The sequence below is a fragment of the Camellia sinensis genome, chromosome 9, assembly GCF_055761805.1.
Source record: "Camellia sinensis isolate YWXY chromosome 9, ASM5576180v1, whole genome shotgun sequence".
NCBI classification, from domain to species: Eukaryota; Viridiplantae; Streptophyta; class Magnoliopsida; order Ericales; family Theaceae; genus Camellia; species Camellia sinensis.
This window is the reverse complement of record NC_138969.1, coordinates 82,589,891-82,661,979: the sequence shown is the minus strand read 5'-3', so window position 1 is coordinate 82,661,979 and position 72,089 is coordinate 82,589,891. Positions and strand designations below refer to the sequence as shown.

Here is a 72,089-nt window from a genome sequence, read left to right as displayed (position 1 = left end):
CATGTTTAGCATCTTACCATGCGGCTAAGTGCTTAAATGATATACCTCCTTGAATGCCAGTGGATCAAGGTTGTGTTGCTTAGGTTGGAATGATGTCGATTGATATACATGTGAGCTCAGTTTTCATTTTGAGTTATATATTTATTGAAAAGGTCTTTCAAAAATGTATGAAATCAAAGCATAACCAAAATGAGCAACATGATATATAATTTCATGCTTCACATAGTAATGTTAGCATTAAAAATAGTCGGAACATGAGCATATATTGTTTATAAAACTCATATCATGGTTTAGTAAAGGCCGATCTTTGATCGAGTGAGCGGGGGTGCTCAATTTATGACCTTGCCCTCTCATACCTAAGGTTTTGAATTAAGGCATCTTTGATTGTGATGAATAGTGGCCTTTGGCACAAGTCACAAGTTTCCTAATATCCCTAAAAGATTAGGTGGCAACTCTAAGATCTGTTGATGTAGTCCGTTTCTGGCATGTTTTGCAATAAATGGATTTTCTATAAAAGTTGCAAGATTTGAACTCTCATTTTTTGTTTCTCGTTGCACTAGTGATATCAGATCAGAAATCGGGAGTTTGAACTATTGGACGCACTTGGGTAACCCCGAGACACCTACACACGGGTTTCCTAGTTTTCTCAAAAGATTAGGTGGCGATTCTGGAATCTAGTGATGCAGTCTATTTCTTGGCATATTTTGGTAATAAAATAGATTTTCTATTAAAGTTTCCAGATTTGGACTCTCTTTTTTCTATTTCACATTGCACTAGTGAGACTAGATTAAGAGATTAGGAGTCTGAACTGTTGGGCGTGCTTGGTAACCCTAAAGGCATCCCACAAATGGGTTGGGTGGGTTTGTGTGTAAGGTTATGTATGGATGGGTTTGGTTTAGGTGTGAATTTTTGCGATAAGGAATTTCTAATTGTGAAGATAGAGATACAACATCGAAGAGGAGGGATAGGTCACCGAATCAGAACGGAAGTGCCGAGTGGAGCAAACTGGTAGGGTGGGCTTGTGTTTTATGTGGGGGGTAGTATGGAGAAAGGCTGATATGTTTTCTTTATTTTTAGGTGTCATCATACCATTCAATATCTGTAAAAGAGGTGTTTCACGGTTCCATCGTAAATAAGTTAATCCCTAATAGGAATACTAAATCTAAGTTATAAATTATATTTTATTTTTTGGCTAGAACTTTTAAAAAATCAAATAAATAAAACATTAATAAAAATTAAATACATTTATTTTAATTTTTAGTCGAAACTTTTAAATTTTATTTTATTTTACCAAGTACAATAATTCGAAGGGCCAAAATTATCATTTTATCCTCTAATCCGCTGAAAATAAAAGACTCATGACAAAACAATCACCAAATTTCTTCCTCTGTTATTAGCTAGTGAGAGTTGTGTAAAAACTCATAATTTGCATCTCATAAATGTCCAAATTTCCTGTTTCAACCATGAACTAGTTATGTGTAATGGGTTAGGTGGGTTTGTGTGTGAGGTTATGTATGGATGGGTTTGGTGTAGGTGTGACTTTTTTGTAGTGAGGAATTTTTGCTTGTGAGGTCAGAGATACAATATCGAAGTGGAGTGATGAATAGTCGAATCAGAACGGAAGTGCGAGGAGCAAATTGGTAGGGTGGGTTTGTGTTGTATATGGGGGGGTGTGTGTGGGAAATGACTAATATGTTTTCTTTGTTTTATAAAAATTTAATAGGTGTCATCATACCATTCGCTATCCGTAAAAGATGTGTTTCACGGCCCTGCCATTAATAAGTTAATCCCTATTAAGAATAATAAATCTAAGTTATAAATTATATTTTATTTTTGGGGACTTACGTGTAGGTCCTAATAGGTGGACTTATTATTGTCCAATAGGTCCTATAATAATTAATGGCATTTTTCATCAACACTATTAAAAAAAGTCGCAAATTGTTAATTTTTAAACGACAAGTCAAAAATTATGTTACAAAAAATGTCACTAATTATAAGTTGTAGCGACAGTTTAAAAAAATCATCACAAAAAAAGTTACTAATTTTCAATTTTTAGCCAACGTTTAAAAAATTCGTCACAAAAAAATATTATTAATTGTAAATTTTAGAGACAATTTATAAAAATCGCAATAAAAAAAGTCGCTAATTGTTGATTTTTAGCGACATATACAATTTTTTTATTTAGCGACGGTTTTATTAGAACTTATTTTCAATAAGATTTTATGGAAATTAAGTCCAACTATTGAGACCTATTGGTAGTTTGCCTTTTATTTTTTGACTAGAACTTTAAAAAAAAAATTAAATAAATGAAGCATCAATAAAAATTAAATAAATTTATTTTAATTTTTAGTTGAAACTTTTAAATTTTATTTTATTTTACTAAGTACAATAATATGCAGGGCTAAAAATTTCATTTTACCCTCTAATCCACTAAAAACAAGCACCAAATATCTTCCTCTATTATTAGCCAGTGATAGTTTTGTGTAAAAACTCCTAATTTGCATGTCGTAAATGTTCAAATTTCCTATTTCAATCATGAACAAGTTATGTGTAATGGGTTGGGTGGGTTTGTGTGTGAGGTTATGTATGGGTGGGTTTGGTATGGGTGTAACTTTTTGCGGTGAGAAATTTCTGATTTTGAGGACAAAGATACAATATCGAAAAGAAGGGATAAATCGCCGAATCGGAACGGAAGTGCCAGGAGGAGCAAACTAGTAGGGTGGGTGGTTTGTGTTGTATTGGGGGGGGGGGAAGGGGTGTACGAGAAAGGGCTGATATGTTTTCTTTGTTTTCTAAAAATTTAATAGGTGTCATCATACCATTCGCTATCTGTAAAAGAGGTGTTTAACGGTTCCGCCATTAATAAGTTAATCCTTATTAGGAATAATAAATCTGAATTATAAATTATATTTTGTTTTTGGCTAGAACTTTTAAAAATTAAATAAATAAAACATCAATAAAAATTAAATAAATTTATTTTAATTTTTGGTTGACACTTTTAAATTTTATTTTTATTTTACTATGTACAATAATCCCGAGGGTCAAAAATGTCATTTTACTATCTAATCCGGAGGAGGAGTTATCCCCTCCATTTTGTTTCCCACACCCTATGGGACACAATAATCTTACAAATAGGTGTTTGTTTGGAAGGATTTGAAGGGGGGATTGGACTCCATGTCCAATCCACCATGGGGTCCATTGTTTATGTCACGCCCCAAACCCGCCCATAAAAGTTTTGGGCATGACTTATTTAGAAACGGATACTTAACCTAATATACGTAATATATGGGGCTTGGACGGAAGCATTAATAAAATAAAATAACATAAAACATCATCCATTGAGCTACCACTACTATGCCAGGACCGCAAACATTACATTAGATAGATAATACACAGGAAGCATATACCCGAGCTTTAGTTACAGTCATTCACATTCATACCAAAGTACTAAAGAAGAAAGGGGTTATTTACATTCAACCATAGGCAGACAATCAAAGCATAAACCGAAAACCTAGTTAAAGCTTTACAAAATGCACGGGTTCCATCTTAAGTGCCTGGACACACTGAGGTTGACAAGAGATAGACAAGTCTCGAGGGTTAGGACTGGCTTTCCAGTTGATTACCTACAGAAACAGACAAAATACAGAGTGAGTAAAACTCAGTGAATAATAGCACATAAATAATGCAGTGGTTAACTTAAATAATAAAGCATATAATTGTGGAGGCATATGATTAATTACATTCTGTAGTCATTTCTAGAACGGCCATGGCCTAATTTCCTTAATATAGTGACTTCAAGCCCAGTAATACACAGAACGGCCATCGGCCCAGAAATAGCAGAACGGCCTATCGGCCTAGAAATAACAGAACGGCCTAACGGCCCAGAAATAACAGAACGGCCTAGTAGCCCAGAAGTAACAGAATGGCCTAACGGCCCAGAAATAACAGAACGGCCTAGCGGCCCAGAAATAACAGAACGGCCATCGGCCCAGATCACATATGTATGGATTCAAGAGGTGGCTCGCATTGCAACACTTAGTTCCGTACAACACTTTGTTCCATACCAGAAATAATAGGTCTTATCATGTCATGGCATAGACGGAACAAACAACAAAACAGAATAACCTCAAATATCATCAGAACAGACTAGTTTTAGAGTTATACAGAGGCACACAGATTCTTCCAATCATTCACATGAGTTAACGTAGTTAGTTTACATTTAACAGAATACTGATGATAATTATTAGCAATAAGGATAGCGTATCCCACAGATTATACACGTGCCATCACAATACTATTTGTAGAGACAAAACAATTTACCTCAGAACAGTCTTGACTTATCATTGACAAAACAGAATGATTCGAGATACACAAGCATCATTGTTCCACTTGATCATTATGAATCATTAAGGGTAATTTACGGATAACAGAACATTAATAAAATGTCTTTTAACGGTAAGCAAAATGCACTACTATAGTATTATCCAATTATGCTAATCCTCTTTAGCAGATATCTAGGTCACAAGACATATATTGAACCAAACAGATGATAGGAGTTCCTGACAGAACATTCGGGGTATTACGTTCCCATTCAAAATATCAAGTACCCGGTAAGCGGGGTTACTTTCACGAGCTTTTTCTGTTAACCAATTCCAAATCAACATACACGTTAACATAGTTGCCCACGGAGAACAAAATGTTAATAACAATAATTATTAACAGTACTAGATGTACATTGATAGTACTATTACTCACAGTGATAGATTCTGGTAGCAGTGGGACGATATCCTCGTCTTGACCTACAAACACAATGCACGTAGTTCATAAGATTATACCCGATTCCTTACTTTACTCTTAATCAATTAGTCATATCGGTTCTAAACTCCTTAATCCTTAGTAGGTTATAATCCATGCCTCAGAAAAATACGAGGAATCAATAGGAGAAAGGTTCAGACGAAGAAACAGTACAAACTCAGTATACAGAAAGTGAACAGTCGCCACTAATTTCAGTATAAATATTTCTGTATTTAGAATTTGAGAGTGAGACCACTTCCATTGGAAACTAGACTTCCGGGGCTTGATTTTAGGCTCAAGAATCACTCAAAACGGAGTTCGGAGGCAAAAGATATGCTTGTTCAAAGTTACAAGGTAAAAGCTGAAACAGAGTCGGCCGCTCGTGCGCCCACTTTGGCCGCTCGTGCGGCCCAATTCTGCTCGAGCGGAAGAACCAGGCCGCTCGAGCTCCCAAAAGCAGAATCAAAACCTCTTTTTTTCCCTCATGCTCCGCTCATGCGGTCTAGGCAAAAACAAACAATCCGAAAATGGGTTTTTCTTGCTCCAACACTTGATTCTTTCATTTTCCAAACCTTGTTTTCAACTTAAATCATTCAAAAACATGCATAATTAATGAAATACATGGGATTATGATTGTTTCCTAAATTAAAACATCAAAGATACAATGAGTCTTCTAGTAGGGATATCAATCTCTTCATTTCTTTCTTTCCCAAGACTTCCTCCATATTCACATATATCTTCAATTATATATATAATTAACCACAAGATGAACAAATATAACAAATTTACTCCTCAATCAAGCAACTCTAATTTATTTACATATAAAATCTTCCATTTAATCCTTGATTCTTTGTGGTAGATGAGTTATCCACAAGGATGAAATTAAAGTCACATACCTTAACCCAAATCCATGTTTTTTCCCAAATTTCCATGGTCAATCTCCTTCCTCTTCTTCAAGCTTCCATGAGTGGTGAGCTCTCTCCCTCCTTTGCCCTCTCTTCTCCCGGTTCTCTCTCTCCCCCAGATATTTTGTTGAGTCCAAAAATGATAAGCTCCCACTCATTTAACATACACACACACACACATATATATATAACAAACACATAGCTTTTCATAATAGAGAGGCCAAACACGCCCTTACGAATCGTGTAAAATTAAATTTTAATTAAACTTTCTAGATGACTCTAAAAATTATGCTGATCTTAAATATGTCCTCTGTTCCGGGTTCTGAAACTTCTAAAGCCCTCAATTTACAGTAAAAAGTTCATCATCCAAACGCACATTAACGAATCAGACAAATTAAATTTCCAATTAATTTTCCCAAGTAGTTCTAAAAATTCCCATTAACATACCCAAATGCTCAATTTTGATTTCTGGATCCGTAAAGGTTGGTAATTCAATTTTAAAGCCATGACTCAACAGATAATCTCCTCAATTGAACAGATATCATTAAATTAAAATGCATTAACCCACAAGGACATAGAAGTAATTTCGGATACAGAGTTTGGGGTCGTTACATTGGGGCGTGACAGTTTAATTGAGAATTTGTGGATCCAATGAGGAGTTTGACCGGACTATGAATCTCATATATGTTGAACTATTGTGTCCTAGGGGGATGTGAGATAGAAGTAGTGGGATTTGATTCTCATAGGGATTAAGTTGTAAAATGACACATTTGCTCTTTGATTTCATTATGTATTGTATTTAGTAAAATAAAATATAATATAAAAATCTCAATTAAAAGTAAAATAAAATAATTTAATTTTTTTTATGTTTATTTATTTAATATTTTAATAATTTATATAGATGTTTTATTTTAAATTTTTGTTGATATTTTATTTAATTTTTATTGATTTTTTTATATAATTTCATTAGTTAATATTTATTATTTTTTTAAATAAATTTATTTAAAATTTTATTTTAAAAATAACATAAATTTGTATTGATGTTTTATTTATTTAATTTAAAAAATAAATTTATTTAATTTTAAAAAAATAAAATAAAATAAATTTTTATTTAATCTAGCTAAAAATAAATAAAAATATTAGAGGCATATTTAGTATTGCTATTACTTAGTAAACAATTGAAAATGGTAAAATAGTCTATTAAGCATTTATCATTGTTCACAATATTTCAATCGAACATTGGATTCAATAGGATAGTCTTTTTTAGACATCTAATTCCATGAGAAAACAACACATGGGATACACATTATTTCCAACCAAATTGTTCAGGGACTATATATTCCATGATTAATAGTCCGACAAATTACAATCCCTCTTATCCAGTCCGTCCAAACAAACATAAGGGATTGATAGTCCGCTTATTTTTTTGAACCAAACATCGGACTATTACATGGAATGAATATAGAGTCCTATCATATCCTCCAATCTCCCCAAACAAACACCCGCTTAGCGTTTTCTTTATTTCAATGTGAGGGATTCACTTGATCAAGGAGCTTCCTTCACCATTATTTTTCAATAAGGTCCCTCTATAGAAGAGTATTTGAAATAGAAGGTTAGTTGTAGGCTGACGATAAAGATGATGTTGGACTCGCAACAGAGATGATGGTAAATCGGTGATGAATAATTATTTTTTTGCCACTATTACACACAAATCATAGTCTCTTCGTTGGTTTGTATAGTCACTGGTATTGTGTAGTTTATTGACCAGTATTATGCCAGGTGGTTTCAATCCCACACCATACTCACCAACCTACTTCAACATCTTTTTAAACAAGGTTTTCACTAAATTAAATGCCAATGCATTTCCATAAATGACTCTACAAATATCTCTAATCACGGGCTCCCTTTGCTTTAACATTTGATTCAAAGTTTGTTGCTTTGTCCTCCCTTTTGTGACATATGCATCCATTGTCCCCCCCTTACTTTTCTCCTCAACATTTTTTTCTTCAAAACAATCAACATCTATAACATTGTCTTTGCTTTTTCCACTTAATGGTTGTGAAAACATATTCATAATATCTTTAGAAACTTGACTACATGCACCAAAATTATCATGAGTTCTGGCTAAATGATTTTTCATTCAAATCACCCCACTCCAGTAATCTTTTCCACAATAATTACATTTCAAATGCATTATATTGTCATCTTTGACACAGGTACAATGGTCCCATGTCGGATCTTGTGTCTCATGTTTCTTTTTTCCTTTAATATTTTTCTTATCCACCAAAGAAAGCAAAATATTGATTTTATATGACCAAAAACCCAACAAACAACAGCTCCGATACCATAGCACACAACAATAAAGTAATAGAAAAGTTTAAATTCAATATAGCAATTTATAATACCATTATAAAGGTTGTTTGTTAGTAACTGTAGCTCAAAGTTGAAAACCCAAGAAGACCACACATTAATAAAGTTTTGCAAGGTGAAGACCCAAGAAAGACCACCGAACGAAGCATAAAGTTGAAGAGGGGCCACCGAACAATGACAAAGCACAGCATCAGAAGCAAAGAGAATATTTTTCTAAGGTTTTTATCTTTTGGAAGTAAATACAAACAATGGGTCTTGGATGGTCGTTTGGTCTTAGAAGACTAGTCAACCCATCATCTAGTAAAAAAAAAAAGGGCAAAAAATCGATTTTTACCAATTGGGTCCAAGAAAAATCTAGGTCGACCCATGAGAATATGAATCGCATGATTCAGTGATTCATATCATGATTCATTGATTCGTGTGTGATTATGTGCCATTTGAGATTCTACCAACCTGTTTGAATCGATTTGCATGTGTTTCAAATCGAATCGTACGATTCGAATCGCGAATCGTACAATTCTAACAACAAAGCTTGAAATTGATAATAAAAATTACTAATTAAACCCATTTTGAAAATGTGGATATGAATGAATCGAATTTGAAATTGTTTACATTTTGAGAATTTGAATTATAAAGATATTTTTTTATTGTTGGCAATCGATGAAGGATTGTGTAATTATGTATTCAACCATTGATAATCATATTTTATTTTTTGGTTGAGTAATAAATCCAGGTAATCTAGTTTTGGTGAATTAAGCTAGTGAGAGTGTCCTCAGTGAAGGACTGAAAATCCACGCGAAAACAGGTACCACTTTCTTTTCGGTTAATAACTGGTAAAGTAGGGATGCTATTGGTGGTCCATGTATTTTAGGACTATTGACAAATACTAGCCTGGGGATTCATTATTGTGGTGTATTATGTTCAAAAATTAAATTGTGAAATGTATTTCATTAACTTTATCATATTATATACATACATGTATATAGAGAATGGTAAAGTTTTGAAAAAATAAGTATTATATATCATGCGCATCATGATCATATTCTATTGGTGGGCATATTTTTTAAATATAGAATTCTCTACTAAATTTTGGTTCACTCCTCGTGGTTAACAATTTTTCAAGTTTGGATGGTATGTCGCCATCACAAGGTAGATGTTGTGGTTTGACTGGTTTACATACATCTTTTGTTGTTTTGTGTAAAGGCCAAAGGCCTTTAATGTAATTGCTTTGTAATTAGGGCATTTTATTTGATAGAGAGAATGTCCTCTTTAATTTGTGTAAGTCTATGAGTGAATTATTCTTATTTTGTAACTTGATGAATTGTGAACTTGCCATATATTCAGATCATATGTTGAATTATGAATATAAGTTACATGTGTATTTTTGTAGAATCATGGTCTATGTAAAATGAACATGTTCGAAGAGTAGATTATTTATCTCGTTGATCTTGTTAATATCGTATTTGATCTCATTCGTCTTATTTGTTTAATTCCCTCATTCTTTACTTCATATAGATCTAGGTACATATATTTTAGGGGTGTTATAATGTGTGTGCGGCATTGTTTAGGTTTAGGTTTAGGGGTGTGGTGTGAATTTATGTTTCATGTGGTGTGTGTACAAATATGTATTGGGTTTTTGTGAGTTGATGTGTTCATACATTATGTGTTATGGGCATATTTAGAATATATGGTTTATGCTTAATCTGAATTTGTAAATAGAATTAAAAGATAAATTGTGTTTCATATATACTATATAGTGATATTAGTTGGTTGTGATTAAATTTATGAAATTAAGTAAAAGTCTTTGTTAAATAGAAGATGATTCTGTTGTTTATTTTTATAAAATGAGGGACAAAACAGTTTTTCCACCTCCAATTCTATAAGATTAAATTTCAATACATCTTCCCTATGGGATTGCTAAGAGGATCTCCTATGTTAGTTGCCAAAATAACATTGGTATTCTATCATAACAAATTGCCAAATTATAACAATGGTGCTACAATGGTGCAAAGCCATTTTTACACAATCCCAACCAACTTTCCCTCATATTTTTTAGGTGGCGTTTGAATATAGGTTTTCGAGTAATTTTTTTGTTTTCATTTTTTGTCTTTTATGTCCTTTTTAAAACTTTTTCTGGAAAAAAAAAATCAATATTATGATTTTACCCAACTAGATAAATATTAAAAAAATGGAATATATATAATTCACCCCACCATTCACATAGCACCAAAATATATATATATATATATATATATTTAAAAAATATTATCTACATTAAAAAAAAAAAAAAAACCTCACCAACCACCTACCCATCAGTCTTGAAAAGATACCTACAATTTTGACCCACCATTCACCTATACACCATTCTTGAAGATTACGTAATCTCAACTACCATTTTTCAAGACATGCTTACAATTCTCACCCACCAACAACCACTCATTATTCATCCACCATTCACTCACCAACAACCACTAATTATTCACCCACCAACAATCACCCATTATGATCTCACCAATAACCATCTACTATTGAAAAAAATTCGCTATAAATTACAACACAATTTTCTCTAGAAATTTCAATACAGTTTTCATATCTTCTATACTTTCTCTTTCTCTAAACTACTACACTAAACAGTTTGAGTAAAACGCTCTTTAATGGAGATTTTAATGAATCTTCATCATCTGATGATGATATAATGATGATGCAATTGTTAATAGTGCAATATCAAAGAATACAAGCGCAATGAGAAAACCAACAAACCATACATGTTGGTTCCATAAGTGTTCACCGATACATTAATCGTGACATGGTCAGAGGCAACGAACAAATACACAGAGATTACTTTTCAAATAATCCTGTCTACCCAAAAGAATACTTCCAAAGATGTTTTCGAATGAGGAAGTCATTATTTGTTAGTATCTTACGTGATATTCAACAAATTAATGACTACTTCATCTAAAAGAATGATGCCGCCAGTGTTTCTGAATTATTCAGTGTACAGAAGATGATTGTTGCACTTCAAATCCTTTAATAAGACGTACTTACTGATACTATGGACGAGTACATCAAAATCGTTGAAAGTACTACAATTGAGTCTTTGAATTATTTTTGCAGAACGATTGTTGCTTTCTATCAAGGCACATACTTAAGATCCCTAAATGAGGTAGATGTCACTAGATTATTGCAATAGGGACAATAACGTGGGTTTTTTTGGAATGTTAGGGAGTTTGGATTGTATGCACTAGTGTTGGGACAATTGTCCAATCGCTCGTGCCAGTGCCCACACTGGACATGTGCACAAACAATCAGTTGTACTCAAGATAGTTGCCTCATATGACTTGTGGATTTGGCATGCCAAGCTCTCTTAATGATATTACTGTTGTTGATAGGTCGCCTTTATTTTCTAAACTAACTAGAGGGCGTATGTAGACACCCCATTTTTGACCGACCTTAAGACTCAGACGTCATCGATTGAGCACTTGGTGATAGTGCATGTTCTGTTCGTTTCGAGCTTCGGAGTTTTGGCTGAGAGCCCTGTCTCCGGGTCTCCGAACTCTTTGTGTTTCAGCCGTGCGCCTTGTCTCGGGACCGCTTAACATTCTCCGTTTGGTTTGGTTTTCGAACCACAACTTGCTTCCTCTCCCTAGAGGGACACTGGGGTCTGAGGGACCACTGTTGTGGTCGTGTACCACTTTTGGTGCTCGACAGCTTGTTTTCGAGGCTCCCGGCTGCACGCTTTGCCTCCCGAACTCTCGTCTTGCATCCGTTTTGGCTTGTTTTTGGTACAAATCTTGTATTCCTTGTTTGGAAGGTAGTACGAGGGTGGGAGACCATTTTTTCCCTTGGAGACCACTTCCCTTCCAGCCAGCCGATTTTCTGGTCAGGAACCTGGTTTTTTTGGTCTTTAGGCCACATTTTCTGGTCTCCCCCCCACCATTGGCTTTCTTTCAGTGTGGAGACCACCAATTCCTCTTGCTAACCACTTTTTTTCTGGGAGACCACTTTAAGTGGTCGGCCGACCACTGCAAGTAGCAGGTCGACCACTTTAAGTGGTCGGCACCTCTCCCCCTATTTTGGCAGACTGTGTGGATGCCAGCTGTGCCAGCTGGAGGGCACAGACTGTATCCTCTATACACGTGTATGGAGGGATTGCATCCAAGTTTTAGCTTCTCTAAGAAGCTTTAACTTTGGTTTTTCTATAAGAGAGGGGCTCCCTCTCCACTCCACAGGTTCTGGTTTTTGGGCTGAGGAGATAGACTTACACTCTCTCTATATCCCTCTCTTTATATTGGGGCTTTGCTTCACACTTGTGCACACAACCTCTCTTGCCTTGTTGCTGAGTTGCTGGAGGGTCTTGAGGGAGCTCAAGAGGTGGTTTTTGGCTTAAGAAATCTGCTGGTTTTGCAGTGTTTTAAGGGTAACCTCTTTTCTCCCTTTTAAGCTCTATTTTTGGTTGCTCTCTTGGTCTCATTTGCATGTTTATTTAGGCCTTGCTTTCAACTGGAAAAAGTTTTGTATTTAAGTGTTTTTGATATTTGTTTAAGGCCTCTTGGGTGTTGAGGGTCTTCTACCCTCTTGCATGTCTTGTTTGGCCTTGTTTTGAGCCATGGTTTAAGGCCTTTGAGCTAGTCCTTGCTTGGCCTTCTAGCCACTGAAATCCAGTGGATTTTTAGTGGTAGGCATGTGATTTTGAGGCCTCAAATCAAAGGGGGGTGATCCCCTATCTTCTTGTTTTGTTTGCTTGCATTTTTGGCCTATCAAATGAGCATGCATCTTCATACTTTCAAGGCTTGGTTTAGGCACTTTTTCATGAATTTTAGGGCTTGCCTTAGCTCTGTCTATGGCTGGTTTGGCCACCTTGTGTTTGCTTCTTGTATGTGTGGTGTATTCCCATTTGTGGCTCATCAAAGTAGCATGTCTTTCTAGCATGTATTGGCTCCATTTCAGTAGATTTTTTACCATCATTTGACATGCCATGACTCAATTTTTGGCTGGCTTGATAGCCTCTTGTATACTTCATATACTTGTAGTGCAAATCTTATTTACTAGTTTTGTTTGCATGATGTTTTGGCTCATTATGCTAGCATATTTTGGCTATGTTCTAGCATGATTTTGTTCTTATTTTGGGCTGCCTTAGCTCTGTTTTGAGGCTCCTTGGTCGATTGAGGCTTGTCATGCATGCTTGTAGTGTAATAGCCTTGACTAGCTTTGAGTTTTAAGGTCTCTTGCATGCTTAACTTGAGGTATTTGCATGTTTTGGCATCATTGAGAATGATATTTCAGAGCATGTAGGGCTGTTACACTTCCATATTTTCCGCTCTTTAAGTGCTCTTAAAGGTTGTGCTTTTTGTGCCCTATTTGTGAGCCATTGCATGAGCCTCATTTTCATGCCTTTCAAGCCATCATCCTAACTCATTTTTTCTACTGTTTTGGCCTGCATAGGATCTGTTTGGGGTTGGTTTGGCCACTTGAGCATTGTCTTGCATGCCTCTAGTGTAATACACTTCACTAGCTTCGACGCTTGAGCTTTCCAACATGCATTACACGGGTTGTTGGCATGATTCTAAGTCATTTTGCATGCCATTTTAGTGCTGGAACATATGCCATTATACCCCATGTTTCATCCTTTCAATTCTTTTGGGGAGTTGTGTTATGAGCCATAAGCTTGGACCGTTATGCATGCACGTTTGTATTGCATTTTGAGTTTCCATCTTAGCATGTATGGCCACTGATTTGGACATGGCTGAGGCCTATCCATTTCAGTTTAAGTCCATCGAGCATTGTGTATGCCATGTGATTCATTGCGTTGTGTATGCCACGTCCATTTGCATTGTGTTACGACCCAAACTCGTCCCTATGGGTTTAGCACCGTAACCGGTTAGTAATTCGAGATTACCGAAGGCCTGCTTAACAGTAGAGACAGTAATACAGAGTACAGGGGCTGACGGAAGCCAAAACAGTAATAAAAGATGTCCAATGAGGCGTGACAGTCTGTATACAAAAAGACTTTCATAACGTATTCACATTCAAACCAAACAGTATATACATATATCATATACAGGCATTCAGGTTAAGGACCAAATCCCTACCATAACAGTACAGTAACAGTCTCATACAGTCTATACAAAATAGAAATAGAAAGGGGGAAATTTAAAACACCCCCAAGCAGCCTTAGCTTGGCGGCACTTGGAACCTCGCAGTGAGACACGTTGGTTAACTTGACAAAAAGAGAGTTTAAACCCCACGCTCCTAGCTCCGATTCGGTGCCTGGACACCTACATATATATATAAACAGTAAGCTAAAGCCCAGTGAATAACATATGCGTAAAGAGGTTAAGAATGAATGTCCTTTCAGTATTTAAAACAGTCATTTGAACAGTATATCAGTTATTCGATCTTAGCAGTCATAAGTGATACATCCAATAGCAAACAGTACAGTAGGTCTTAACAGACTGAACAGTCAATTGATGGCCATCATATCAGTAAACAGCAGTGGTTCCAAGCATGGGAACCGATTGAGATCTCTGTGACAGTAGCAGTACAGTACAGTAACAGTAAATTGTTATGGATGCCACGAATACAGTTCGCAAATAGGATAAGTATTCATTCAGTAAGAAATATCATTTCAGAAAGCAGTACAGTTGATCATTCAGGAAATATTCACGATTGAATATATTTTTACAACATTGTTACTCACAGAGTTCTGGGCTACAGATAGGCTAGTGAGCGTCCTCGGATGCCAACCCTACACAGTTAACAGGATGAACACACACTAAGTTGCACGTTTGGGAAACAATGACTTAGTCCCGAACATGACTTGGTGTGGTTCTATAGCATTAACCTCATTAAGATGCCTTAAACTAGGCCTAGGAATGCCTAGGATGGAATGAGGATACAAAAGTGCACTTTAAAACACTTTTCAGAATTTTCAGAAAACAAGGGTCTCGCTCGAGCGTGGCTTTCTACGCTGGAGCGGACATGCAGACAAAAGACCTCCGCTTGAGCGTGACTTTCCTCGCTCGAGCGGACTGCAAAAGTACTGGATGCATGAAATTCACGCTCGACGGGCGCTCGACCCTCACTCGAGCATGAGACACAAGTCCTCGCTCAAGCAGACTGTAAACACATGCAATGTACTGGATACTGTAGACGTCCCAGAACGCCCCGGGAGGATGAGTCCCGTTCTGTTCATTTGGGCTCACTACAAGTTCGGACTCTCAAATTGTCACGGTTCTTAATCTGAACCAAAGAGTCCAAATCTGGCAAATCGTTTTGAGAAAACAGATTTTTTTGAAAGAAGTGCCAAACATGGACTGCTTTGCCAGATACAGAGTCGCCACCTAAATATTTTATTTTTGGGAAATTTAGGAAATCCTGACTCGTTGCCTAAGGCCATGTGTCCGTCATCACCAAAGTTGCCTCGGCTCGGGAACTTTGGTACGATTAGGGAAGGTCACTTCGTGAGCACCCCCGCCCGCCCGATCAAAGATCGGCCTCTACTAACCAAGATATCTAGTTTTGAAAACTTTATGCGTTCTTATTCCGGTTATTAGCCTAGACTTACTATGTGATACGCACAGCATACAAGTATAGACTGGATCGCCTGAATTGGAACAAAACATTTCATGTTTATTTTTGAAAGTGGTTTGATGGTGCTACCCACAAGTAGGCTAAGACGTGGATTTGCCAACCTTAGGTGGACTTAGAAAAACATGATTTTGCCACTATCTAGTGGGCTTAAAACTCACAGTCAATGCATTTATTCCAATTCAAATAGTCCAACCTTCACCCACAGGCATTTAAGCAGTTATATCACATAAGCACTTAGCCTCATAGTAAACATGCTATCATGGCAGTCACTCACATACATGCAAGGATGCTAAAGCATAAACACTTACCGAGTACTCCAAGCCAAAACAAAAGCTATGTTAGAAATCCATGCATGATCTTAACTATACAGAAATGCCTAATGCAACACATGCAAAATGCAACTAAGATAGGCTTGGCTATTCTAAAGATGGCATGTGAAATGCTACAACTAACATGTATTCAACTTGGAATTGAGATACAAATGCAGTTAGTATGATGCGCCGAGCCCGGTGCATGCAAGACAGATGAATGAATGCAAACATGCTATCATACTGTATGCTAATTGAAACATGCCCTAATCTAACCATCATAAGCTGATAAATAAAAGGGAGAAAGACGTGGGGTTGGAAAACATACATCACACACACGCACACTTATTACAACATTGCCCTCGCGCAGAGGGTCCGAATAAATAATACAGTCCCAAATGAATAAATAATACAGTCCCGAATAAATACAGAATCCTAATTAATTAACAAATTAATCTACGAAAGCAGTAAATTGGCACGCAAATCCATGGACCGCCTCAGCTCTGTTCCAAATGATGAATGATGCATGCTTGGGTTGCCTTGTGCGGAGAATCCCGTGTGATGCCCCGGTTTGCCTCTGTTTGCAATTATTCTTGGGATGGATGCCAGGCTCTAGAAGGTTGTTGATTTCTGATTTGCTGCAACAGAGAGCAACAAAGGGGCATGGCAGAGTATTTTCACATATGTATGCATGACTACTCTTCAGAGAGTGTAGTCCTCGATCCACGTGCCACCAATCATGCATCTCGATGCATAATGGCTGAGAAGTCGAATTGCATGACTCAATATGAAATGAATGCACATATGGACACAACATGGCCTAGACTCCATCATGGATAATCCGGAGTGTCGGCGACCGGGAATTGAGACACGTTCCATCACTCGGAGTACGAAACGTCTCTCGTTTCCCGTGCTTGGGCTAACTCCTATCCCAAGCACAATGCAATATGCATGACATGCATGAATTCAATCCTAACACGCAACCTAGCATATGCAATGTTATGAAATGGCATACACAATGCACGATGTAACGAGGCATACACAACGCTCTAACATACAACCTTGCATACGCAATGCTATGAAATGAAATGGCATACACAATGCATAATGGACTTACACTAACATGAGTGGACCTCAGCCACACTCACATCAATAGCCATTAGGTGAAAATGGGACTATCGAAATGCGTGCACACATGAACGCAAACCGATGACCGATCCTAAGGCACAACATGCAACTCTAACAAGGCATGGCAAGGGATGCAAGATGGCATACAAGCATGTGAATTTCAGCACTGAAACATGATGCTAAATAGCCCCGCAACATGGAAAAATGGCACCCGATGCATGGAATGAGCCCCGAAACTCAAGACTAGGCACATGCAATGACTTATAGCTATACAAAGCATGCATTATTTGATCATGAAGTATAAAGACAGAGCCAAGGCAGTCCCAAAACATAAAGATTTCTAGTTCAAAGAATGGCCAAAAAGTGCTAGCAAGATGGACTAAAGTAGCATGCAACTTTGACTAGCAAACATGGTCTACATGGAAAGTGTGTGAAGCATATGGAATCTCACCAAACCAGCAAAAATCAGTGAACAAAACATGTGAAAATAGGCCCAAATAACCACTGAAATGAAGCCAACACATGCAAAAATGATGAGTTACTTTAGAGGGCCATGCGAGGAGTTATTAAGCACATGCAAGATAGACATTTAGCATGGCATAAAAAACCATGAAAATCAAATATGATAGTCCTAAAACTTACCAAATTTACCCTAGAAAGTGGCTTCAAAGCATGCAAGATAGGGTCTCTTTGGAAGGCCAAAAAGGCCACCAAACAAGAGAAGAGGAGAGGGGGTCACCCCCCCTCTAATCTTGGCTCTCAAAACAATGTTCCAGCCACTGAAAATCCATTGGATTTCAGTGGCTAGAAGGCCAAACAAAGCATGCAATTGGGGGCTTAGGTGTAAGGCTCAAAACAAGGGACAATCAAGCAAACAAGGGACAATCAAGCATACAAGGAAGCATGTGACCTCAAATAGAATAATGGCCTTAATAAAACATGAAGATGATGTAAAAAAAAACCTTTTTCCAGTTTATAACAAGTCTCAAAAATGAACATAAATAGGGCTAATCTATCATGCAACAATGGCCCTAAAAGAGAGAATAGAGACAAGGGACAGCAGCTGGCCCCAAACAGTGAAGAGCCCTTCAACAAAGTTGAAGAGAGGCTCAAAATGAAGCACTTTACAGTTTACATCAAGTCTCGAAAATGAACAAAAGTGAGGATAAATCAGCATGCAAGAAAAAGGCCTAAAAGAGGGATAAAGAGACAAGTGGTAGCAGCTGGCCTCAAACAGAGGAGAGCCCTTCAACAAAGTTGAAGAGAGGCTCAAAAAAGACATTTCACAGTTTATGACTAAGTCCAAAACAGCTCACAAATAAGCCTAAAATATCATGCAAAAATATGCCTAAAAGAGAGTTTAAACACAAAGGGGGAGGAGGAGACCTCAAACAGTAAAAAGTCCTTGATTAAACATGAAGAGGAGCTCAAAATATGACTATTTATAGTTCGGGTCGAAGCCCAAAAATTCTTGCAAGTATGGCTTATAAATGAAGCAAAAGAATGCAAGTTTAAGGGAAATGTGTGTTTACCCTTGAAGAGCAGTGAACTAGCAGCTTTTGGACCAAATTTCTGAGCTTCCAACCTCTGCAAATGGCCTCCAAGTTGCTGGAATAGAGTGTGGAGGTGTGGTGCTATGGGTTGTAGTGCAAATGGTGCAAGACTCTTAGGGTTTTGAGGGTTGAATGAGAGAGATAGAGAGTGTATGTATCAATGGTGCCTTAGCTGATTTTCTAACCCTTAGAAATGGAGGAGAGGTGCTGGTTTTATAGAGGGAGAGAGTGGAGGAATAGGGGAGAAAATCAAATTCAAATTTCCCCCCCAAAGGCAGCCCCCCGGATACAAAATCTGGGGGAAAACAGAGGGTACAGCTGGAATACACTTGGAGAGAGGATCATGGCCGGCCAGGTTCAAAAGGTTCAGGTGGCCGGCCGGCTACCCCCCATTTCCGGCCGGCCAAGGGTCAAAAGGGTCAATGCAAATTGCTGGCCGGCCACCCCAAAAAGGTGGCCTCCAATGTGTGCACAACACAAATATGTGGTCAAAACCCAAAAAATGTGAATCAGGAGAGAGAAAAGCCAACTTTTTAGAGGGGTTCAAAAGGGTCAGAGACAATTACTGGCCGGCCCATCAATATTGGTGGCCTCCCAGGTGTGTACAACACAAATATGTGGTTTAGGGCTAGAAAAAGTGGCCTAAGGGTGGTCAACATTAGCTTTCTAGTGAGGAAAACGGGCGACGGAGAGTGATGAAGAAATAAAACTGGCTTTTCAGAAAAATTGCTGGCCTCCCACCCTCCTACAAGCTTTCTAACAATGAAAATAAGGTCTCCACCAAAAATGAACCAAAACGGATGCAAAACGGAGGTTCGGGGACCGAAACGCGCGGCCCGGGGCCCCGAAAATGGGCTGTTAAGCACCGGAGGTGGCATTCGACCACGAAGTTGGTCTCTCGGGCCATAGTGTTCCTCAAAAGGAAGGAAATAAGGTGTGTGCCAAAAACCGGAGCAAACGGAGGTGGTTAGGCGGTCCCGAACCGAGGCACACGGCCTTTAGTTCTGAAAAACCGGAAACCGGGCTCCAAACGGGAAAAATGGCCTACGACCACGAAACGTAGCCTACGGCCACTGAGAGATGATCTACGAGACCTCTCCCTCCCTTCGGGAAGAGAAAACAGAGAAAACAAAGCCTGGTTCGCAAACCGAGGCAAGACACGAAAGAGTCCGGAAGTCCGGAGGCAAGGCTTGCAGCCGGGACTCTGAAACTTCTGAACGAGCAAAATATGCAATATCACCGAGCGCTCAATCAGTGACGTCTGAGTCTTAAGGTCGGTCAAAAATGGGGTGTCTACAGTTGCCCCTCTTTGACAGAACTCGAAAGTCATAAGTGACTGGAGTGAATGTCAAAGCCCAGAGACGACCCATTTTTGAAAAGGCTAAAGACTTAGACAAATATACAAGATAACAAACATGCGCCCGTAGGCGTGCCCACAGGCAGGGGCAAAATGCAACTGACAATGCAAGAAGCCGAAGGTATCTCAATGATCCTGCAAATGCAGCAAGCATATACAAATCTAACTACATTTCATGCAGTAAGGATCATGTAAATAAAGCTGTAACGAAGCAAATATTCACAATAAATGCGACAGTTTTAAGCGGGAAGGCAAATCAAACTACATTTCATGCAGTTATGATGCAATCTTAGCGAGCATGTATGATAGATGCACGAAAGTGAAGAGAGTGTAATTGATACACCATATGAATAAAGTGTGATTGATACACTAAGTAAAGCAAAGTGTGATAGATACACAAAGTGAAACAAGTGTGATGGATACACTATGTGAAGCGAAGCATGATGGATATACAAAAAGTAAACGCAAAGTGTGATAGATGCACTAAGTGAACAGAGTGTGATTGATACACTGAAGGTGAACACAAAGTGTGATAGATGCACTATGTGAGCAAAGTATGATAGATACACTAAAAACGAACACAAAGTGTGATAGATGCACTATGTGAACAGGTGTGATAGATACACTAAAAGCGAACACAAAGTGTGATAGATGCACTAAGTGGACAGAGTGTGATTGATACACTAAAAGCGAACACAAAGTGTGATAGATGCACTAAGTGAACGAGTGTGATGGATACACAAAAGGTGAACACGAGTGTGATAGATGCACTTAATGAACAAGTGTGATGGATACACAAAAGGTGAACACAAAGTGTGATAGATGCACTTAGTGAACAAAGTGTGATGGATACACCAAAGGTTAGCACAAAGTGTGATAGATGCACTATGCAAACGAGTGTGATGGATACACTAAAGGTGAACACAAAGTGTGATAGATGCACTATGTGAACAGAGTATGATTGATATACTAAATGAATGAAGTGTGATTGACACACTAAATGTGAACACGAAGTGTGATAGATGCACTTAGTGAACAGAGTATGATAGATATACTGAAAATGAACACAAAGTGTGATAGATACACTATGTGAACAGAGTATGATTGATATACTAAATGTGAACACGAAGTGTGATAGATGCACTTAGTGAACAGAGTATGATAGATATACTAAAAATGAACACAAAGTGTGATAGATGCACTATGTGAACAGAGTATGATTGATATACTAAATGTGAACACAAAGTGTGATAGATGCACTATGTGAATAGAGTATGATTGATATACTAAATGTGAACACAAAGTGTGATAGATGCACTTAGTGAACAGAGTATGATTGATATACTAAATGTGAACATGAAGTGTGATAGATGCACTTAGTGAACGAGTGTGATGGATACACTAAATGAATACAAAGTGTGATAGATGCACTTTAGTGAACAGAGTATGATTGATATACTAAATGAATGAAGTGTGATTGATACACTAAATGTGAACACGAAGTGTGATAGATGCACTTAGTGAACAGAGTATGATAGATATACTGAAAATGAACACAAAGGGTGATAGATACACTATGTGAACAGAGTATGATTGATATACTAAATGTGAACACGAACTGCGATAGATGCACTTAGTGAACAGAGTATGATAGATATACTGAAAATGAACACAAAGTCTGATAGATGCACTTTAGTGAACAGAGTATGATTGATATACTAAATGTGAACACAAAGTGTGATAGATGCACTTAGTGAACAAGTGTGATGGATACACTAAAAGTGGGTGTGTGTGATAGATGCAGAAAATGAGAATGTGTGTGATAGATACAGAAAATGAGAATGTGTGTGATAGATATAGAAAATGAGAATGTGTGTGATAGATACAGAAAATGAGAATGTGTGTGATAGATACACAAAATGAGAAGAGAGTGCGATTGATACACTAAATGAATGAAGTGTGATTGATACACTAACTGAATGAAGTGAAGTGTGATTGATACACAAAATGAGTGAAGTGTGATTGGTACACTAAATGAATGATCTTAAACGGAACTTCTTTGAATGAACCGTACATACAACATCGTGCGTGAATGAGAAAGAAACCTGATAGGTACAATGCATTACAATGCATGATGCTTAAGGAAAGCAATAAATGGACAAAGCAGCGCTTTAGAAAGCACCTCATGAAGTGAGTGGCGGTGAACCGCTCTTCTCCGATGGGGTCTCCCCTTGTGCTCTTTGAACACTTTACCTTCAAATCACAATACAAAGGTTCTGAAATGCTGACAAGGGTTCTTCACGTAGAACACTTTGGATGCCGGCTTTCTTCCTGATCATATTCACAACTTTCCCTATTCTCCAACGGGGTGACAGACTAGGTTGGTTCGGTATCCAGAATTGAGGTGCATACACGCTATCTCAACCTATGGGGCTTCCATACAGATTTCAAGCCGAGCACACGCCTCTGGGTATTTAAACCAGACTTTAGTCTCGGAAATTCCGAACCTTTGCATTCTAGGCAACAGCCATTCGAACTCTAGTTTCCACCGTCGCAGTTGGTCTCCTAGGAACTCATTGCAAACATGGCCACGATGCCTCTGGCAGGGAATGGTACTCAGGAAGAGCACTTTTGATCGCCATTCTGGCTTGAAGCAGACTTGATCTTGAGCTTGAGGTAGAGGCACACTCGTTCTTTAGAGCATTGGCAAGACCTGAAGAGGTACACACGGAATGTTGTCTCGGAACTTACCGAAGTTGAAACAAACTCAGATACTTGACATTTCCTCTTTTCTTTTGCTTTGCAGTCTGGAACCCATATAACTTCAGATAGGTCCTGGTTTCCACATGACCTAGGTCGAACCCTGTGGTTTTTATGAAAGAACAAATCTTGTTTTGCACAGATGTGGAGAACGGCACGGCACCCTGAGCACAAAACGATTCATTTTTGAAATTGAGAATGAGTTCTCGACCGGGTATTGAGCCTACAACTGACCACAGCCAAAACGACTCAAAAAAAGGAAAACAAATGTAAAATGACCTAAACACAATGAGACACGCTCGGAACGACTCAAAACAAGATTTGAGACAAACAAAACAAAAGACACGACATACGAACGTACACAGGGAGCCTGTTTCTCTGGGTATTATTTCCCGCCCTTTCTTATTTGTGATTCTCACATCACTTGGCCTTCAAGTTCGATTTTTCTCACAAAACCCTTTTCTCACTTTTCTCTCATCGTACATCTCTCTATTCTTCATTCTCTCATTTTTATCCCTCCCCAGGGTGGTTGATGGATAAACAAAAAGTTGTGGGCTCTTACCCCTAGCACTCAGCCAGATTCTTCTTTTTTGCGCGTAGCTAGTGAGTTCCTCCCACAGAGGGGCTGCGCTGCAAGTAAGCGTGTAGCGAATCTGCAGCTGACATCGGCTGTCGATACTCTATCGGGGAGTTTGGACGTGGTTAGATCTGTCCGGATGAGGGAGTGGAATGCCTTGATCCATTCTAGTTCATGCTTCGCACTTGGCTTGATACCTCGTTGCTTGGAGGACAAGAGAGCTTTCAGCTCCTTTGTTAACAGTTTCAGCTGTGCCCTTTTCTGGCAAGGAGAGTGCCCTTTTTGGCAAGTATGGTGCCCTTCTTGGCAAGTATAGTGCCCTTTCTGGCAAATGCATTGGCAACGGGGAAACAATAGGAAGCTCGACTCAACTGTGCCCCTAGTTCATCATTTTGACCAATTTTTTTGTTTTGGTTTTCGACTGAAACAAATTTGACGGACATGAAAGTTAGATTAACATGCTTGTTCGATTTCTTGATTTGAAATCATGCAAGTTAGGTTATGAGCACTGGAAATTTTCCTTTTTGGGTCCAAGAAACGGTCCAGTTTTAAAAGAATGGAATAATTTTCGAGAGAACTAGTCAACCTCATTAAAAAATTCTCAAAAACTATTTTTGCAGATGGCCACTGCTCAACAAGCACAGAACCTACTCTTGAGATGCACAACTTCAGATCCGAAGGAAAATTGTTCTTCGCTTGAAGAGAGCTACATGGCAACGGAAAGTTGCCCCTTGTTTGAACGGCACTGCGGTGCATTGAATGGCAACGGAAAGTTACCCCTTGTTTGAATGGCACCGCAGCGCATTGTAGTCAGTCCTCAGAGTGACGAACACAACCAAATTCTCGGATACAGAGAAGGCGAAGATGGTCAAAACCATTATATGGGCACAATCAATTTGGAAGTGTTTATGGCTGGACTTCAGAATAAAGTTGCCTACGTATCCCGAAGATGGGAATCAAGCCTTACGTAGTTCGGGGTTAAGGTACACTCGGATATTTAACCTCTCCTTTTGCGCTCTAACTTTTGCCAAGGCCGCTCTTCCGGGTTTTCAACCTTGCGAGCTCTGTTTTTCCTTCTTTTCTTTTTATTTTCTTCATTTTTCTTCTTTTCTTTTCTTCATTCTTTGCATTTTTCTTTTTTTTTCTTTTTCTTCTTTTTCTTGCTCTAACTTTTGCCTGGGTCGCCCTTCCGGATTTTCGACCCAGCGAGCCTCTCAAGGGTAAAGGTGCGGCTTTGTCCATGTCAAATGGTTTTGAGATCCTGAAGTCATCTGAATCCAGGAGAATGGTTGTTGTTCGCTGACGATGTAGAAGTCCATCCAATGGAGGGTGAATTTGCCCCTAGTGTTGTGGATAGGAACTCGGTTGTCCTTTAGCAATATCTTCTTCTTTCCTCCCTTCTGGGATTTGGCATTCTTGCCGATCTTCGTCTTTGACTTCTTCGAGCACATCTAACATTTTTGCCCTTAGTTTGAGGGGTGCTCCTGATCTAGCTTCACAAGCTTCTTGATCTGACTCTTCTTGCCCCTAGTTCGCGGGCTGCTTCAAATCTGGCCACACATCATGATTGGCCTTGGAACATTCTGAATCCAAGTTCAAGGTTTTGAAATTAAGAGGGATCGAGTCTCGAGGCTGAGAGCGATCCTAAGCTACACAATCTCAAGAGTGATTCCACACAAGTCTTCGTAGGACCGCGCAAAATATTTTTTGAAATCTTTTAAGAAAGCGACTAGTCGCTGGCGCTGAAGACAATGTTGAACCAATCTGGATCAAGCCAGGTTCTTTCTCAGTACTCACATTAACAAGCATGATTTCATTCATTAAAGGCTTAGCATGCTTCTCTTTCTCTCAATTGATCAAACTTCGCAAAACCCGAGGAATTCCTTCCTCTTCGTTTTTACCGCAGTGTATGAAAAAGTTTTGAGAAACTTAGGTCAATGCAACAATTTCAAGGCACAGAAGAGCAAGTGAAAAGTACTGCCACTTTATTCAAACTTTCTGGCACAAGTGGCGTAAGGCAGAAGCAAACACAAGAGTATGAAAATCACTGTTGTTTCATTCAAATCTTTTGGTATTACTGGCTCCCCGGCAGAAACAGACTCAAAAGAAAACAAAAGGACAAACACAAAACAAGCAAGTGATGTCCGAGGTAACACCCCCGAAATCACCCGACTCTAACAAAACAGGACTGACTCGATACAACAAGACAGACCCAACTGACTCAGTACAAAAAGATTGACTATATACAAAACAACAGGACTGACCCAATACCCAAGTCAGAAAGTGCAAAAACTAGCATTCACAAATGCTCGAAACAGTGCATGCCATACGCCACATCAGGAGTAAACTGAGCGCCGCCCGCAGGTGGTTCATCCCTTGATCACATCACATTATCCCCCAGAAGTTCACTGATCAAGTGCCGATAGACTTTGCAGGACCTGGTGCGGTAATGACCCCGTTGTCAAACAGATCTTGTACATCAAGGCGCAGACGAAAGCAACTGTCGGTGTCATGACCGTTTTGTTGATGGTAGGTATAGTATTTAGTCTGATCATGCTTTGGAGGGAGAGGATCAGGTAAAGGCCGTTGTTCCAATGGTTTCAGATGTCCTTTCCGGATTAAGACCTCTAGAGCCTTTGACAAAGGCATATGAAGTGGGGTGAAAACCCTCTTGACTCGAGGTGGGTATTTGGTTTCTTGTGAGCTACTTCTGGACGCACCGGTGAATGGGGTAGTTGTTTTTGATACGGTGGTGGTAACCATGCCCACATCAGAAGATCTTACAGCTGCATCACCACTGGTGGTCGCATTCGAACTGCGGGAAAACGCCCTCCTGGGCTGCTCCTTCTCCTGGTCAAGAAGGCCTTGCTTCATAGCGTCCTCGATCTGTACTCCCATCTCATGTAAATCTGAAAAGGTGGAGAAGGGGAGAACGATCATTTTATGCATAAGCTTGGGCTGGAGATTGCGCACAATCATCCGAATTTGATCTTTGTCAGTGGGCCTAGGGGTCATCATCGAGGCCTTGGCCCTCTAGCGGGCTACGAAATCAGAAAAACTCTCCTTAGGCTCTTGCCTTGTTGTCTCAAGATCACGGGGTGTGACCTCGATTTGCGTGTTATAGGAGTACTACGCAACGAAGGCCTCAGCCATCTCATCCCAGTTCCGTTTGACATCGTCTTCTAATTTTGCATACTAGATGGCGGCCACACCCGACAGGGTTCGACCGAATAATAAAAGTTTCTGCAGCCTGATGAGGCCCATCGGCCTTAGTATGTCCGAAAACAACCGGAGGTACACTATGGGATCGCTAAATCCATCAAATCGGTCGATGTATGGCATCTTAAATCTGTCCGGCAGCGTCACAGCTGCGTCGGTATACCCGTCCTCAATGTCCGGAATGGATTTTACTTCTTGAGATTTCTTGAACATCTTTTCTAGCTTGCTCACCTTCAGCGCTGTAGGGTCTAACTCGAACTCAAAGGGTGAATCCGACAGGTTGATCGGTGCTTTAGACAGCTGGGGTAAGATCGGGGGCGGAGCCGGTCCTGTCGGAATGTTCGTATCTCCCTGGACATTTGGTGCCTCCTCGGGTGCTGGAACTCCTGGTGGGGAGGGGCTTGGTGCGAAGCAGATGCTGCATTTTGCTGTTGCAGCCTGGTAGCTAAGCCTACTGGGCCATGATCGCAGCCTGCTGTTTGGCAAATTTCGTCTGGTGGGCAGCGTCTTGCTGCATGAGTTTCATACTTTTTTGGAGTTGACGCATCATTTCCTCCATCCTTGCCATGTTCTGCTGTTCCGGCTGACTGACTGGTATATCTATCTCTGTGATAAAAAACTGAGGCCTCAGCCTGACTATTCACTGGTGGGGTGGATAAGGGCCACAGATCTGGTAACTGCTGAATTGGTGATCTGTGCCTAACTGGCCCCTTTTACCCTGCCTCTGGCGGAGGAACACTGATTTGTCCTTGAAGTGAATCTCTGACCTGACAAAGTCTATCAGCACAAGTCCGATGAACCTCGAGGGATATCGGAGCCTTATGAAGCTATGGTTCCAAGACTACCCCTAGCAAAAAAGAAAACATGCAGTATCTCAGCCTGATTTCACCTAAACAGATATGAGCATAGTTAAATGAGTGTGCTCTCTACTGAATTCTGCCCAAAATTCTGCCCGTGAACTGATACCCTTAGGTAAAACTGATTCCCAGATACTGATGCCCGCAGGCCTGATACCCAGACTTGCAAACTGTTACATGCATTCCTGTAGGAACACACCCTAAAAGCACATAGCAAGCAAGGAGAGCCAAAACACCCATATGTTGGGGGTAGGGTTTCCCTGTCCTATTTTGTCAGGAGCTAGGGTTTCACTACGCACGCAGCGGTTTCAAACAACCTATAAACGGGTAAGCAACCTGTCCTAGTTTGGAATGGTCACTATGGATTCCGAATATGCACTAGGTCGAATGGTCAAAAAGGGTGCCCTGGTAAAACCGGGGTTTGTGTTCCCATACTGGCAGAGCCCATAACCGGTCAGCCTTATGGTCATGCCTTGACAAGACAAGCCTCCGGCAAACCATTCAGGAATAGCAGATGGCAAACACAGTGTCCAAGGTGCACCAATGCAAATGCAATGCAAAGAAACACATAAGTGTAGTCAAAACAAGATATCATGAGTTCGAGTCAAGTTCTCTAGGTTCCCCAGCAGAGTTGCTAGAAACTGCAGACGTTCCCGAACGCCCCGGGAGGATGAGTCCCGTTCTGTTCATTTGGGCTCACTACAAGTTCGGACTCTCAAATTGTCACGATTCTTAATCTGAACCAAAGAGTCCAAATCCGGCAAATCGTTTTGAGAAAATAGATTTTTTTGAAAGAAGTGTCAAACATGGACTGCTTTGCCAGATACAGAGTCGCCACCTAAATATTTTATTTTTGAGAAATTTAGGAAACCCTGACTCGTTGCCTAAGGCCACGTGTCCGCCATCACCAAAGTTGCCTTGGCTCGGGAACTTGGGTACGATTAGGGAAGGTCACTTCGTGAGCACCCCCGCCCGCCCGATCAAAGATCGGCCTCTACTAACCATGATATCTAGTTTTGAAAACTTTATGCGTTCTTATTCCGGTTATTAGCCTAGATTTACTATGTGATATGCACAACATACAAGTATAGACTGGATCGCCTGAATTGGAACAAAACATTTCATGTTTATTTTTGAAAGTGGTTTGATGGTGCTACCCGCAAGTAGGCTAAGACGTGGATTTGCCACCCTCGGGTGGGCTTAGAAAAATATGATTTTGCCACTATCTAGTGGGCTTAAAACTCACAGTCAATGCATTCATTCCAATTCAAATAATCCAACCTTCACCCACAGGCATTCAGGCAGTTATATCACATAAGCACTTAGCCTCATGATAAACATGCTATCATGGCAGTCACTCACACACATGCAAGGATGCTAAAGCATAAACACTTACCGAGTACTCCAAGCCAAAACAAAAGCTATGTTAGAAATCCATACATGATCCTAACTATACAGAAATGCCTAATGCAACACATACAAAATGCAACTAAGATAAGCTCGGCTATTCTAAAGATGGCATGTGAAATGCTACAACTAACATGCTAACATGTATTCAACTTGGAATTGAGATACAAATGCAGTTAGTATGATGCGCCGAGCCCGGTGCATGCAAGACAGATGAATGAATGCAAACATGCTATCATACTGTATGCTAATTGAAACATGCCCTAACTAACCATCATAAGCTGATAAATAAAAGGGAGAAAGACGTGGGGTTGGAAAACATACATCACACACACGCACACTTATTATAAAATTGCCCTCGCGCAGAGGGTCCGAATAAATAATACAGTCCCAAATGAATAAATAATACAGTCCCGAATAAATACAGAATCCTAATTAATTAACAAATTAATCTACGAAAGCAGTAAATTGGCACGCAAATCCATGGACCGCCTCAGCTCTGTTCCAAATGATGAATGATGCATGCTCGGGTTGCCTTGTGCGGAGAATCCCTTGCGATACCCCAGTTTGCCTCTGTTTGCAATTATTCTTGGAATGCATGCTAGGCTCCGGAAGGTTGCTGATTTCTGATTTGCTGCAACAGAGAGCAACAAAGGGGCATGGCAAAATATTTTCACATATGTATGCATGACTACTCTTCAGGGAGTGTAGTCCTCGATCCACGTGCCATCAATCACGTATCTCGATGCATGATGGTCGAGAAGTCGAATTGCATGACTCAATATGAAATGAATGCACATATGGACACAACAAGGCCTAGACTCCATCATGGATAATCTAGAGTGTCGGCGACCGGGAATTGAGACACGTTCCGTCACTCGGAGTACGAAACGTCCCTCGTTTCCCGTGCTTGGGCTAACTCCTATCCCAAGCACAATGCAATATGCATGACATGCATGAATGCAATCCTAACACGCAACCTAGCATACGCAATGTTATGAAGTGGCATACACAATGCACGATGTAACGAGGCATACACAATGCTCTAACATACAACCTTGCATACGCAATGCTATGAAATGAAATGGCATACACAATGCATAATGGACTTACACTAACATGAGTGGACCTCAGCCACACTCACATCAATAGCCATTAGGTGAAAATGGGACTATCGAAATGCGTGCACACATGCACGCAAATCGAGGACCGATCCTAAGGCACAACATGCAACTCTAACAAGGCATGGCAAAGGATGCAAGATGGCATACAAGCATGTGAATTTTAGCACTGAAACATGATGTTAAATAGCCCCGCAACATGGAAAAATGGCACCCGATGCATGGAATGAGCCCCGAAACTCAAGACTAGGCACATGCAATGACTTATAGCTATACAAAGCATGCATTATTTGATCATGAAGTATAAAGACAGAGCCAAGACAGTCCCAAAACATAAAGATTTCTAGTTCAAAGCATGGCCAAAAAGTGCTAGCAAGATGGACTAAAGTAGCATGCAACTTTGACTAGCAAACATGGTTTACGTGGCAAGTGTGTGAAGCATATGGAATCTCACCAAACCAGCAAAAATCAGTGAACAAAACATGTGAAAATAGGCCCAAATAACCACTGAAATGAAGCCAACACATGCAAAAATGATGAGTTACTTTAGAGGGCCATGCGAGGAGTTATTAAGCACATGCAAGATAGACATTTAGCATGGCATAAAAAACCATGAAAATCAAATATGATAGTCCTAAAACTTACCAAATTTACCCTAGAAAGTGGCTTCAAAGCATGCAAGATAGGGTCTCTTTGGAAGGCCAAAAAGGCCACCAAACAAGAGAATGAGAGAGGGGGTCACCCCCCTCTAATCTTGGCTCTCAAAATAGTGTTCTAGCCATTGAAAATCCACTGGATTTCAGTGGCTAGAAGGCCAAACAAAGCATGCAATTGGGGGCTTAGGTGTAAGGCTCAAAACAAGGGACAATCAAGCATACAAGGAAGCATGTGACCTCAAATAGAATAATGGCCTTAATAAAACATGAAGATGATGTTAAAACAAGCCTTTTTCCAGTTTATAACAAGTCTCAAAAATGAACATAAATAGGGCTAATCTATCATGCAAAAATGGCCCTAAAAGAGAGAATAGAGACAAGGGACAAAAGATGGTCCCAAATAGTGAAGAGCCCTTCAACAAAGTTGAAGAGGGGCTCAAAATGAAGCACTTTACAGTTTACATAAAGTCTCGAAAATGAACAAAAGTGAGGCTAAATCAGCATGCAAGAAAAAGGCCTAAAAGAGGGATAAAGAGACAAGTGGTAGCAGCTGGCCTCAAACAGAGGAGAGCCCTTCAACAAAGTTGAATAGAAGCTCAAAACAAGATATTTCACAGTTTATGACTAAGTCCAAAACAGCTCACAAATAAGCCTAAAATATCATGCAAAAATAGGCCTAAAAGAGAGTTTAAACACAAAGGGGGAGGAGGAGACCTTAAACAGCAAAAAGTCCTGGATTAAACATGAAAAGGAGCTCAAAATATGACTATTTACAGTTTGGGTCGGAGCCCAAAATTTTTTGAAAGTATGGCTTATAAATGAAGCAAAAGAATGCAAGTTTAAGGGAAATGTGTGTTTACCCTTGAAGAGCAGTGAACCAGCAGCTTTTGGACCAAATTTTTGAGCTTCCAACCTCTGCAAATGGCCTCTGTGTTTCTGGAATGGAGTGTGGAGGTGTGGTGCTATGGGTTGTAGTGCAAATGGTGCAAGACTCTTAGGGTTTTGAGGGTTGAATGAGAGAGATAGAGAGTGTATGTATCAATGGTGCCTTAGCTGATTTTCTAACCCTTAGAAATGGAGGAGATGTGCTGGTTTTATAGAGGGAGAGAGTGGAGGAATGGAGGGGAAAATCAAATTCAAATTTCTCCCCCCAAAGGCAGCCCCCCGGATACAAAATCTGGACGAAAATGGAGGGTACAGCTAGAATACACTTGGAGAGAGGATCATGGCCGGCCAGGTTCAAAAGGTTCAGGTGGTCGGCTGGCCACCTCCCATGGCCGGCTAGCCAGGGGTCAAAAGGGTCAATGCAAATTGCTGGCCGGCCACCCAAAAAATGTGGCCTCACATGTGTACACAACACAAATATGTGGTCAAAACCCAGAAAATGTGAATCAAGAGAGAGAAAAGCCAACTTTTTTGAGGGGTTCAAAAGGGTTAGAGACAATTACTGGCCGAACTATCAATATTGGTGGCCTCCCAGGTGTGTACAACACAAATATGTGGTTTAGGGCTAGAAAAAGTGGCCTAAGGGTGGTCAACATTAGCTTTCTAGTGAGGAAAACGGGCGACGGAGAGTGATGAAGAAATAAAACTGGCTTTTTAGAAAAATTGCTGGCCTCCCACCCTCCTACAAGCTTTCTAACAATGAAAATAAGGTCTCCACCAAAAATGAACCAAAACGGATGCAAAATGGAGGTTCGGGGACCGAAACGCGCGGCCCGGGGCCCCGAAAATGAGCTGTTAAGCACCGGAGGTGGCATTCGAACATGAAGTTGGTCTCTCGGGCCATAGTGTTCCTCAAAAGGGAGGAAACAAGGTGTGTGCCAAAAACCGGAGCAAACGGAGGTGGTTAGGCGGTTAGGCGGTCTCGAACCGAGGCACACGGCCGTCGGTTCCGAAAAATCGAAAACCGGGCTCGAAACGGGAAAAATGGCCTACGACCACGAAATGTAGCCTACGGCCACTGAGAGATGATCTACGAGACCTCTCCCTCCCTTCGGGAAGAGAAAACAGAGAAAACAGAGCCTGGTTCGTAAACCGAGGCAAGACACGAAAGAGTCCGGAAGTCCGGAAGCAAGGCTTGCAGCTGGGACTCTGAAACTTCTGAACGAGCAAAATATGCAATATCACCGAGCGCTCAATCAGTGACGTCTGAGTCTTAAGGTCGGTCAAAAATGGGGTGTCTACAGATACATGCATTTCACGCTCGAGCGTCACTTTCCTCGCTCGAGCGGACTGCATGCACACAAAGCATACGCTCGAGCGTGGAGTTCCTCGCTCGAGTATGGGTCCAAATTCTGGAATTTCTAGATTGAACCTCCAAGCTCAAAATCAACATTTAAAGCCTCAAATTCGATCTTTTTGGGCTAATTTTCTGGAAAACACTTGTAAACTCATAACATGACATGTTTCAAAGATCAATTTAAGAAATCAAAGCCCAAAGGTAGTTCAATTAAACACAATTTCAAAGAAGTTTTTGTGAACATGAAGAACATCTGACAAGTATGAATTCTAGTGAATTCTAATGCCTCAAAACATGATCCAAAGCAAGATTCAAAACCATGGTGAACTCATGGACTAGAACAAGAATGTAAACTTGCATGCAAGATTTCATGAAAATCAACTTCAAAATGCAAGGATATGTACATGCATGCATGATTCAAGCTTCAATTCAACAATTTAAGCCATAACTTGGCTCTAAACTCCAACAATCATCTAAACCATGCAAGAACCAACCCAAAATATGAACACGAAAGTAAATTCTCTACCTTAAGTCTCCAATTTCAAATGTAGAAGCTCAATATGCAAGGAATCCTTCAATCTCCTATGCCTCCAAGCCAATTTGGTTGAAATCAATCTATCTCCTATCTCTCTCTCTCTCTAGTCGGTTTGGTATAAGGAAAGGGCTGAGAATAAGTGTCAAAAGCTCCTAATCAAGTCTCAAATATTGATGTAGATAAAGGCCACTCAATGGCAACTAGGTAAATAAAGCCAACTTATATAATTTAACATTATTAAATCTAATTTAATCATATCAATCACATTTCAATTAAGTATACCATAAAATCACATAAATTGTAACTAGCATAAAACATTACTTGATTTCAGATTCGGCCGCCGATAAGGCCTTCAATTTACAGTTTAAAGCGTAAAACATGAACAGATCATTCAACAGTCAACGGATAGAAATGCACTTAAGCTATACACTCAATCAATCAATTCAGGATTTCAGTCAATCAGTCATTGCTTAATCATAGATTAGCACCAATCAGTGGTGAGGGTTGTCACACATTGCGTATGCTAGTTGTTGTTCACATTGATTGCATGCCTGTGTCGCCTTCCATTGTGTATGTATGTATGTGCATTGAGCATGCCATTAGCCTTGTTAGCTTGTTCATGTTGCATTGCATGTTTTCATGCTTGTCCCTTGCACATTGTTCACATGCTTGTTTCATTGCATTGTATGTTCGCATGCTTGAGCTGCATTGTGTATGCCATGCCATGTTGTTTGTTGCATTGTGTTTGGAATAGGAATTAGTCCAAACACCGGAAACGAGGGACGTTTCATACTCGAAGTGATGAAACGTGCCTCAATTCTCGGTCGCCGACACTCTTGACTATACATGATGGAGTTTTAGGCTTTATGTGTTCGTGTGTGCATTCATTTCATATTGAGTTGTGCAATTTGGCTCCTCGACCACCATGCATCGAGATGCGTGATTGGTGGTCCGAGGGTCAAGAACCACACCTCCATGAGCTTATGTAATGAGAGGGAGGGTGGTTGTGCATACACGTGTTGCAAATACTTTGCCATGCCCCTTTCTTGCTCTCTGTTGCAGCAAACCAGAAACCAGCAGCAAAAACTGGTCGGCCGACCAGATAAAGTGGCTGACCGACCACTTTTTCTGGTTTTCATCACAGAAAGTGGTCGGCAGGTGGTTTCTAATGCCAACAACTGGTCGACAGCATCCCTACAGATTCCCATGATGGATTTTTAGCCTTCTGGAGCTTTTTGTAGTGTTCTGAGACCAGTTGCAAACAGAGGCAAATCGGGGCATCGCAATGGATTTTCGCACGAGGTTATCGGGCATTCATCCTTCGTCATCCAAGGCAGATTGGAGGCGGCCTATTCCATATAGTTTACATGTTTATTCAATTGCTAACTTAGTTAATTTGTTAATTAGTTAGAGTTGTGTAATAATTAGCTGTGGCTTGTTATTCATTATGTTGTGTAATAACTAGTTTAATTAGATTAGCTTAGATTAGCTAGTTGGTTCTGTATTATTCATTCGGACCCTCCGTCGAGAGGGCACAACTGTTGTAAATAAGTGTGCGTGTGTGTGATGCATGTCTTCCAACCCCCATTTTTTTCTCCCTTTTATTTACCAGCTTACGATGGTTAGTTTTAGGGCATGTTTCAATTAGCATCCTTATGCTCGCATGTTTGCATCCATTCATTTGTCTTGCATGCAGCGGGCTCGGCGCATCATACTAACTACATTGTATTTCAATTCTTGTTTGAATACATGTATCAAATTACATTCCACATGACATTTTAGAATAGTTGAGCCTATCTTAGTTACATTTTGTATGTGTTGCATTAGGCATTCTTGACATAGCTAAGATCATGCATTGATTTCTAACATAGCTTTTGTTTTGGCTCGGAGTACTCGGTAAGTGTTTATGCTTTAGCATCCTTGCATGTGTGTGAATGACTGCCATGATAGCATTCTTGCCATGAGGCTAACTGCTTATGTGATATAACTGCCTGAATGCCTGTGGGTGAATGTTGGGTTACTTGAATTAGAACAATTCATTGATTGCGAGTTTTAAGCCCACTTGAGAGTGGCAAATCACCATGTTTTCTAAAGCCAACTTGAGGGTGGCAAAATTCGCATTTTAGGCTACTTGCGAGTAGCAAACCGCTTTCAAAAACAAACATAAGATGTTGTGTTCTAATTTAGGCGATCCAGTCTATACTTGTATGCTGTGTGCATCACATAGTAATTCTAGGCTAATAAACTAGAATAAGAACGTATGTGTTTTCAAAAACAAGATATCATGTTAGTAAAGGCTGATCTTTGATCGGGCGAGCAGGGGTGCTCATTGCATGACCTTCCCCTCTCGTATCCAAGTTCCCGAGCTGAGGCAACTTTGGTGATGACGGATACGTGGCCTTAGGCGCGAGTCAGGGTTTCCTAAATTTTCCAAAATAAAACATTTAGGTGGCGACTCTGTATCTGGCAAAGCAGTCCATGTTTGGCACTTCTTTACAAAAATCAGTTTTCAAAAACGATTTGCCAGATTTGGACTCTTTGGTGATTTATCAATCTCGCATTACACTTTGTAAGATCAGATTAAGAACCGTGTCATTTGAGTCCGAACTGTAGTGAGCCCAATGAACAAAATGGGATTTTCTCGGGACGTTCGGGCTCTTCTACAGCGTGCCCCTACTGCTAATTATACCATCAACAATCACCACTACACCATGGGATATTGTCATACTGATGGTATCTATCCTCGTTATGCAACGATTGTCAAAACAATATCTCCGCCTCAAGGTTTAAAAAGACAACAATTTGTGAGGATGCAAGAGGCATGTCGGTAGGATGTCAAAAGGGCATTTTGGAGTACTTTAAGCACATTTTAATATTGTTAGAGTTTCAACAAGAGGTTGGAGTATTAAGGATCTTTACTACATCATATGATCATTGAAGATGAGTGTGATATGCCTGAAAATCAATATAGTACAGCACTATTGCAAATAGATATCACTAATACCCTATATGAAGTGTTACGTGATCCAAACAATGAGTTTGTTCAATTTGTTGCAACTTACCAGAGGATTAGATCTACTGAAACCCATAACACAATCCGTAATGATCTGATTGAACACTTGTGGTCCCATCATGGAGAGGTAGATTAAGTTTGTATTTTATTATTTTAATGACACTTAATGTTATTTAATGTCTTTTTTCAATAAAATTATCTTCATTTCAACAAGTTTGTATTTTCTCATAATAACATTGAAAAATAAAAATTACATTAATAAATAAACGATAATGCAACACTTGGAGATTAGATTATTACATTCTCCCCCAATTATTCATCAGGAGGCAGGAGAAAATAGTAATTTGGGTTGCTCGTATGTGTGGACTGCTTTACGAAAATCTCATATTTGCGTATTGTGTAATAATAAGCTTTCGCCTGAGGGTCCATATCAGAAATGTCTGTACTCATTATCATATGTTCTTCCTTTTTTATCTCAAATTTTTTCATCTCTTGCATTATTCTAACCCTTTTTTCTTCTTTTTCATTTTTTTTTTTTCATTTGCTTCTCAGCAAGGTGCTGGTTAAATGTCTCAAACAAATTATTAAATTTTTAGGATTCAGCTTCAACAACTTGACTTTTATGACGTAATTCTTTTGAAGCTTTCCTACCTCTAGGTCTTTTACCCTTTACAGAGTCACTACCATCACCTCTTGGATTGTTACCAATACTTGGGTTGTTATCACCACTTAGATTGTTATCGTCTTCAAGAGAAATGAAGTTATCAATAGGGGACTCGGGGGTTGAATTGTTTAATGGTGTATGTGTCATTTGACTTCACCATGTTCATAGGAGTTATATCTTACCACTTGATATTGTTTTGTAAGACTGGCCAACAATGTTCAAAAGCAAAATGTTTTTTTTCATCTTGATTGTATAAAAGTTTTGCTTAAAGCATCTGTATGGATAAAATATTAAAAGAATTAATTCGTTAATTTTTATATGCAAAAAATAAATAGTAACATAATAATCAAGAGCAACTCTTAGTATATTATTTGGAGACATCTCACTTAGGTGTAGGTATTCGACTTGCACTAAACACCAACGAAATTTGTTGCAACACTTCATGATTGTACCTCATCGAGATTGGGTAGACATTTGTGCTCTTGATTGATAGTTCAGAATGGAGCAATAATTTAAAAAATTCTCCCCAAAAAAATTAGCATGTAATTGCGAGTTGCCAATAATTGGGTCTTGAGTAATGTGACTCCAAACTCTACAAATTGCCACATTTTTATCGATACTGAATGATTTCTCTCTCTTTGTTTTTGCTAAACCTTCCATTTGTGTGAAAAAACAAATAAGAAAAATGTAGAGATAGTGGAAAGTAGTGAAAACAATTTGAGATTAAGTGTTTGTATTTATAGAGAGCAAAATATGTCTCCCCCCCTTTTTTTTATAGCCAATTGAATAAAAAATTTGTTGTCTGTTCAAAAATAAAAATAAATAAAATAAAATATGTAGCAGTTTGAGAGATCCAGAACCTTCCATTGAGATTTTCTATCCGTTGGATAATATCATCCAATAACACCATTCCATTTACTATTCTCTCTCTCTCTCTCTCCCTCTTACCTAAACCCTTCTGATCTGGTTCGACACATTAGAAATCAAGTTCGATACTTTCAAAACCTTTAGATCCCACTCACCCCCTCAAACAGTAGATGATTATCACTTTGAGAAATCTTATCTGTCTCTTCCTTTATTCTCTTACTCTCCTCTTCTCATTATCAAACCTCAGATCTTTCTGGATCTTCATCTATTAATCTCATTCTAAATCGAGAAAGGTCAAAACCCTAATTGAAGATGACAAAACCCTAAATCGATCCAAACAGATGAACCCGAAACCCCAACCTCAAACACTAAAGAAGATGAAAACAAAGAAGATGATGATGAAGAAGAAGATGATGATGAAAACAAAGCACGAAGATGAAGCCAAAGCTTTAGTGCTGAAATTGTCTAAGAAATCCATCGAGGATCTTGAAATCCATGTATTTTTTGGTATAAATTTGTTTAAGATTTATTAAGATTCGCTTGAGATTGCTTCAAATTTGTTTTAAATTACTTGATTGTTGTTGCTGATTTTTGTTAAGCCTGATTCTATTTTTTAGCATGTGCCAAATCACTTGAGAAATTTTTTTTTAGGCTGATTTTGTTTAAAAAATAATTTTGTGAATTTTGTTTTAAAAAAACTTGTGATTTCAATTAAAAAATTTCTTGGTGAATTTTGTTTTAATTAAAAAATTGATCTATCTTGGGAGTTTTTCTTAGGAAATGATGGGAAAGAGAGGGAGGGAATGAAGGAAAGCAATTGGTTTTGGGTGAGTTGGCAGATTTGGCATTTGCCAAATTTAACAGCAGCTATTTTCAACCATTGGAGAACCACTTTGATACCAAAATTGCTATAATAGTTTTGGTAGCTCCAATGGCAAACCATTGGAGATGCTGTAGTGGGTTTGGCTTCTTTCAAGTTGGTTATTTCAACTTGAGAGAGTGTTTGGGCTTGGTAGGCCTATTTTATGACCAATTTCGGTGATCCAAACTATTCATTTTTTAGGACTCGTTGAATAGAATATTCATACAAAAAATCAAAGATTATCGGACATCGGTAACTATATATTTAAATCAGAGTTGTCTTATAATAATTCAAACATATAGTTATCGATGTCCAATCATTTTGATTTTTTTTATGAGTATTTTACTTAAAAAGTGAACAATTTTTTTCAAAGTTGTCTTATAATATATTTAAATCAGAGTTGTCTTAAAAAGTGAACAATTTTTTTTGCGGTAACTATATATTTAAATCAGAGTTGTCTTATAATAATTTTTTTCTTGTCCAATTAAAAAGTGAACAATTCAGATCACCGCAGTCGATCTTAATATGGGCTTACCAAGTCTAAATGCCCTCTCAAGTTAATATGCAAACCTGAGAGAAGCTAAACCCATTGCTAATTCCTTCCCTGAGGGGTTTCATAATACTACGACACTCTTAATCCCATAACAATTTTTCAAAACAAATATAATTTTTACAGACCTATCCTACTAGCAATCTAATCTCCTCATTTATTTTTCAAAACAAACATGGTCTACTATTATACTACTACACAAATAAACACAATAGCCTTATTTGGAAAGTTGGTTATTTTAGTTAGCTATTTGACTTTTTGGCTATTTTAACCTAACTAAAAAAGTTATGTTTGGGAAGTTAGTTGACTTTTTTGTGTAGTTGATTTGATGGTTGTGAGAGAAAAAAGTGAAATGATTATGAGTTAAATGTAACATTTTTGTCTTATTGGTTATTTTAACTTATTTTATTTTTTAATGAATTATTTTAACCCAACCATCTTTTCAAAGAATATGTGTGAGATCTTTAACTTATTCATCACCATAATAATAATTCATTAATTCAAATTTATGGTAAAAAAAAAAAAAAAAAAGTCCAATTAGTACAAATTATGATAATAAATTTATCATCACCATACTAATAATTCATAAATTCAAATTTATGGTAATAATAATTTTATTAAGAGTGCTGTTATTAGCACCTACTTTTCTTCTTTGGACCCCCATCTATTTTATTTTTTTTTAATTCCAACTTTATCCAAACATGAAGTTATATTTTTACTCTTATCCTTAATATTCTAACCCTAATTTTCCAAACCCTAACTCTAATTTCCCAAACCCTAATCCACTAACATTTTCACTACCATCTCCACCGGCGATCAACATTACCACTACTGCTGGCGGCCTCTGTCTCTCTCACATTACTCCTTCCTTTGTCACGAATCACTTCCTCATATCTAGGGTTAAGGTTTTGCAGGTCTCATAATCTCTCCAACCATGATAGCTCCTCCAGTTGAGTTCTTCCAGTGGTTCGGCTAAAAGAAGACCACAATCTCCATCGACAATGAGAATCCATAGATTTGATCATACGAACTAAAAACAATCAAAAAATACACTGCATGATTAGTTTTTATGATCATCTAATCATTGATTCGGGTCGGTGATCTCAAATTGTGGGAAGATTTGTATCAAAAATCAAGTTCAGACAAAGAAAAAGAGTTTGGAATCAAACCTCGATTGTAGGAGTGCTGCAACTGTTGAAGATCTGTCGTTCATAGACGGACTGGATCGTCGCCATGGATCGTAGTTTAGATCTACTGTGAGAGAGAGAGAGAGATAGAGAGACCAATTCTGGAAAAAAGGAATCGCGGTGGTCGAAGGTTGTGGAAGAGTGGTCGTCGATGGAAGAGGTGCTGGGAGGTCGCCAGAGGGGTTGGGTTGTCGGTGGTAAGAAAATTACATAAAAAAGTTAGAGGTCAAAAAATATGAGGGATATAGTTGGTATTAAGGTGGGGGGTTCAAAGAGAAAATAGGGGATTCATTTTGCTGGATGAGGGTTCAAAGAAATGGAGGGGGCCAAGGTAGGTGCTAATAGCAACCCTCTTTTATTAAACCTATCTTGGTAAAATAACGGAGCCAAATTGGACAAAACTACCCTTATGGTTAACCAATAGAACTTTTTAACCCACCCTAGACAAAACAAACCTAGGGCTTATTTGGAAGGTAAATTTGGGGATAAATTAGTTAATAAAGATAAAATAGACTATTTTAACCAATAATATAAAATATAACATCCAATTCATAATCATTTTCTTTTCTCTAAAATAATCATTAAATCAATTTAAAAAAATATCCATCAACATTCCAAACACAATGCTTTTAACTAAGCTAAAAAAGTCAAGGATTTAATTTATATTCAGTTGAAAGTTGAACTGGATTAGGCAATTGAGATCTCTGACCAGAAAGAATCATTAATAATTCTTACCAATCAAAATGTTTCATTTATGACTCTTTTCGATTAAAAAATTTAACTGTCTGTTACGGTTGAAATTTCAATCATTCTCAATGGTCAAAACCTAAACTTAGGCCTCGTTTGGGAACAGACTAATTTAGTAACTTTTTGGCTATTTGGCTAAAAAAGTAAGTAAAAAAAACTTATATGTTTGGGATGACTTTTTGGCTAATTACGAAAAGATGTGCAAAAAGTAGAGAGAAAAGAGAATATTTGACTTTTTGATATGAATTGCTAATTTTTTAACTAAAAAAATAACTTTTTGACTTTTTAACTAAAAAAATAGTCTCCAAACGGGGCCTTAACTCGAATTGAGCTTCTCCGAATGATCTGATAATCGATTGAATGACCGGCACAACCCTTGTCGATTATAATTATCACATTTTGGACCGCAAGTGTCAACCTACATTTCAGACGATCACTGAGCCAAAATTTAAACCATCACTGAGCCAAAATTAAAACCATTCAGGATAAGATGAAATTCGAGCAATCAAAGCATGATTCAACTACAAAATTGATCCCCAACAAGGCCGAGACCCGCCACAGAAGTATTTAACTCAACTCGCAGAGCACGAAGACAGACAGAGAGGCGGCTCGGTGGAATGGAGGAGACTAAAGAAAATGAAGAAATAACCGTTGAAAATGAAGCCAATGACTCAGGCAGTCCTCCGGCAGCTCTATCGAAGAATGCGCAGAAGAAGCTGGTAAAGCAACAGAGACGGGAAGCAAAGAAAGCAGAGAAGAAGGCGGCCATGAAAGAGCAGAGGAAGAGAGAAGCAGAGAGGAAGCGGAAGGAGTGGGACGAAATGCTGGGAAGCTTGACGGAGGAAGAAAGGTCGAAGGTGATCGAGTCGAGAAAGGGGATGAGGAAGGAGAGAATGGAGAAGAGGTCGGAGGAGAGAGACAAGAAGATCGAGAGGCTCTCCGCAGCCAAACAACATGGCCAGAACATCGTCCTCGATCTCCAATTTTCCCATCTCATGACTCCTTCCGAGATCAACAGCCTCGTTCAACAGGTCTTCTTTGCCTCTCTCTTCTAGCCCTAGTTTTTTTTTACTAAAACAATCATATGATGCTTTGTGGAAAAACTGCTAGCAAGTGATCTGTGAAGGGTACAACAAAAAACTGGACAAAAAACATTATTCACAACTATTTACAACATCACTTACCATGCTTTGTGGTTTGCAAGTTGCTCTGTTCTCCATTTCAATTGAATGGGGCACGAAACAATATAAAAATTTTATTTTTTGTTGTTGATGATGAGTACCTCACAAATACACCAATAAAAGGTCCAAAAGAAATACAGCATTTCGTCAAGGCATTTCGTCAAGGAATGTTCTCATAGGAATTTTATCGAATACCTGGCATGCTTCCAACAATTGGGGCAACGAACTAAAAAAAATACTCTCTCCAAAACCTTACTAAAGAATGTTATTGTTGCGTCTCGGCTGGAGAGGAAACAAAAATTTTTAAACACAAAAATAATCCATTTATTGATGCAAAAATGGATAAAGAAATTAAGAGAATGAAACTAAATTAAGAAGAATGAGCAAATGAGATACATACTAGAAGGGGGAAAGAGAAAGCAAAAGGCTTTTCCCTGAATTCAAGCTCTGTAACGATTGATAGAAGAGGGTTCCGCATACGAACGATTGAAAAAGAATTCAAGAGTCACCACCAGGAGTACGTGCAAAACAATTTCCATACAACGTATATGAGTTCACCACCAAAACGAAAGCTTTCTAGAGATCCCTAAATTCCTCTTCTTTTTTTTTTTCTTCCCAGTTTTTGTGTTTCATTTTTTGTGGATTTGTGGTAGAGTAAGTTTCCTTATGTTTCACATAATCTCTAAAAGTAAGAATTTTAGCTGCTCTTTGTTTAGAATCCCTGTGGGAGTTGTCCACTAAAAAACTTTGGGATAAAAGATTATCTGATGCTCCATGCGGCAAAAGAGATTGGCTTGCGCCGGCGAATCCTCTTCTTCAGCAGTCGCATGTTCAAGTTAGAGGAGTTGTCGGTGGATTCCGTAGGTCATTGTAGTCTGTCGATTGTGGAGAGAGGACAGGGGCTCTGCCGGGCTGTTGTTTTGGTTGGTTTTGAAATATGTTGGATTGTGACAAAATTAAGGATGGCATCGCAAGAACTTGATCATCTGAGGTATCTGGGTTGCCTTAGTGGAGGCAGATGGAGTTTAGCAGTGTGGGTTCGTGGGGAAGCTGGCGGAGGGTCTTTTGTCCAAATAGTGGTGATTGTGGGGGTCCGAAGGGAGCAAGTCTTCATTCCTATGTCGGTTTATGGGGATGGTTGGGAGGGATTGGCCTTGGTTTTGGAGGGATTCAAAATGGGGGATGGATGGGTGAAACGGTTTGCTAGTTTGAAGGGCAAGATAGCGATGGTGAAGGAGGCACCGTTGGAAGCTTCACCTGGTAAGGTCATTTCTGACGAGGACTTCGTAAAACCTTGTACTGAAGTGGGGTGGTTCAGGTTGCTGGACAGATCTTGGTGGGTACGGTAGGGGGAGTGGGTTTGGGGGCTATGTGTGCATGGGTCAATCGATGGTGGCAGTCTTCAGGCAAGGTGGAGGTACGTTTGTTAGGGAACTAGGCTTTCTTGTTTGTGCTCTCAGCGAGGCGTGAGGGGAACGATCTGAACTTGGATTGGTGGTTGCCTTTGGCTTTTTGTGCTTCCAGTCAGACGCCAGCTCCGAAGAAGAGTGTCTGGCTTCGTGTAATGGGCCTACCTATACATCTTCGCAGCGAAATGGTGTACCGTGACATTGGCGACCGGTGTGGTGGCTTTATGGTGGCAGACAAGTCAACGACTGATCTGGGTTGTATTCTGCTGAGAGTACGGTGCTCTGAATCTACTCTGCCATGCATTTTGGTTTGATGGAGATCGTGGCAATTCACTCTTCCAGTGTGGGTGGAGGTCAGGCCGTCGGTGAAGTGTGGCGCCGCCGGTAGGGTTGCATGTGGGCGATGGTTCTTGTTTGGGATCCCCGTGATTTGAGGCGTAATTAGGGGGATATAGTGTGCCATTTGAGGGTGAGTGATTATCTTCACAGATTTGGGCGAGAATTTAGGGGTAAGGGTAAGCGGGCCAACCCAACTCGAGAGAGGCCCAATCGGGGGAGTTCTGGTTTCTTGGGCCAACCATCGGCCCAAACTGTTGGGGGCCAAAATGTGATTATTGGGCTATAATAGAAGGTAGTATAGTGGTGACCAATGGGTTTGATGTTTTGGGTAATCCTTCGGCCCAAACTGTTGTGGGCCAAATTGTGGGTCAACATTGTTGGGCTATAAAAGAAGGAAATATGGTGAACATGGGCTTAATGTTTTGGGCCAGCTAGGCTAGGTTGGTGGATCAATGGGTCTAGTCATACCGATTTGAACCAGATTAGCTCAACGAATCCTTTTGTGTCGGTGGTGTAGCATGACGGGTCTGGGCTTCGACAGTCGATTGATTGAGGGGTACGATCCATGTCGGTGACGCGAGAACTGGTGGGGTGTGTGGGGTGGTCTTCGCCTGATCTCTGATAGGCTGATGGTACTGCTGTTTTGGGGAGTTTGCGGCAATATGGGTCGCCAACAGAGGGCGAGCACCTTCGGGAGGCGTTGGATTGTCGACAGAAGGGGACCACGGTAGAAGTGGAAGACAAAAGTCGTTCGGCCTATTCGACAGAGGAGTTGGCTTTGGTGGTTCGGCCAGAGGTAGTGATTACTGAGACAGAGGCAGTGTACCAGGGGAGGAATTTGCTGACTTTGTGACAGAGGTGGATTTTTAGGGAGATGTTTCTTCGCAGGTTGAGGAGGTCTCGGCCTGGGTGTTACCTCACATCAATGAGATTAGTTAGCTCTTGGGTGTTTCTTTTGAGGGTCATGAAGTTGAGGCTCTAAAATTATTTTTGGCTATAGAAGAATCTTGGAGAGGAGGAACTCCATTGAAGGAGGAGATGCCATCAGGAGGACAAAATACGAAGAATTCTAGGGAGCTGTGTAAATTGGAGTGTTCGATAAATTATGATTGGCATAATGAAATGGGTAGTCGTGGTGTTAGAAAGGGTCACAGAGAACAATTGTTGTTGTCATGCAGTTAAAAATCTTATCCTGGAATGTGCGTGGTTTGAATGATAGGAAGAAGAGGGTTTCGGTTCAAGCTCTATTGAGAAGTGTTAAGGCGGATGTGGTGTGTATTCAGGAAACAAAGTTGAAGTGCATTGGGGGAGAGACTGTCAGGGAGCTATTGGGGGGCGTTTCGTGGATTGGACTTTTTTGCCAGCAGTGGAGGTGGCAGGGGGTGTTTTTCTTTGCTAGGATCGGCGGGTGGTGGAAAAGGAGGATGAGGAGATGGGGGCTTATTCAATATCTTGTTTGTTTCGTAATATTTCGGATGATCACCGTTGGGCCTTCACTGGGGTTTATGGGCCTGTGAGGGGGGTGGATCAAGCCAGCTTTTGGGAGGAGTTACATTGTGTAGCTTTTTGATGGGAGGTTTCTTTGTGTGTGGGGGGTGATTTTATTACAGTGCATTGTATGACGGAGAAGAAGGCGGCGACATCAGTTTCAGGCTCCATGCGGGCTTTCTCTTCGTTTGTTGATGAGTTGGGTTTGGTGGATTTACCGTTATAGGGGGTGGTTTTACTTGGTCTAGGGGAAGTGCGATGTCTTGTATAGATAGATTCCTGGTTACTAGAGATTAGGAGGAGCATTTCTCACAGGTGACACAATCGAGGATGCATCGGCCTGTTTCTGATCACTGGCCAGTTTTATTGGATAGTGGGGGGATTAGGAGTGGACTGACGCCATTTCGATTTGAGAATATGTGGCTTCAAGCAGAAGGGTTTGGCGAGACAGTTCGAGGGTGGTGGGGCAGTTATATGGTGCTTGGAGATCCCAGTTCCCGCCTCTCTCAGAAGTTGAAGCTTCTAAAGTCTGATTTAAAGCGGTGGAACAGAGAGGTGTTTGGACGGCTCGAGACTCAGAAAGCTAATGCCTTGGCAGTTATACAGGGGCCGGATGAGAAAGAGGAAGTGGGTCTCTTGTCAGGAGAGGATATGGCTTGTCAGGATGTGGCTCGTAGGGACTTCGAGTAAGTGGTTCGTATGGAGGAAATCAGCTATCGCCAAAAATCTAGATGCTCATGGCTGAAGGACGGAGATCGAAACACAAGGTTCTTTTATTGTATGGCTAATGCGCATCGACGGGTGAATCAGGTGAGGAAGATACAGGTCAATGGGGTGGAGTTTTCCTTGTCAAAGGAGATTAGGGGGGCTATAGTGGGCTTCTATGAGCATCTTTTTCGACTGAATGGGGATGTTTGGAGGCTGTGGTTGGGTGGGATTGTGTTTAATGCTAACTTTGAGGAGGATTGTTCTGTGTTGGAGAGGACATTCACGGAAGAAAAGGTGTTTGCAGCGTTGTGGAGTATGCCTGGAGATAAGGCTCCTGGGTCAGATGGTTTCTCCATATCTTTTTTCCATCATTGTTGGGGTGTGGTCAAAGAGGATGTTATGACTATGTTTGAGCAGTTCCATTGGACGGGACAGTTTGAGAAGAGTTTGAATGCCACTTTTATTGTGCTGATCCTAAAGAAGGGTGGGGCAGAGGATATTCGGGACTTTCGACCTATCAGTCTTTTGGGGAGTGTGTATAAGTTGCTGGCAAAGGTGCTGGAAAATTAGCTTCTAGGGGTGCTGGAGGGGGTGGTTTCTGAGTCTCAGAATGTTTTTGTAGGTGGCAGGCAAATCTTGAATGCGGTCTTGGTAGCCAATGAGTGTGTGGATTCGAGGTTGAGGCAAGGGAAGGAGGGGGTCATTTGCAAATTAGCTATTGAGAAGGCCTATGACAATGTTAACTAGGGTTTCTTGTTGTATGTGTTAGATATGATGGGTTTTGGGGCTACTTGGAGATGATGGATTCATTATTGTATTTCAACTATGCGGATGACTGTTTTGGTCAATGGTTCTCCACCAGGATTCTTTCCTACTTATTGAGATTTGCAGCAAGGAGATCCTTTATCCCCGCTGATGTTTATTCTAGTTATGGAGGCTTTGGGACGTTTGCTGTCCAGGGCTGCTCATGGAGGTCTGTTGTAGGGATTTGAGGTGGGTTCGGGCCCTACGTCAGTGTTGGTTTCACATCTTTTTTATGCAGATGATGCTCTTATATTTTGTGATGCGGATGCAGATCAGATTGGACATCTTCGATGTGTGTTGTTGTGTTTTGAGGCTGTGTTAGGTTTGCGGGTTAATCTTTCTAAGTTTGAATTGATCCCGGTTGGGGAGGTGGCATGGTTGCAAGTTTTGGCAGCCATTTTGGGGTGCAAAGTGGTTTCGACGCCGGTGTCATATCTTGGTCTTCCGTTGGGAGCTTCCTTCAAGGCACGAAGCGACAATACCTGTTAAAATGAGGGAGGCTTACCTTGATCAAGAGTGTCTTGTCGGGTATTTCGACTTATTTTATGTTTGTTCATGTGATTCCAATGGCAATGGCCAAGAAGATTGAGAAGCTGCAGTGAGACTTTTTATGGGCTGCTGAGGGGGTGGTTTTTTATTCCCATTTGGTGGCTTGGGATCGGGTGTGTTCCAAAGGAGATAAGGGGTTTGGGGATTAGACGGTTGGTCTTGTTTAACTTGGCTTTGTTGGGTAAGTGGTTGTGGCGTTTTGTGGAAGAGAAGGAGCATTTATGGAGGAAGGTGGTTGTGGCGAAGAACGGTTTGGGTAGAGGGGGGTGGTGTTCCGAAAGGGTGGGGCTAACTCATGGTTGGGGTGTTTGGAAAGGTATTTGGTTGGGTTGGGAGGAGTTTTGGCGGTGGGTGCGGTTGAAGGTTGGAGTGGGGGATGGAGTGCGCTTCTGGCGTGACAGGTGGTGTGGTGATATTTCTTTAGACCAGATGTTCCTGTTGATTTTTGGGATTGCAGAAGATTGTGAGGTCATAATGGGGGATGTTCAGAGTGGCCAGGGACAGGAGATTGTTTGGAATGTCCGGTTGCGCCGTTCTGTTCAAGATTGGGAGGTGGATCAGTTAGTGGACCTGTTGGGTTTCTTATATGGGTTGCGAAGCGGGGGCGTAGGGGAGGATTCAATGTTTTGAACTTGCCTAGGTTCCAAAGGGCTGTGTTCTGTGTCTTCATTCTATGGTGGGCTTGTTCCTGTTGTTACAGATCTCTTCCCTTGGAAATGTGTGTGGGTCTCAGGCACGCTTTCCAAGGTTTTGTCTGGATGGCGACTTTAGGCCGTATTTTGACCATTGATAATTTAAGGCGGCGTGGGCATATTACAGTAAATTGGTGTTGTCTGTGTTATGGAGATGCCGAGTCGGTAAATCATTTGCTTATTTACTGCCCAGTTGCTTCTAGGTTGTGGATACTTCTTGTTGCAACTTTTGGCTTGGTTGGGTACAGCCAGGCATGGTGTTGGCAGTTTTACAAAGTTGGGCTGGGGGTAGGGTTGGGTGGAGGTGTTGGAAAGCTTGGATGATAGTTTCTTGCTGTTTAATGTGGCCTATTTGGTTGCAGCGCAATAGGCAGGTTTTCCAAGGGGTGTCGCACTCAGTTCCTTAGTTGGAGAGACGGTTGCTTATAGTGTTATATAATTGGATTACAGGGTTGGTTGATCCAAATGTTTTGGCTTTTGTAGATTTTGTGAAGGATTTATTATCTTAGTTTTTCGTTAGGGGCCTGATTTTTGTATTCTTTGCATCTTCTTGATGTTTTTCTAATAAAGTTCGCATATTTATCAACAAAAAAAAAAGAGTAAGAATTTTAGCTAGCTATGCAGACGCAAACAGAATTGCTTTAAGAGTGACATGGAAACTCAAAGGTGTAATATTTGGAATGATGTCAAGTCTCTGAAACGTTTGATATGTCATAATCTCAAACAAAGGTAAGAACATTTATACAAATATTCAAATGCTTTCAAAGGACAAAATGGATTCATCTCATCTAAAGAGGAAATAGGACAACTGGGAAGACTGACAAAACCACATCATGTTAACACCTAAAAGTTACAGACAACTAACCAACCAGAAGGGAAAGAGTGAGAAAAAGCAAGAATTAAATGCAGAGAGAGAGAGAAAAAGCAAGATTAAATGCAGAGAGAGAGAAAGCAAGAATAAATGCAGAATGAAAGCTGCTTCTTATTCTTCTTAGAGAGAGGGAGATTGGGAGAGAGAGAGAAAGGGACAGAGTTGGGGATGGCGAGCAGCTTTTGATTGATTCAACTATTTCATCAAAGACTGTATGTTAAGCATAATCTACCACCCAAATAAAAAAGAAAATTTTTCGTCAACTATTTCATACAGTGCTTGTTTGGTATTTTCTTGTTTTATTCTTTTCTTTTTCTTGTGATTGTGTTTGTGATTATGTTACATAATCATCGTCTTAGGTCTCATTTTGTGTGTGTGATCTTTATGCTTGTTAATTTGTAATACATGTCTCTGTTTTTCTCTTTCTTTTTTTTATTGTTTGTTTTCTCTGATTAGTGAGTGGAAACCACTGCCTTATTATCTATACCATCAAAAAGAGATGACTTTGAAATGGAGCAATAATTTTGTTGTAAAACAACAACAATAAATACGCTGACTTGGTTAGGGGAATTCAAAGAAGCTGATTAAATCTGCCCAAATAATCTAATAAACCAAATGAGCCATTACCAATAATGAAACCTTTCATGGATACTTCTCAAAACTGCTTAATTCGGTAAACATCTTTTCAACTACAGGATATAGTCATGCCTTGTTTCAAGTGAAAAGGCTTTGTTGAATTGATTTCTTCATATGGTTTCCTCAAGTGGCCTAACTACAAATAGAAATGCCCTGATTTACACTTCAATAGGTTTGTTTCGTTGCATTGGATAGAAAGTTATGATTTTTTTTTGTTTTTTTTTTTGTTTACAGATTTTTTTGGGATGGACAGCAAACTTTAGTTTGTGTTTTAGTGCATATGTCATTGTTCATGGATTTGTTGTGTAACTGATTTCAGCAGTTCCTTAAGTAATCAATTTTTTTTTTTTTTTTAAAGGATTCTTCGTCTCAGCTCCTTAATTTTTTTTTTTGATTTATAGAAGCTAACAAAATTCTATTGTTGTTGTAATTTATTTAATTTTTGGATATTGGTTTTTTTATTCAATCCCTATCATCATCATTATGTTAGATTATTTTGTTTAATTTCACAAAGTAGCGCACCAAGACTGTCCAGCACTTGGGTAAGAAGGTTGTTTTGTATCATTTGAAGGAAAATCATAGATAATGCACCAAAAACAATTTCTTTGGGAAAGAGCATCTGGATAATCAATAGACAAGGAAATTCCTTATTGGCTCGGATAACATACTAAAACTCTAAGCAAGACCACATTATAGCTTTGACAATTAGGAAAAGGCATTCTCAAGATTGTATGCAAACAAAATTATTTGAAAGCTGGAAATAGGATAACTCAGGGAGGGAATGCAAGACACTGTTCATACTGCAACCCATAATGTCAACTACAACAATTCATACTCTGAAATACATTTGTAATACTTGGAAAGAAAGCAAATATCATCACACAAATAAGGAAATAGCAACTATTAGTCACAAAGTTCCCAATGGGAACAAATTTTTCTGATGAATTTCTCATTTGAACATATGATCAAACACTTGGTGGGCACAGATTTTAACTAGTGTCAAAAAGAAGAACATCATCTAAAATCGCAAAGTCATGAACAGTTAATTTAAATAAGAACAACAAAAGCATAGACCAAACAATAGCAACAAATATACTACCAACAACAAAAAGAGCAACATCATCACACACAAACTAATTGATTAAAAGAAAATTTGAATTGAATGGAAGTAAGATTAAGAATGATTACGTAGGGCAATGGAAGAATGAATTGGATTTAACGGCAACTGGATAATGGAAATGAAAGAAGAGCATACCTCTTCTGTTTCTTTGACAAAGCTCAAGACAATTTGCAGCAACGCAGTAAACAACAATTCACACCTCTTAATATATTAGAACTTGTGGAACAAGCCTCGGTGAAAAGCCACCGCCTAATCTGCAGCGCCACAGGTGGTATGATTTGATGAAGAGGTTGTTGGAGAAGCACGATTGATGAAGAGCTTGCCCAGCAATCTTCAAAGAGGATGAATTGGCCATTTCAACTATTAGTTGCACTGCTGTTAGAGTCAATTTTTGTTGCTAAGAGTATAGAAATCATCAATTATTGTATAGGAGATTAATTAAAAATTTCTTTTAATTTGTTAAATAATTTTTTTTTGTTGTATAAAAAATTCTGACAAGGTTATTTGTAATTTTTTCAAAAACACACAGTAATTTGTATTTTAAGCAAGGAGTTGTATTCGTAATTTACTTTCTTTTTTTTTTGGGCTTAATACGGCATCGTTTTTGGTAAAATGTAGTAAATACTCACACATCACTTTTTGGTTGGATATTGCAATTTGGGTTAGTGGTTTTGATCAAATATTTGAATTGATGGCTTGTTTGGATTTAATTGGCATCGTTTTGTGAGTTGGGTTTAGCGAAAACCAGGTCCTTTATATACATTTAGGCCGTGTTTGTTTGGATGGCCATAGCCTTAAATTGGATTGATAATCCGACAAAATGTATAATATGATGTTTGGCAAAGAAAATTGTGATCCGTACATGCTCTATTTGTTTGGGCAAAAAATATTTTCTGAAAAATGTTATTCATATTTTCTGGTGTTTGGTACAATAGAAAATGAAAGTCAACGAAAACATTTTTCATGGTGGAAAACAAGCCTATTTGGGCACCTTTGAAAGATGAAAAACGTTTTTCGAATTAAAATTTTACTAATGTCACCACCACCGCCACCACTCTCACCTCCATGACCTTAACACCATCATCACGGCCACTGTCACCATCGCCACCATCGCCATCACCGCCACCGTCACCCCACCACCTACACTTCCACCTTTGTCCCACCACCACCACCGCCAAAAATATTTTCTAGAAAAAGTTTTCACCCAAACAAACAGAGCAGTAATCGAGTATCCCCATGTGAGAGACGGGGAGTAGATACAAAATGAAGGATTAGGGAGAAAAAGTTCAGGCTTAATTAATTAAGGCCAAGTTTGGCATGATTGAAAAAAGACAAAAAGACAAAAAGTCAAAAAGTTACTATCCTATTTAAGTCACATCATCTTATTTAAGTCACATCACCTCTCTAACACATCACTTCAAACCCAACCCAAACCCAACCTATATTTCATAAAAAGTCAAAAAGTGCACTTATTTAGTCTTCCCAAACTAGGCCTAAATTGCAAAATTGATAGATAGGAGTATATCATGCCTTATGGTAATCCTAAGCCAATTTAAACATGAGATATGATACACAATTCAAAGTGATTGATAGGCTAAGGCTAACAGTCCTAGGCATGCTAATCCCGCCTAATCTTATCGGTCCAATAAAATGTGGTTTAGGGGATGGCTCCAAACAAATGGAGCTGTATATCGAGTATCCCTATATGAGAGACGGGGAGTAGATACAGAATGGAGGTTTAAGGAGAAAAAGTTCAGGCTAATTAATTAAATTGCAAAATTGATAGGAGTGTATCAATGCCTTATGGTAATCCTAAGCCAATCCAAACATGAGATATGATACACAATTCAAAGCAATTGATAGGCTAAGGCTAACAGTCCTAGGCATGCTAATCCATCTAATCTAATCTGTCCAATCAAACGTGGTCTTAGGGGATGGCTCCAGCGATGGTGGTGCCATTTTCTGAGATTGATTTGGGTTATGGATGGTAAATATGAGAAATATGCAGATTACATATATATACGGAAAATGCTGTTGAAAAGACAATATATGGCAAACAATGAAAAGGCAATAAAATAATTTTAGAATTGCTTCTAATTCGTTAAATATCATATCATCCATTGTTTTAAAAGATTTGGTACTTTGCTTCTATTTTAGAATTATTTGCTATATTTTTCGAGATCTGTGAAGCACTCACAAATACTGGGTAATCTGATGAGCTTTTATTATATATACCTAATGGAAAAGTTAAGGAATCTTTGATGAATATGAAAAAATGAAGAATTTGGCCTACTTGCTTCTGTGTAATTCATTTTTAAGTTCTAAATTTTCTCTGGAGGAGCCATGAATTTCCATTTTGAATTAATTTCTTTACGAACTACTACATACATGTCCTTGAAAAAATTTGTTTGGTTGTGAAATATCTCATAATTGTAAGCTTGTATTGTATGACGTTGCTGCTGTGTTCTCCACGCCAGTTTTTTTGGTTCTTCCACTCCTCAGCCTATTCTTCTTGTTCTTCTTCTTTTCACATGTAGATATTGATATCACGGAACTTTTATATTCGTTTTTCTTTGCACTGGGTTTTCTATTCACTGTGGCCCATCAAGTGCTGTGTCGTGGTTCCCTGCCATGGCCCACCTTTCATAGTGTCTAAAATAAGTTCCATTTGATTCATCACATCCGTGCTAATTCATGATATCCATTAATTAACACACAGAAATTTTTATTATATTGCTTGTTAATTTATTACTTGACATTTTCTTGGATCTTATGATTTTTCTGCTTGGATTTTAGAGATTCAGTTTGAAGCGCTCACCCTAAAATTAGCATGACCCTGTTTGCTGAATTCCAAAAATGCTAATTATTGTGAATGTTACATCCAGATTATGTATTGCTATGCAGTAAATGGAAGATGCACTGCCCCTGGCCATCTCTGGTTAACTGGCTGCCAAGGAGAAATGGAGATCCAATTGAAAAGGCTCCCAGGGTTTGATAAGTGGATAATAGAGAAGGAGAACCGATCCTATATTGAAGCTTTTCAAGATCGTAAGGAACATCTAGTATATCTCACAGCAGACTCAGAAAATATTCTGGATGAACTTGATCTAACAAAAATATACATTGTTGGTGGGTTGGTGGATCGGAACCGTTGGAAGGGGATAACTATGGAGAAAGCAAAAGAGCAGGGAATTCGAACTGCCAAACTCCCCATAGGAGACTACCTGAAGATGTCTAGCTCCCAGGTATGGCTGGTTTTGGTAGTTGCGTTGTTATTTTTCTATTGGAAGTTCGATTTTCAAAATTTTGCACGTTAGGAAATGAATATATTTCTTGGGAAAAAATAATGCAATCCAAATGCAAATTAAGAATCAAATTGAGAGAGAGAACATAAATGCCCCCAATTAGGGGTAAAACCCCTAAGGGTTAGAGAGAGAAACCAAGCTCTACTCCAATCACAATGTATATTCTTTAATCAACAGCTAGGTACAATGGAATATTACATCACCTATTTATAAACTACAGCAAATAGTCTGTTTAACATACACTTATCCTATTTATTCTACTACATTGTACTCTCCCTCTTGAAGAAACTTGTCTTCAAGTTTAAGCAGCCAATAAGTAAATTCAATGTAACACTACTCGACCAAGAACAAATATGATTCTCACAACTTGGTGTTTGCAAATACATCGAACTGGATCCTTGCATCCTTTGGAGCTGCTGGATTGGATAACGAAGGTAGGCAGCAGCTGCAAAGAGTTCTTTGGAGATTAGGAATTAGGGCTAATTTTTCTTCTATTGTTGATTTGGGACTAAATGCCCAATGTATTGCCATGTATACTTAAGAGTAGGGATCTGTTGTAACTGCACCATATTAAATCAATGGTCAAATTTCGAACAAAACCAATCAAAGCAACAAAACAAAACAAAAAAAGCCCTCAAGGCCTGAGCCTTGGGCCAGTAGCACGTCTTAAGCGTGATTTATGAAGTTACTTGGCCTGGAACACTGCAAGGTACAATCCTTACGCCTGGATGGGGCTTGGGCCTAGGTGCACACCTGGGCACACTTTTAATAACAATGAATCATAGATAAGATATATAATAATTATTTATACTTATATGACATATAAGAAATATATAAAATTATATATTTTGCACATGTCTCCCATATGTCGTGTCCTACATTTTTAAAAATTTACGTGTTCACGAATCCGTGTTGTGTCGTATGTGTCGTGTGTCCGTGCTTCTTAGGGTAATGGTGTGAGGGACCTCAAGCAAACAAGTCTATGGTAGAATGTAGCAAAACCAAGAGAAGAGGGGGAGAGGAGTGGCTTCGGATCATCAGAGGATTGTTAATTGGAGGTTAGGATCACAGGTTCAACAAGTTGCTCAGCTGGCTCCCCAAGGATGACAACTCTTCCTTGACTAATCATAGAGAGAGGACGTTGATCTTACACTCTTATCTTTTCCATGCCATGATAGACCCCCTAAGGTAGCATGACTAAATTTGTAGCTTGTATGATATAATATAGCCTTCAATCATAGGATGCAGCGATAGGCTTTGACACCACCACTTCGTTGAGTCAAAGAGAACTTGGCACCTATCTGTAGGTGAGTTGGGCTCTAATACACCTTGAGCTTATAGAAGGGTATCCATGCATGCAGTTAACACACAGTAATCATATATCTCTATAAGTCAGGTGTCCACGGTCTTTCACTGCCACTCTCTCTACATCTAAGGTTGCCTTGGTCTTCTCTTCCGCTGCTTGCGGCAATCCCTGGCCATTGAAGTGCTCATCATTCCAGAGGTTTGCAACCGACCACCTCACATACATAATATCTATACAGATGGATATGTCACCTAAAGAGAGGTGATGGATACGTTGTGATTGGGCATCTTGACGTTGAACTTTGCACAAATCTTAGCATTGATTTGCCTTGAAGAATGGATTAATTTTAGGAGAGCTCTCTGTGAACTTCAGCCAAAACCCAATCCACTGAGATGGAAATGAAAGGGATTTATGAGAAATGTTTTCCATAAAATCACAAAACTGCTGTTTTAGTTGTAATTACAAGTTCGTGTGTTCTTACGTAGTCAATTTGAGCCATGGTTTTAGAGGGACCACCCAGGCTTACCAAAGAAAAGAAATGAAATGAAAAAGATAGAAATGAAATTGGGGGTCCTTTTGTAGTGTAGCTGGAATCTGGACACACTGTTCTTGAGAATATTTAGAAACATAATGACTAACACTCAATAAATTATGATACTATTTAATCTGTTTAAATCAACATATAATGAAAACATTGCCAATATTTTTTTTTGATAAATAAATAAACTTTATTAGAAAAGCATCAAGATGATGCAAAAACATTATCAATATTTTTATGTATGTTTCACCAAATGGATTTGCTCTCGAATGGGATGAGTGTCTTTCTCTTTCTACCTTTCAGAGCATCTTGCCATTGTGATTATATTTATTTCTCTTTTGTTTGTCTTTAAATTGATAACCAATTGACCGATATGAATTATAGATGTGGACAGTTGCCTTTTGCATACTTAGATACAAATTGTTTGTAATGAATTTAGATTTTTGGGTGTTATTATTTTTTTGGAGTGAATCCATTTTCAGTTATGAATATGATATGTTTTAGATAGTGCCATGATGTCCTTTGAGTATACAAGAGTAGCTTTAGTGCCTCCAACATTTTATGTTCCTTTATTAGTAAGACTTGTGAATTTGTTCAAAAACATAGTAAAATAAAAAAAATGCAAGATCGCTTATTTTCATGACAAATTTAACATTCGGAGCTTAATAGGTTTATGTTCTTGGAGATTTATCTAAAATCATCTGTAAATGAAAAATCTGTGCTTCCAATCACAATATTTGCATTTTTTCCCATTTGAGTGCAGGTCCTCACCGTGAATCAAGTGATAGAAATACTACTCAAGTTCTTGGAAACAAGGGATTGGAAGACTTCATTCTTTCAGGTGATTCCTCAAAGGAAAAGATGTGAAGCTGATTCAGAAGAATGTAAAGGAGATTCAGACCCAGAAGAAAATGAAGATCAACTTGAGAGGAAAAGGAAGTTTGTTGAATCCCCTCCCCATTGCTAGAGGATTGCATGGACTTGAAAAAAGTTATAGTCATGAATCAGATTTTTGCTAGCCAGCCGGTTTTCTTTTCCATGAACAATGTGTGTTCACAAAACTGTAGATCAATAGCTTTAAAGGGGAAAGAAAACGATATTTACACTATGCCATGAGATTTCTTTCTTCGTTAGTGTCCTTGTTTTTCCTTTTTTCTCCCCAACCCTTTTAGCACTGTGTCAACTTAGGCAATGGGGGAGTGTGCGTTTTGCGATGGATACTTTACTTGGCTGAAAATCAGGCTAGAGGGAAGGTTATGTGTTAGAAGGAGATTTTAGGTTGCATATTTGCCTCTTTGGTGTAGCTGTTTTTGAAGATGAAAGTTGATAATTAAATCAGAAGTAGAACCTAAAAGAAACCCTTTCGCAAGAGAATTAGTTTTTTTTTTAAAGATTAGTTAAGTTGTTTATGTTTTATAAGTTGTAAGCAGTTGTATCGTCATGTTTGGGGTTGTAGTGTTTATTACAAATTTTGTTTTGATGATTTGAATCGTTTATTTTGTAGGCTTTCTATGCATATCATTCATGAAAAAATTAAGTCAATTGATTAATTGTAGTATTTTTTATTTTATTGCATTTGTTTTTAAAAATAAAAAAATAAAAAAATAAAAAATAGGGGGGATACTATATTCCACTAATTTGGCTACTCTTAAGGCATGATGTGGTGATAATGTGGAATAACATAATATTTTTTTATATATGATGTGGATTTATTTTTCACAATAATAATATTTTCAATTAAAATAAAAATATTGAGTATTTATAAAATTATTTTAATATTTTGCTTTTCCATGTTTGTCTTACTTCGTTTGTTGTGAATGTTCAAGCCTTTCGACGAGTAGACAAATAAGCATAATTTCTCACTCTCGGTGAGTATTACTTTGCTTTGCTTATATCACTACTCTCAAACCTTCAAAAAATTAAAGGACAGTAGACAGTGTATAGAAATGGAAAATTTTTATTGAATATTGGAAAATTATAGAGATTACAAGAAAAATAGAGAAAACACTATTACTCACTTATAAGACTCTGTTTCTTGACTCTACTTCTATAAGACGCAGCCACACCCTTTTATAGGCAAAGAGTGGAATTCAATTTCAAAATTGAAATGCATAAAATTAAAAGATAAGGTATCTCATAACAATGTTCAAAAAAAAAAAAAAAAAAAACAAAAAAAAAAAGGTTATCCATTTTGATTTTATTCAGCATGTGACTCCTTTAGCTTTATTCACAATGTTATCCACTTTGTTGTGTCTCCTTAGATGTATCTATCATGTGAGCTCTCTTTTGACTTCTTCTGTCTTGGCTTCTTCTGTCATGTGAGTCTTTCTTCACTTTGTCTTTCATGTGACTTGCTGAGAGATTCCTGCATTTTTTGGCTTAATTTGTCATATAAACTTCTGCCTTATTTTTAGAAATGCAAAGATCCACATCTTGCATTGATTCATAATGAATTTGGGCTCTTCTTTGGATTTTGTAGGGTTTCCAAATAGCTGCAAGATGTCTTGTACTTCAATTATCTCTTCTTGGAGCATCTTGAGTATTTCCTTTGCTTTGTCTTCTCCTAGCTTGGAGGGTGCAATGAAGACTTTGTCGCTTCTTAGCGCCACAAATCTCTTCCCATCACACTAGATTACTGATTATTCCAATGTGTTATGGAAAAACAAGAGCCTATCAATTTTGTCGATGATAGGATCATATCACTTCCATGATCTTTCTTTTTTATCATGGTAGAAAGGATTTTGACAAGTTACTGCGTACAAAAACCTAGATTTGATATGGTTGATAAAACTGAGTTTCAGTTCTTTTAGCCAAAGTAGACACGTTTATGCCGTAATAAGCACCAGGTTTGCTCCCATAATTATAATAGCATATTTAACTATTGATAGAAGTTCATTTAAAGCTGAAAATCTTCTCTATCAATTTTCACAAAATCAACAATTCCAAGTTCAATTTAGTGCATGTAATTTTATCCACGGATAACTTAAGACTTGGCCAACCATAATTCCAGTTTAAGGATTTTGCTAAGGATGGCATACGAAGTCTTTCTTTGTGTTCATCATGTTTTTTTGGCAATTTATTTAATTTTTTCAGCCAACTCTTTTGGGAAAAAAAAAGTTTCTATTTCTTTTAAAACAGAAATTCTTTTTTCTATTTCTTCCATCATTTTTTCATCATTGCAGATGATGTTAAGCTCCTTTTCTAGAAACTCAACATAATCAGGAAGAGCACTGATAAATCTACACACATATTTTCATTTATTGTTGTGTAAAGTAGACCACAATTTTTTGAAAAGTTTGCTACTTTCTGGTGCAAGTCTAAGATTATAAAACAGTTTTTCGATTATAGCAGAGAGTTCTACTATATCTATGCCTTCGAGTTCGGAGGTTAACTCACTCTTATGCTCCTTTGATGAATCTCTTTTTAAGAATCCCTTTGAATATTTTAGTTTTTCTTTCTCTCTCTCTCTCTCTCTCTCTCTCTCTCTGCTATCACAGTTTCAGCCATGCGCCTTTTGTTAGCTGAAGAATTTTTTGAATCATTCTACTAACAATTTTTAGCTTTATGACCTAGTTTGTTGCGGTTTCAGCAAATAACATGGTTTTCTTCCTTTTGTTAGCTGAAGTACTGATTTTCTGCACCATAAAACTCATAAAACTTAATTCCCGAGTTAGAAAATATGCAATGAAATTTTTCTCCAAAGAAATATATTCAACATCAAAACTAAAATAATGAAACCACTACTGCTATCTGTGTAGTCTACTTTGACTTACATCTCTTAATCTTTTTTTCAAAAAAAGCTTTAAAACACTTATTATCTGTTCTGACAATGAAATGTTTAGAAACTAAGAAAATATAAAAAGATTTTATACTATTTTTTATAGCAAGAAATTATTTTTCATTTATGTGGTATCTTGTTTCAGCTTCTTTGAAACTATCACTCTAATATCTACATATCTGTTCCTCAGATTTATTAGGAGATATTGATTTTAATATTGTTTCCCAATTATTCTCAAAGGCATCTACTTCTAAGATTAATTTATCTCCTTGATTAGGTAGACTTAGTTTAGGAAGATTTTTTTACTATGTTCTTGATATTAGAAATGTTTTTGGTAGCTTCTTGATTCTAACTCCAATTTCACTTTCTAAGCTTTTTGCTTAATGGGTTTACTAATTCAGATAAGTTTCGAATAAACTTTTTGGCATAGTTAATTATTTCCAAAAATCGTTGAAGTTGTTTGACATCTCCTATCGCTTCAAGAAACTCTGTGACTTTTTTTAGAGATATGATCTTGAAGCACAACATTTTTGTTGTCATCAATTACAAGTCCCAAAAATTTATGTAATTCTTTTCCCATTCAATTTTCTTTTTAGATAGACCTAATCCATGATCCATGAATTCTTGAGCTATTATTTTTAGATGATTTCGATATTCCTCTCTAGTTTTAGAGAAAACTAAAATATCATCTACATATACCATACAATATTCTCCATGTTTTTGAAAAATATTATCCATTCTTCTTTGGAATAGAGGTAGAGCTTGTTTTAAGCCAAATGATAAAACCAATCACTCATAATGTCCTTGCGGAGCACTAAAAGCAATTAGAGGAATGTAATTTTATTCCATTCAAATTTGCCCATAACCACTTTTTAAATCAAATTAAAAAAAGAAATTGGCTAATTGAATTTTGTTGCTTAAAATGTCTTTGTTAGGAAATTTATAACCATCTTTTATGGTATTTTTTTTTGTTTTGAACTCTATAATTGATTACCATACGGATTTTTCCTCTTAATTTTTCTGCATGATTCATTACCATAAATGTAGGACAAGAATGAGGGCTTTTGCTCGGTTATATTAACCCTTATTCTAATAAGTTAGGAATTTATCTTTTGAATTTGTTAATCATTTCAAGACTATGTCTAATGGGTTTTACATTGACTATATAGTTTGGATCCTCAAGCAAAATTTTTACCCAAGGCTTGTCTTTTTCCCATAATTTTAGTGGGTTATTACTAAAAAAATTTCTACCATTTTTGTAATACTATCTAAACTCGTAATATCTTTTTCTGATTTTTCTTATTTGCCTTGATAGTGATTTGTGATATTAGTGATCCATTGTTCATCTTCTTTATAACGCCCTAAAATAATAACAACCCACCTCATGATATTCAAAGGAAAAACATAAACTTACGTAATATTAACCTTCCATTGATATCCTTTACCGTACAAAAGATCACATATGCATGTATACATTCATAAATCCTAAATCCTAAATCCTAAATCTATAGCATATGATATGTGTGAGTGAATTGGAACAAAACAAAGTACAATGAAGTCAATATCTTAATGGCTATATCTTTCCAAGTTGATGCTTGAAAACAACAAAGTGAGTTGAACCCTATACATATAAAGCCCAAGGCTTGTACAACAAATATTTACATAGAAAAAACAAAAGAAGCCCTCGGCTCCAAGGTTCTCCTAGGCTACGTCCTTGGTGAAGGCATATCATCAGCACCTGAAAGTTGTTTTCCACATAGGGTGAATGTAGACACCCCATTTTTGACTGCCCTTAAGACTTGAGTGCTTCACTTTGAACAAATGATGATGAATTGATACGCTGTACAAATCGTTCAATTTCTTCAGCAAAAGGCTTCAGTTTTCAAGCTTGAAAACCTAAACCTTCTACCCATTTTGAACCAGAACCTATTTTTTCTAGCTTGACCACTTAGAGACCTGCTAGCCAACAAGTGGCTGGCAGGCCATTTTTGGTTGGCCGGCTGGCTATGTTTCCTGACAAATAGATATTTTTGGCTACCAGTTGTCCCCATGTGCATGTTTTGCACCAGCTGTCTCATTATAGATATTTCCGATGTGAGGACTTGTTTTTCTATAAATACATGACCTCTTCTCATGGTTTGGGGTTAGAAAAAATCTCCAAGTGCCTATAGCTTGCTCAACACACTACCTCTCTCTCTTGCAATATACATACACTATACATACACACACTTCCTAAGCCTAAACTTGAGGCCTCTTGCTGAGATTCTTGAACTCAAATTTTAGCTCTTGAGAGTGTTCAACTTGTGGTTTGTGAACTAGAAGAGCATCCTCTCTTGAAAGGGCAATCTTTGAGCTTTTGTACCATCTTTTTCTATCTATTTTCTTTGTTTTTTCACACTGTTTTTCAGAGCGTTTTTAAGCTTAAAAATGTGATTTTAAGTCACAAAAGAGGAAGGGCTAGCCACCCTTCTTTGGCTTGCTTACTAGGCTTCTTTCCTTTAATTTTTGATGAAGTTTTCTACCATTTTCAAAATGATTTTCAGCACTGTTTTGTGTTATTTAGTGTGTTTTTTTAGTTTATGCTTTGAATACTATGCTTGTGTTGCTATAAGTCCTCATGGATTTGGGTGTTTAGGCCATAGCCACCAATCTATTTGAGTTGATAGCTTTCTTTACATAGTTTTCATGTAAATATTCACACTTGCAATAATCACCTTTGCATAAGCAACTCTGCAATCTCCCTTCTTTCTTTATTTCTTTGATTAAGAGTTCTATCAAATAAATGATTGTTGCTCAAGGCATAAGAAAAAGACCTTCCATGCTTAATGGTGTAATCTCTTCGGAGGTTCATTACCAAGGCATTACATCTCTCCTATGCTAAGCACAACCTCTTGTTTGATATTTCTCCTTATCACCGGTGCATTTACTTCTAAGGGACTAACTTTCTAGTTTAGACCCTTGAAAATCATAAAGGAAGGTTTCATTATAGCTTGTCATCGGGTTTGGCTTTAGGGTCATTATCTCCCATTTCGGGTTTGATTCCGAATTCATTATCGCTCGTAAATGAGTTTGATTCCTCCTTTATAATTTCCTCCATAGAAAAGGGCTTGAAAAGCTTATTTCTCGGGTTAAGTCAATGCTTGATACTCTTTATCGCTTTTTGGACTTAGTGGACATAATTATCACTTTTGGACAAAAAAAAGGAAGAAAAGATAAGAATTGGAAAGGTATTGTAAAAAGAGGCTAATAAAATTGGAGTAAAAAAAGGTAAAAAGGTAATAAAATTGAGTTGGGTTCAATCGGACTTTATATTGAACTTATTGCATCATGACTCATTGCATACCCTTTAATGATGTTCAATGATTCAAGAAGCAATGTCCACCCTTTCCCTTGACGTAACTCCATGATAGAAAGGAGGTGTTGTTGATCTTTCATTTCCTTTTATTGAGCTTTTGTCTTATCGGTTCTAAGATCATCACACAACAACTTGCGAAAATTGATGATTTGTGAACCGAATCTACTCCTCCCTTGATCATTTTCATCATCGGGAAGGGTAGTGAGTATACACATCTCCTGGAAACACTCTGTTTCAGTAGGGTAATTCCCAGAAAATAGTGGCTGGTCGGCAACCATTCTGTACGGCCAACCACTTCTCAAGGCCAGTTGGCCACCTATTTTTGTATAGGCAGTGGCATTTTTGTGGCACAACAGAGCAGAACCTGAGGCCAGAACAAAATAAATTTTTGACTGCAAATAGAGCAAATTTTGGCAGCAAATAGAAAGGTTTTCGGGAAGATATTCTCGGTTGTGTACATACGGCTCCTCACCTCCCGTTCTCGTCCTTTAAATTAATGCTTTAAATATTAGTATGTGTAATTAATTAGTTGGCTTCATTCAAATTTTTAATAGCTAGTTAATTTAGTTAATTTAGTTTATTCATTTGGTGTTTGTAATAATTAGTTAATTAGGACATTCATTCAGACTCTCTTGTGCGAGGGCAAATTTGTAACACTTGTAATATTTTGTATGTCTTCCAACCCCTATTTCTTTCTCCCTTTTATTTATATGCTTATCGTGGTAGCATCATATTTTTCATTTCATATCATTGCCATGCCTCGTATCCATTTGTGCATGCAGAGGGCTCGGTTCATCATTCTCAGATTGTTGTCATTTCCTACTTACTTGAATATGTGCATTGCCGCATGCTTTGAGTTGACCTATGTGAGATGTTAAAATAAACCGAACCTTGTAGTTTCATTTTGTATGTGTTGCATTAGTCACTTTGCATATTAGAGCATGCATCTTTCTAATTATTTCCTTTCCTTTGGCTTGCCTCGGTTGAGTACTAGGTGATCATTTTTTGCTTTAGCATGTTGCATTAGTGTTTGTGTTGCCATATCAAGCATATTACCATGAGGCTAAGTGCTTATTTGAAATATTTCTTTGAATGCCGGTGGATAAAGGCTAATTCGCTTAAGTTGGGATGATTTTGATTAATGTATATATGAGCTTGCCTTTTTAAGTAGCACATATTCAAAACTCTTTGTAAACAAACATGAAATCAAAACATTCCAAAGTGGGTGACGTAGTCTATATTTGTGTGCCTCACATAGTAAAGTTAGCATTAATAATCAAAACAAGAGCATATAATGTACATAAAAATCACATCATGATTAGTAAAGGCTGATCTTTGATCGAGTGAGTGGGGTGCTCAATTCATGACCTTCCCTCTAAGTTCTCGTGCCGAGACACTTTGTTTATGACAGACAAATGGCCTTTGGCACTAGTTACGAGTTTCCTAATTTTTCCATAAATATTTAGGTGGCGATTCTGAAATCTGGTAATGCAGTCCATTTTTGACATTTCTGATTGTAAATGGATTTTCTAAAATTTGCCGGATTTGGACTCTCATTTGTGTCTTTTGTTTCACATTGCACTTGTGAAACCAGATTCAGAACCACGGGAGTCTGAACTGTAGGGTTATTGTATCCGAGGAGACTAAACCCCACTGAGGAGCACGAAAAAACAGCTACAATTTCTGACGACTCTACTAGGGAATTAGAGAACTTGACTTGGACTTCATGATATGAAATTTTATCTACACATATATGTTCTTTGCATTGTATTGCATTGGTGCTCTTAAGTCACTGTGTTTTTCATCTGCTATTCCTGGACAGCTTGCCGGAGGCTTGTCTAAAAAGCTTGCCAAAAGGTTGGCTGGTCGTAGGCTTTGCCATATTGGAAACACTACCCTCGGATCTGGATTATCGCCGTACCGCTTGATCCTCCTTTCACTAATCGGTTTGGCTGCATATAGTAAAGCCATTGCTCACCCGTATGCAGGATTTTGTGAAACTACTTGTTTGAAGTAGTAAAACCCTAGATCATGTCAAATCTAAGTTAGGGTAATCATACCTCCCTTATAGGGGTGTTTTGGCTCTTTTTACCCAATATGTGCTTTATAGTGAAACTGTATAGGAATGTTTCATATCAGTGGCACAATTGGTATCAATTTGTGGGGTATAATTCAGTGGGGAGTACAGTTCTACAGCTTTGATCATATCTGTTCTGATGGAATCTTAGCTGAGGTGTTGTCCGATTTTTGATTGTTGCTTTTTCTTTATTTCTTTTACTAGGTAGTCTAAAACCATAGCTTCAGAAAGTTCTGATATCCCCCAAGTACTCTAGACCCGTATCGAAAGACTTTGTAAGGTTGGAGATCTTGTTTGGGGACAATTAGTGTTTGCCTCACTGTCACCAGTTGTAAGATGAAGAAAGGTCAGACAAAGTTCACTAGTTCAGTTATTTTAACAATCACCCTGTAGCTCACCTACACTCAGTTCACCTCAAGCACAGCCACTTATTTCTAGAATGGCTCAAAATCCCTCATCAGATTTGGAAGACTTACTAATCTGTATGCAGCAGTTGGTCGACTCACTCTAGTACGACATGGCCCACCAAGCCAAGGTCACAACTAGGTTGCAACAACAACAATAGCAGCCAGCTGCGGCTTCTACTTCGCACACACCTAATATGACTATCCCCATACCTGGTACCACCGCCAATGTTGCTACTGCTCAGGATCCACAAGCCGAGGGTGTTTTGGTTTTTCCTGTCCAGGCAGATCCAATTCTAGTACAGACATCTAGATCCCCAGTTTACCAAACTGAGGCCCTTTTGAATTTGAGGTTGACCCGACCATGCTCAAAGTCAACAAATTGGAAAAATTGTTCAAAAAGGCACAGGGGGTTAACTCTATTCCAGATATAGAGGATGTCTATACTGAATCTACAGTTATTTTGCCAAAGCGGTTCAAAATGCCGCATATTGACCGCTTTGATGGCGCTGGGGACCCAATGGTACATCTACGTTTGTTTTCTGATATCTTGCGACCAATGGGTTTGACTAGACTACAAAAGTTGTTGCTCTTCGGCCGAACCATGTCGGGTATAGCTGCCATCTGGTATGCTAAGTTGGAAGACTCTGTGAAATAGAGTTAGGAGGAACTGGCCGATTCTTTCATTGCTTAATACTCCTACAATACGCAGATCGAGGTCACAACTCGTGTCGTGATCTTGAAGCAATGCGTCAGGAGCCGAAAGAGGACTTCTCTAAGTTGGTTATTCAGTGGATGGCCAAGGCATCGATGATGACCACCAGACCCTCAGAAAAAGACCAAATCTAGATGGTTGTCTGAAATCTTCATAGCAAGCTATTCCAGAAAATGATTATTCTCCCCTTATTTCCTTTTAAGGAACTTATGAAATGGGATTTCAAATTGAAGACATCATGAAGTAGGGGATCATCATAAATAGCAAAGAGCCGGCTAAGAGGCCTTTTTTCGCAGTTCCAATACTGTCGGGGGTAGCATAGCTGCGAGGTCATCAGAGATGAGTGTTGTCACTACAACCAAAACCGCTAGCCCCTTTGCCAATATGAGCCCACAAACTTCCAACCCTACCCGACCTCCGGGTAGTACTTCCAACTAGCTCTACATGACTTTATTTTGAGCCATGCAGGTGTTAATAAAAAAGGGGCATCTGAAACCCCTAGAACCTCGACCACTTCCAAACCCTCTTCCACCCAAGCATGATCTCACCAAATACTGTTTTTTCCATCAACAGCACGGCCACGAAACGGACCAGTGCTTCCGCTTATGTCATGAGATTCAAGATCTCATTGACAACAAAGTCATAACTCCATCCCAAAAGCCAAATGTATTCACCAACCCACTCTTTGTCCACAACCAAGTCCCCCCACCCAGAAACATCCACCTCATCCATATACTACCACCCACCTTCGACCCGAGCATTTATATCACCCCCTCCCACCTACCAAAGTCGGTGTTGTTCATCGCTGAAGGCACATACATGTGCATGATGAACATATCTAACCCATAACCTGAGCCTCACAAGTCTGTGGTGACAATGCCCGAAGAAGATGAGGTTTTGACCTCAAAAGGAGGTGCTAGTCTGTCATTGGGAATTCCCGAGGAATCATCTGAGGGGGATTGTGACCCAAGCCACTACATTGTTCCCATTACTCACACTAGGCCTGAGGTAGTACTTCCGACCTCAATTAACATTAATGTGGTTAGCAAAGACGGCCCAAGCCAAGGGTTGAATGATCTTGTGGATCTTAAGAAAGATTTGGACAACGTCCAATTCTTCGAAGAATAGGACCAAGGCAATGTGTAGATCAATTGGTTTGATCTAAGCCTGTCGATTGACAATAAGGGATGGCTAAGTAATGAATCTGACAAAAAAGAGGAAATCAGAGTCAAATCGGAGTCAAATCAGAGGAATAGAAAGTCGTAGTAGCGGTGGTTGCTGGAGAAGCCAAAGCAGAAGAAGCCAAAGAAAAAGGAAAAGTGCTAGAGAGCAGTGGTACGGAAAAACAAATACGAGATTTGAGTGCTATTGAAATTGCAGACGCTGAACGGGAAGCTGTATTGGGGTAGTTTGAACGGGAGAGGATCGAAGATAGCCAGAAGGCCGCAACATCTTGTCGGCCTGAGAGGGATACCTATCGCGTGGAAGTGATTCAAGTTGAGCCAGAAAACTGTTTGTCGACAGCTGAAGGTGAGTGATGGGAAGATAGTGATTTGCATCTTGCCCATATAGATGAAGACTGGGGAGATCATATCCCAGACAGTACTTGGTATTTCAAGGAAATAGACCACCTCACCAGGAGTGGACGGTATTTCAAACCTGTACATTTGGATCAAGTCGAACCCTCAGGAAAAGACCGAGAGGTTGAGAAAGAAAAGTAGAAGAAGCTGGAAGAGGAGCTGGTTTTGAAACAACTCAAAAAGATCCAGGTTGACATTTCCATTTAGGGCCTCCTCATGGCTTCATGAGTACACTGACAAGCGATTTTGTCAGCAATGGATAAGGCCAAGCTATCCATCGATGCTACGCTAGAACAACTCGTCGGCCTAATCTTTCCAAGTTGTACCAAGCCTATGTTGACCTTCTCCGATAAAGAACTGTCGCCAAAAAGATCGACTCACAACAAGCCACTGTACATATCTGTTGAGTGCAGAAGAAAGTGGGTTCCAGTTGTTTTAGTAGACACCAGCTTTGCTGTCAACATCTATCATTCTTGTACTGCCTATGTAATAAGCATAAAACTGACAGATTTTGTCCCCATAACCCAAGTGATCTAGGCATACGGCAATACGAGCAGAGAAGTTATGGGGACGGTGAAGTGTAGGTCTAAGTAGGTTCTTCCGAGCATGAGATTGAGTTCCATGTACTTGATGTGCCAGCTACCTTCAACCTACTTCTAAGGAGGCCCTGGTTGCATTACATGAAGGTTGTGTCCTCCACCCTATATCAAATGCTGAAGTACCCTCATGAAGGAGGAGTGGCAACTATTTTTGGGAATTCATCTATTCATCCACTGTCAGAGATAACTACACCTTTGTTGGAAATCAATCACGGTAATGAGGATGTATTTCTTTTGGAATTCACCCTGGTGGAAGCCCAGGTGGTACCGACAATCTTAGCCGAGGACGAAGGCATGTATGTCAGTGCTCAGTCCATTTATTTCATGAACAAATTGTGGCATATTCCAGGAGTGGGGCTTGGAAGGAGCACGAGAAAAGGGGTTACGGTGCCAGTTGAGGTGCCACATAATCCCCACGCCTTTGGGTTAGGCTATGTACCCACCAAAGAGGACTAGAGAAGGAAGGGAAAGGAAATGAGAGAAAGGACCAAAGCCAAAAGAGCCGGGAAACATTACGAACTGGTCAACAGGCCAATCTAGGGAACATTAAATGGGCGCTTTGTCAGAGAAGGAGAGGATTTCCCTTTCTATAGCTTTGCTGAGCCTTTGGTGGATTTCTTAACAAAAAAGAATTTCCCGAGTTTTGAAATATTCTTTAACCACCAGCTCCAAGACAGTGATGAAGAGAGGGATGATTCAAGTATCGAAGCTGGCCAGAGCAAAGAGGACGATTCAGACAACAGTGATGCTGGAGTAAGGGCTACATTGGCTGATCTTTTGACAGGTCCTAAGACCAATACGGAGGACTTGGAGGATACCTTTACTGTTTCTATGATAGGAGATGAACCGCTTGTGAACTCTACCAGCAGCGTTCTGGGTGTGTCGAGGGCACCACACCTTACTTGGTAGTTGGAGAAGGGCTTTATTGTTAGTTCTGATTCAGATGATGAGCTTGAGTCTGATTCCACCGAGTCTATTGAGTCAGAATCAGATTCGAGTCCGTCTGAGGAGTCTGAGTCTGGCACTTTCGGGGGTGGTAACCTGGGTGCCAAGGTCCTGTTTGGGTCCTCTTTTGCATTTCCTTTTAAGTCTGTTGTAACCGAGGTGCCAGAACTTCTAAATGAAAATGCTACAAATTTCGTTTACTTCTCTGTGCCATTAATTTATTACATTGAGCAAGATTTTTAGAATTTTAATGAAGACAAAGAGGAAGAAATTCCTCAGGCTTTAAAAAACTTGATTGACCAAGAGGAGGAAATACGTGATAAGCCCTGCATAGATGATATCATTGCAATTAACGTGGGTACTAAGAAGGATCCCTACTTAGTCCAGATCAGGTCCACGTCATCTTCGAAGGAACGTGAGCATTTAATCTCTTTATTAAAAGATTTCAAAGATGTTTTCGCATGGTCCTACGAAGACATGCCTGGAATCGATTATGAGATTATATAGCACCAGATCCCTCTTGACCCCATGGCCCGACCAGTCAAGTTGAAACTCCGCAGGATTCGTCCAGATTGGGCATTGAAAATTAAAGAGGAAGTCACCAAGCAAATCGATGTGGGATTCTTAATGGTATCTAAATATCCGACTTGGTTGGCCAACATTGTTTCGGTTTCGAAAAAGGATGGTAGAATCAGGGTTTGCGTTAACTTTAGGGATCTGAATAAGGCTAGTTCGAAGGACAACTTTCCACTGCAGCACATCGACGAATTGATAGACTTTACTGCCGTCCATGCCTTGTTATTATTCATGGATGGATTTTCGGGATATAACCAGATTTTGATAGTGCCTAAGAATAGAGAGAAGATTGCATTCACTACACCTTGGGGTACTTACTGCTACAGAGTTATACCATTCGGGTTGAAGAACGCCAGGGCTACATATCAGAGAGTTGCAACCATAATCCTACATGACATGATCCATAAGGAAGTCGAGGTGTATGTGGATGACATGATTCTAAAATCCAAAGAGCAAGAAGCCCACTACATTGCGCTGGAAAAATTCTTTGAACGGATCAAGGAGTATAGATTGAGGTTGAACCCACAAAAATGCACTTTTAGGGTGACTACAGGGAAAATGTTGGGTTTTTTTGATACATAGATGGGAATTGAACTAGATCCATCCAAGATCAAGGCCATCTTAGAAATGCTACCACCAATGACTGAAAAGGAGGTGTGCGACTTTCTGGGCAAAGTATAATTTATAAGACGGTTTATCTCCAAATAAACCTTAACTTGTGAACCACTATTTGGTTTCCTGAAAAAGGGAAAGAAGTTCTGATGGGATGACTGATGTCAGTTCACCTTCGAACAGGTCTAGTAGTATCTTCAAAATCCGCTTGTATTGTCACCACCAGAATCGGGGAAGCCATTTATCATGTATCTATCGGTGACACAGTCAACCATGGGGTGTGTGCTAGCGTAAGAATTAGAGGCTAAGGTGGAGAAAACCATTTACTACCTGAGCAAAAAGATGTTGGATTATGAGACCCGCTACACTCCTCTGGAGAAAGCTTGCTTAGCTTTGGTTTGGGCCACTAGGAAGTTAAGACACTACCTATTAGCTCACTCCGTAATTCTAGTTTTGAGATTAGATCCTATCAAATATCTCTTTGAGAAACCAGTGCTTAAGGGTAGGCTAGCTCTTGGGTTACTTTTTCTCTCTGAGTTTGACCTCAAGTACATCACTCGCAAGTCAGTCAAAGGGAGAGCAGTAGTGGAATTTCTGGCAAACCACCTAATGAAAGAAGATGAAGCAGTAGAGTATCTGTTCCCAGTTGAGGAGATTCTGCAGGTAGAGGAAGATACGTGGACAATGTACTTTGACGGAGCAACTAACCAATATGGTTATGGGATAGGCGTGTTGCTCATAGCACCCAATGATTCCTATATACCCCTAGCTTTCAAACTCCGATTCAAAGTATCCAATAATGAAACAGAATACGAAGTGTGTATTACTGGATTGGAAGCTTCCCTAGAACTAGGGGCAATAAGGTTGGACATCGTCGGAGACTCGAACCTAGTTATTTCTCAAGTTAATGGAGATTGGAAGGTCAAAGAAGAAAAAATGAAGGTTTATCATCAGACCCTAGACATTCTGATTTCAAGATTTGAAAAACTGACATTTACATATCTGCTAAGAGAGAACAATCGGTTTGCTGATACGATGGCAACTCTATCTTCCATAGTAGACATACCGCTCATGGTTAAGATGCGTCCAACCATCATTGAATAGAAATATGTGCCTGTTTGACGAGACAATAGCTGCAATAAATGAATTTCACGACAAGAACCCCTGGTATCACAACATTTAGAACTCCTTGGAAAAGGACATGTATCCACAAAGGGCAAATGCCAAGGATAA

General features: G+C 39.0%; 1 protein-coding gene across 1 annotated transcript; it reads left to right on the top strand.

The window, feature by feature from the left end:
- Positions 1-41,607: 41,607 nt before the first annotated feature.
- TRM10 (tRNA (guanine(9)-N1)-methyltransferase-like protein) lies at positions 41,608-57,698 on the top strand. The gene is made up of 3 exons (XM_028220705.2): positions 41,608-42,300; positions 53,952-54,311; positions 56,979-57,698. The coding sequence occupies exons 1-3, from the start codon at positions 41,887-41,889 to the stop codon at positions 57,180-57,182; spliced, it is 978 nt and encodes a 325-aa protein (XP_028076506.2). The 5' UTR covers positions 41,608-41,886; the 3' UTR covers positions 57,183-57,698.
- Positions 57,699-72,089: the final 14,391 nt, after the last annotated feature.

Coding starts and splice junctions, on each gene's coding strand:
- TRM10 (XM_028220705.2), top strand. CDS start 41,887: ATGGAGGAGACTAAAGAAAATGAAGAAATAACCGTTGAAAATGAAGCC. Junction 42,301..53,951: donor TCAACAGCCTCGTTCAACAG/GTCTTCTTTGCC, acceptor TGTTACATCCAG/ATTATGTATTGCTATGCAGT. Junction 54,312..56,978: donor TGAAGATGTCTAGCTCCCAG/GTATGGCTGGTT, acceptor ATTTGAGTGCAG/GTCCTCACCGTGAATCAAGT.